This window comes from Daucus carota, chromosome 9 (genome assembly GCF_001625215.2).
Source record: "Daucus carota subsp. sativus chromosome 9, DH1 v3.0, whole genome shotgun sequence".
Lineage (NCBI taxonomy): Eukaryota > Viridiplantae > Streptophyta > Magnoliopsida > Apiales > Apiaceae > Daucus > Daucus carota.
This window is the reverse complement of record NC_030389.2, coordinates 30,356,171-30,428,259: the sequence shown is the minus strand read 5'-3', so window position 1 is coordinate 30,428,259 and position 72,089 is coordinate 30,356,171. Positions and strand designations below refer to the sequence as shown.

General features: G+C 36.8%; 4 protein-coding genes across 12 annotated transcripts in view; 2 read left to right on the top strand and 2 right to left on the bottom strand.

Moving 5' to 3' along the window:
- Window positions 1–22,360: 22,360 nt before the first annotated feature.
- On the top strand, window positions 22,361–26,483 carry LOC108200669 (pentatricopeptide repeat-containing protein At4g21065). Of its 3 annotated transcripts, none has more exons than XM_017368902.2 (2): window positions 22,361–24,928; window positions 25,597–26,483. In XM_017368902.2, exon 1 carries the CDS (start codon window positions 22,425–22,427, stop codon window positions 24,627–24,629), a length of 2,205 nt encoding a protein of 734 aa, XP_017224391.2. In that variant the 5' UTR covers window positions 22,361–22,424; the 3' UTR covers window positions 24,630–24,928; window positions 25,597–26,483. The 3 variants fall into 3 exon arrangements, with proteins under 3 accessions (XP_017224391.2, XP_017224392.2, XP_017224390.2); XM_017368903.2 differs by having other exon boundaries at window positions 25,658–26,481; XM_017368901.2 differs by having other exon boundaries at window positions 25,633–26,479.
- A 185-nt stretch (window positions 26,484–26,668) lies between these two features.
- LOC108200541 (F-box/FBD/LRR-repeat protein At4g26340-like) lies at window positions 26,669–35,863 on the bottom strand. The gene is made up of 3 exons (XM_017368734.2): window positions 34,572–35,863; window positions 34,100–34,267; window positions 26,669–27,230 (listed from the first exon to the last, which is right to left on the bottom strand). The coding sequence occupies exons 1-3, from the start codon at window positions 35,694–35,696 to the stop codon at window positions 27,021–27,023; spliced, it is 1,503 nt and encodes a 500-aa protein (XP_017224223.1). The 5' UTR covers window positions 35,697–35,863; the 3' UTR covers window positions 26,669–27,020.
- Window positions 35,864–39,829: 3,966 nt separating this feature from the next.
- On the bottom strand, window positions 39,830–55,432 carry LOC108200929 (uncharacterized). 4 transcript variants are annotated; one of them, XM_064084073.1, is made up of 7 exons: window positions 55,175–55,431; window positions 54,229–54,742; window positions 53,753–53,920; window positions 46,954–47,121; window positions 45,281–46,030; window positions 44,813–44,980; window positions 40,494–41,050 (listed from the first exon to the last, which is right to left on the bottom strand). In XM_064084073.1, exons 1-7 carry the CDS (start codon window positions 55,393–55,395, stop codon window positions 40,940–40,942), a joined length of 2,100 nt encoding a protein of 699 aa, XP_063940143.1. In that variant the 5' UTR covers window positions 55,396–55,431; the 3' UTR covers window positions 40,494–40,939. The 4 variants fall into 4 exon arrangements, 3 of the variants coding, with proteins under 3 accessions (XP_063940142.1, XP_063940143.1, XP_063940141.1); XM_064084072.1 differs by lacking the exon at window positions 40,494–41,050 and adding an exon at window positions 39,830–40,046 and having other exon boundaries at window positions 54,229–55,431; XR_010287294.1 differs by having other exon boundaries at window positions 44,813–44,967; window positions 54,229–55,432.
- A 15,083-nt stretch (window positions 55,433–70,515) lies between these two features.
- LOC108200424 (putative pentatricopeptide repeat-containing protein At5g08490) overlaps window positions 70,516–72,089 on the top strand; it is a 14,210-nt gene continuing 12,636 nt past the window's right edge. For 3 of the 4 annotated variants that reach the window (XM_064084828.1, XM_017368563.2, XM_017368562.2), the window contains exons 1-2: window positions 70,516–70,674; window positions 71,289–72,089. The exon at window positions 71,289–72,089 is cut by the window's right edge and continues 1,653 nt beyond it. In XM_064084828.1, coding sequence (XP_063940898.1) covers window positions 71,294–72,089 — 796 coding nt within the window. In that variant the 5' untranslated portion in view covers window positions 70,516–70,674; window positions 71,289–71,293. Of the gene's footprint in view, window positions 70,675–71,288 lie in introns of those variants that run through there. The other variant, XM_017368564.2, reaches the window with a different exon arrangement.

The window sequence follows — 72,089 nt, the reverse complement described above, 5'->3', positions numbered from 1 at the left end:
TGGTTGATCAAAGCTGGCAATCTTGATGACCGCAAGCTAGGAAACACAAACTTGTCATTGAAGACAGGATTGGCTTCAATAACCTTCTTCAGCTCCGTCATCATTACACCACGAGCTTCTACCATGTCACCGTACTTTGATAGTTGCTCATTCTCCCTACAAACTCAAAATACATATTTATTAATATAAATTAAAAAATCATCAATGTTAAAATAACAAAAAACCACCAAGCGAGTATGAAGAAAATAATTATATAGTACCTGAAATTATCAAGAGACATCGGGTGAGTCATTTCTCTATATAAATCAGTTCTAAGCTGAGAGAACATTTTCAACTCATTCTCCAGTATATGAAGAGCTTCTGCCTTGTCTTTCCTGTATATCAAAGCACAAGTACAAAATCTTTGAGTCTGGATATGGCCTATGGTTTCTGCAGAAGTGGTTCTGCCACTTCAAACTTTGTACACAAGTAAACCTTTGTTTCAGATCTCCAACAAGTATAACAAAATCTATGAAAAATTGATAGCCATACCTCTAGTTGACCAAAGTTAAAATCATTAATGTTAAAATAACAAAAAACCACAAGGAAAACACCAAAAAATAAAAAATCATCATAATGCTAATAAGAGAATACAATAACATATAGTAAAAGAAAGAGTGATTGACACTTTGCACCTTTTATGTTTAGGCGCTTTTTCAATTTGGTCTCAAATAATTTCTTTTGGCAGTATGCACCCTAAAGTTCGAAAAGTGCTTCGCTTTGCACCCCTTTGACCACTCTCCGTTTAATTGACTGTTAAAGTTAACAGATGTGGTGTTTACACTTTGCACCCCACAATTTTAATTTTTTTTAATGAGTATTTTGAATTTTTTTTTTCATGAATGTAAGCCCTCACCCTTTGAAGCTGATGGCTGTAACTGCTGAAGTAGTGACGGAAGGTAGGGTGGTGGGCTCTTTATAAAAGTGCATCCCTGATCTTCAACTCCTAGACTTACGTTTGAGTATGTATAGAGTAATATAACTATAAGTGTTTAAATGTAAAACGCTTAAACAAAGTATGAGAACATAGAAACTGATCTCTTAATTGCTGAAATGAACTACAAGGAAATATTTGAATACACCAGTATGTACAAAAACTAACTGGACCCAGGCAGGCCATATTCTTGTGGCACAAACCAGCAGTAACAGATTAGCAATGACACACAAAAAAAACCTAGAGATGGAGTTCTTTTAGAGAATATGTCGCCCGCCAAAAAGGGATGTATTTATAGTTTTTCAAGAAACATATACAATACATTCAACAATTTAGAATTACTACTATTATACCATTTGTCCAGTCAAAGAAATTGCAACACAGCAGCAGTGATACTAACACCTAGATAAGTAATTTTGCAAGTGAGTACCTCAACCATGTCATCAGTCCTATTATCATATGGTGATGAGACACCACATACACAGGAGATCTTTGGCCTACTCTCTCTTTCTGAATCTCACTCTCATACTCTTCTTCCAGCATGCATCTGAACCAAAGAGTAGTAAAATGTGTGAATGAAAGGATCATTTAAACAGAATGAAACAAGAAATATAAGAATTGAAGGAAAGACCAGGTGTAATTGTTTGTAATTAAGCAACAGTTTTTCTTAATATGTTATTTTCCATTCAATCAATAGACATTAGTATCTACTTATATCAAGTAAATAATAAAACTCACGCGTAAACGTCATCAATAGCTTTCACTACATTTTCATTTCCATCAACCCTTGCTGCGGCACTAGTTGAGGCACTTGTTGATGGCACTGGAAAAACTGAGGAATGCATAAGCAAAAACTTTAATCTCAGATATATATATATATATATATATATATATGTAAAAAAAAGTAATAAGAAAAATTTAAAGAAGAATAAAAAGAAATCAATATGCATCTTCTAATATAAGTTATTAGAGGTTGCTGATACTGTTGAGTGGATTACAGAGGCGATCAATTGACTATTTAGAAAAAATAGTCAATTACTTATCTAACGGAAGGACCCAGGTAGGAAAAAATTAAGAGTTGAATTACTTATGAATTGACATTTATAGTTCAGGGACCTAGAAAAAAAAGTGTCTATAGTTCAGGAATTTTAGAATTAATTTTCCCTAAAAAATAAAACTCAAAGATATACTGCAATAATTTATGTGCCAACACTGGCAATAAAATTGCCTATGAGCACTTATGGCATAGTCAATATTATTTTAAACGTACCTATAAGCACCACAAGGAGAATGGAGGCAGAGATAATCTATCTTGGAGCACTTTCTTCATTGTTTTATGCAAGTATTCCTTGTATACACCTGATTCATACAATTTATTAATTCAAGAATATAATTAAATAAATATTTCAAATATGCAATTGACGATTGAAGAAAACTCAAATTCCATTAAACAAGTATTTCACCTGCTATCATGAACCTTTGGTGCATCCAAATCATAATACATTAACTACTTGAACATAACAAATAATATAGTGGGTATTCAATCTGAAGAGATCAATCTATATATCAATCGTAAATTGATAAACAATTGGACATACTGGGGAAAAACTATTAGCAATAATATAACATCCTAATTTGAAGTGGATGATTATATGCGTATCAAATTTGTGTAATTGAAAGACGGTGGAAGATTTGAATTTGTATGTGATTTCAATAATCATAGGTTATTGATTTGATTTGGGTCAAAGTACAAAGATAAAGATGGGAGTTTGAGAGTGGGGCGGCGGCCGCTCTATTGATGTAAAGAATGAAAGAGGGTTTTGATTTATAAAAGATTGTTAGAGATTAAGTTCCGGAAATTTCTCTCAATTTCCTAGTGGTTTTGCCATTTTGTGTGGACTGTTCACAACATTGGGCCTCGAACGACGAACGTCCATGATCCGTGATACTGGATCATGGACCTTACGATTCATTGGGTGCAATGTAGAAAATTAAGTAGGCCTTTTTTATATGAATTACAAAATCAATTAATACGCCATGGATCAGTCATTGTCAGCACGGCCTTCATTTCTTGGATCCATATGAACATCAAGAATCCTAGTTTTCTGATTCTAACGTCGTTAGAATTTATTTGATTAAAGGACTTAGATCAAAAAGTAGAAAAGTTAAGTGACCTAAAAACAGAATCTTTAGTTTACGGAACTAGACAATAAATCGTCACTAGTTCAAGGATCTATAATTTAATTTTCCTTTTAATAATTAATTCATCATGTTATTTGATGTGATTTGAGATCGAATTAAACGCAAAAGCTTCATCGAGTTTGAAATCATTTCGATTTTGATCCGTGCCGCTTTTTCGAGTTAGATTCAACTTGAATTGCCTGATGGAACATAGATCGTCAAAAACTAATTCTATTTTAGAATTCCCACAAACATTTTGGAATTGGGCTTTGGCCTTTATATATCCTATAAGTTTCCAAAATTGGGCCTTCTTGAGCCCACAAGGTTTTTAAGCCAAATTCTAGATGTTTCTTTCGAGAAACAGTTCATTTTTGAATTATCTTTCATGGTTTTAGAGACAATTCCACATAATTCTTTTGTAAAAAACAATTCATTTTTGAATTATTTTCTAGGATTCTAGAGAATTCTACAAACTTCACTGGGCTGATTAAGTGGGATTTTTGTCGACTATTCCCTGTCTTTTGACCCATTTACCGGCAAGAACTATATAATTTTTTAGTGAAGTTTTTGAACATTATTCTTCACTAAGGTATTAGTTGAGGTGTATTATGTATATAATTATAATGGTTACAGATTCCACATATGAAAGAGTATGTTCTAGATTGTCCAGAATCCTGCTATAGATTCCACATATAAAAGAGTATATAAAAGAGTATGTATATAATTTTTATACCTAGAGGCTGTCGCAGAAGTTAAAGTAGTTCTCAATGTTCCAGAATCCTGCTATAGATATAGAAATTGCAAAAGTTGGCCTCTCATAGCGACTACTTACGCTCATCAACATTTTTTCACAGTCGTTAGAGTATGATTAATGAGGAGACATTCAGCGCTTTGCTTCAGTGACATCCACATACATACGCATCAGAAGGAAATTCAAGGAACTGAGAAATGTTTAGAGCTAGGAATTACATACACAATGCAGAGAACTGATTCCAGCAGAACCATCAGACTTTTTTTTTCAGACTGAACATTCCAAATGGTTTTAGTTGTATGACTTTCCAGTGGGATGAGTCTACTCACCCTCAGGATTAATTTGACCGGCTTCTACTTCAATTTACAGAATAGATTTTGAAAAATATCCCCTGTGTCTGTAATACTCTGTCCGTGTATACCTTGTTTACATTTTTAAATTGATGAGATCTGTTTTTTTAATTATTTCTTGATTTGAACACTGAGTTGGAATTTTTTGTGCGTATTGTAGTGTCTGCTATGGTACCTTGGGCAATACAAGATGCATACGAAGACCTGTGTCTGGAGAAGATTACGAGTGAAAGTCTTTTAGCATTGCCTCAACTGGTTTATTTCACTCTCTATATATGTAGCCGTAGCCCGTAGGTAGTCTGCCATTCCAAGGAGATATTACTGGTTAAGTTCTTGGCAAGTGTTATAAATACTTTTTGCAGCTGGTAGAGGTACTTTCAGAGCAACCTAGAAGAAAGAGCAGGGTTCTGAATTCTGATTCTTTTTAATGGATTTGTTATACGAGGTTGATTAAAAATAATACATGATAAAAAAAGTGAATAAAAAAAGTAGCAATACAATTATTCTTTTACTACATATATCTTGTCATCTTGTTATAAGGAACATTTTTGTATAAGTATTATATGTGTATTGTATAATGATCTACGATAAATTTATAATATTGGGTCCAGTCGAGTTTCGGTTTGGTTCGGATTCGAATCGGGTATACACAATACACGTATAGCCGTTGTATCGGCCACATCACTGAGTTAGTTCGGTTACATTCCGTTCTGTCTAAGTCAATGAAGCCACCTAATCTTTCTCGTTAGGTCAACAAAATAAGTTAACGACTCTGTCCTTACTCGTTACTAGAGTGGTGCATTTGAGATGCCAATAACTAGACTGAGTAAATTGATACTGGCCCTTCAGTTCAATGAGCTATTAACCACATACGAATTTTGTACTTATGTTTTAATAACAATGAAGTTAAAATTGTATGGACTATATCAAGTTGTCCAACAACTGAGGTAAATGATCTTCTAAGTTAAATTTTCTGAATATTTGCCAGAAAGTAACTTGATTTTGGATATATTAAGGAGCTAGGACTGAATGCCAGACATCATGCAGAAGTATTTATCACATTCACCAAGAACTTATCAAAACATAGAAATGACAGACTAAATTGATACTGGCCCTTCAGTTCAATGAGCTATTAACCACATACGAATTTTGTACTTATGTTTTAATAACAATGAAGTTAAAATTGTATGGACTATATCAAGTTGTCCAACAACTGAGGTAAATGATCTTCTAAGTTAAATTTTCTGAATATTTGCCAGAAAGTAACTTGATTTTGGATATATTAAGGAGCTAGGACTGAATGCCAGACATCATGCAGAAGTATTTATCACATTCACCAAGAACTTATCAAAACATAGAAATGACAGACTACCTGCATACACAGTCCTGCCTAACAAATGATACAATCAAATAGAATATGGATAGTATTGGTCGAGGTACAACTGTTTGCTTCAATGTTGTTTTATAATCCACACCCATCAACTGGAAATCTTGCAACGTCAATGAGTCCAATTTAAGTGTGTCGAAAGGAATGGGTTGTAAAACGCTGAAATATAAAACATCATTCTCAGACTTGAACCGTAGGCGGCTGCCAGGTGCTGTTGACTGCAAGATTGGTGGAAACAGCAGGGGATGTCACAGGGTCACTGAATTCGACATAGAACCAAAAAAGCAAACCAGGAAATTTATCTGTCTGTGAAATCATGGATAGGCAATTAAATTGGGCATAAGACTATACACTAAATGTACCGAAGGCAGACAATTCTGTACATCACACATTATCAACTGTAAAAGACCAGGGTGCATTGTGTGCTCTGAGGACCCAGCACTGTGAACCTGAGCACACATGGGTTCGAGAAGCTAGCTGCTGAATTCTGGGACCAGTTTCAGTCATTCCATAGTAAACTAAGCTCAAATGTTATTTTTATTATCTTCCTCGAGAATAGAACTAAATAATCATTTCTAAATGATGGAGAAGAACATAAACTTTAAAATAGTGAATTAAAACAAAATAATATGACAAATAATAATTAAAAAAATTAAATGATCTTAAAATGCTCATGATGAATTGAATTACTAATAAACCAAATCTTTTTGTACCAAGTCAATTACAATAATTTAGAGATAAGTAACTACAAATATATATCGAAGGTAAAGTGTTATTTCAAATTTACCCATAGCACTATAAGGAGAACTGAGGCCGAGATCAATATATCGGAGTATTTTCTTCATTGTTTGGTGCGAATATTCTATTTTATATACCCTTTTTGTCCGCTGCTTACATGCTGCAGACTACTGGCAGTATTAACCCCATCACCAGGTGTATCAGTTGATGCTGGGGAGTTTGGTGAAGGAACCACAGTATTTCCCGTACCAGTACTATTAGCTGGTCCAGAAGACGAGTGTTGTTTTCTTTTTCGGTTATTATTCTGCATGGCGACAACAAGTCAAAATTGTTAACAGACATAACCACAAAAGCAAACGACGAGGGGAGACCAATAGTTGAAAATTGTGCCTCATCACAACTAGCTTCTATGGTAGGGAACTGGAAAGTTTTGCTGGTATATGTACATCTTAGTTATGGCTCTTAAAATTTCTATTAGAGATATAGAAAAGAATCAAACCTGCTGTTGTGATGACTGGTCATGTTGAGAGGATGATTGTTGCATTTGAGTCATCATCTGAGATGCATAAAAAACTGAATCAGATATGTATTTAGCTACTACAATCCGGTGATTATCTCATTCTTGGCAGGTATTCTAAGCAAGTTGAAGCAGTTCATGCACATAGTTAAGCAGTGAGTTTATAATTTTATGATGAAGATCGTAGGGAAAATGATAAAGAAGTAGAATGGAGCATTCCTTTTAAAATTAGATTTCTAGTTCACATAGTTTAAAATGGAATTTCTAGTTCAAATAGTTTGGAATGTAATGGAATGATTGAAGTAGTGAAAATTATTGACAACCCTAAATAAGAGTACATATTTCATTTTAGGCTTAATGACCTTTTAGCCCTCGAAGTATGGGTGAATGTTCCGATGCGGCCTCGAAGTTTAAAAACGTACCTTTTAACCCTCAAAGTATCTTTGTCGTACATTTTAACCCTTTTTAAAAATATCGGTATATAACGGGGTGGACAAAGTTGACATTTCACACGTGAGGGTTAAAAGGGACATTAAACATTAAGGGTTAAAAGGAACATCTAATGTATTTTAATGTATTCTTTAGGGGTTAAAAGGGACGAGATGTATACTTTAAGGGTTAAAAGGTACGCTCAAACTTTACCCCGAATATGAATTGTCAAGTTTATCCCCCGATTTATACCGGTATTTTTAAAAAGGGCTAAAAGGTACGACAAAGATACTTTAAGGGTCGAAAGGTACGTTTCTAAACTTTGAGGCCGCATCGGAACATTCAGCCATACTTCGAGGGCTAAAAGGTCATTAATCCTTCATTTTATTCTCCTAAGGTGCCATTTCATTCCATACTAAACCCAGCCCAAATGTTATCTTTATTATCTTTCTCAAGAATAGGTTTAACACAAAATTGATGGTCGAGTGCAGTGTTAATAGGTCCTTGGTACAATAATAATAAATTTATAATATATATCGGGTCCTACTCCAATACAAACTACTAAAATACAAACTAAATACAAACTAATGCGATCAAACAGAATGGTAAGGGTTTTGGAGCCGAGGATGGACCCCAACATAGGCCCGGACGGGGTCTAACTGGGGCCTAGTAGGGTTGGGATGGGGCTTAGTGGCACCATGGTGGGGCCAAGTTTTGACTCTTAAGGCTGTCCGGAGCTTTGATGAGGCTCTAGCGGGTCCGGGGTGGATTCAAAACCAAAATGTGTGATTGGACCGATTTGTGTAAATGATAACTTTTTATATTCATTCATTCATTCAGTGTGTACATTTTGTTAGGAAACCTGCAACTTCCTTTTCACAGTATGAGCACTGTCATCACGATCCAAATCCACTGCCAATACACAGCCAGTGTAGGTCTGCACAAAAATACGCCTCCTTCCAGCAGGTTTGCATATCATCCTATTTTCTTCTAGGGATTCTCCATTAGCTAAGCTGCTAAAAACTGCCATTGACAATTGTATTTGATCTTTTGGCGGTGAACTTTGATGGCAATGGAAGAGGCCTTCTTCCTCTTTGAAGAGGGTGCTGACCTCAGAAGCAGATTGCAAAGGAACCAGATAGTATGATCTACAATATAGCACAATCAGCTTAGAAAAAGAACAATATGAATACAGAACTCCATGATCAGTTCATACAGAAACACATCACTACATTAGTAGATCAAAATATGCCAAAACTGAAACACAACTGAATCAACTGAGGGCTGCAGTCTATATGTAAAAAAGAGTTAATCAACATTGATCATCACAGGTGAATTCTAGTTGATCAAAGTTAAAATCATTAATGTGAAAATAACAAAATACCACAAGGAAAGTACCAAAACAAATCATCATATGCTAATAAGAGAATACAATAACATATAGTTCATCAAATTATCAAAAGACAGGTGAGTCATTTCTATATATAAATCATTATTTTGGAGCCCGACTACTTTCAACTTAGTCACTCCTGTATTATGAGCTTCGGCCTTGTCTTTGTTGCATATCAAAGCACAATTAAAGTTCACTTCGAAAACCCTAATTAAAGTTCAATTACAAAAAAACCCCAAATTATAATATGTAGAACCATAATCGATATTCAATTACAAAAAACCCAAATTACGATATGGAAACCTCAATTACAAATGAAATAGAAAACATCCACCCCAATATTAAAAAAAAAACCCCAATTAATCCTAAATATAATAATTCTAATTAAAAATTAAAAGCATGCATAAAAATATGTAAAAAAATCATAAAGAAAGTGATAAAGAGACTGCAGCTATACCTACAACGGGAAATCCCAAATATAAATTTAATATTCTTGCAAAATAAAAAAACATGTGAGTTGACTATTTAGAAAATGGGAGTCGAGACGTGAGTTTCAAGATATAAGAGAGCATCAAGAAAAGAGAAGTTTCGAGAGTTCGAGATATGTGATAGTTTCGAGAGTGAAATGGATGAGAATGAAATTTCAATATAAAGATATATATTTTCATAATACATCTAATTTTTGTAACTGTTACACGATCGAGTCTTTTGCAACAATTTGAGGTGGTGTTTAATGTAATACTTCCAAGTGAAGTTGCACTTATCTCTAATACGGTAGTGTAATCATGTCAAATACAGTACTATTTTGTAGTATTGTAAAAAATAAAACTCAGAGATATACTACACTAATTTTCGTGCCAAATCAAACAATAATATTGCCTATGAGCACTTATGATGTAGAGAATGTTGTTTTAAACGTACCTATAAGCACTCCAAGGAGAACGGAAGCAGGGATATATCAATCTATCTTGAAGCAATTTCTTCATTGTTTTTCTGCAAATATTCCTTTGTATATACCTGATTTATACAACTTATTATTTCAAGAATATTATCGTTAAATGAATATTTCAAATGTGCATCGGACGATTGAAGAAAACTCTGATTCCATTAAACAAATATGTCACCTGCTATCATGAACCATCGGCGCATCCAAATCATAATACAATAATTATTTTTAATCAAAGTCGAACCATAACATTGGTTGAATTCAAGTTCGTATAAAAGATAGAAACCATATTCAAAAAATATATTTTAGGTCGAAAATCAAAATATTTGGTTGGGCTTAATCTAATCAAATTATTAATCATACCCACCAACTTGTATAAATTGATCACTTTTTATATTTGTGCATTCAGTGCGTAGATTTTGTAAGGATACAACTTACCGATCCAACATGGAGAAAGCGTTTGTATTAATCACTTGAATAGTAACATATAATATAGTGGGAAATCAATTTGAAAAGATCAATCTATATATCAAGCGTAAATTGATAAACAAGCGGACATACCTGGAGAAATTATTGGCAATAATATAACATCCTAATTTCAAGTGGATGATTATATTTGTATCAAATTTGTGCAACTGAAAGATGATGGAAGATTTGAATTTGTATCTGATTTCAATAATCATAGATAAATATTGATTTGATTGGATTTGGGTCAGTAAGAAGATTGAGATGGGAGTTTTAGAAGGGGGCGGCGGCGGCTCCAATGATGTGAAGAATGAAAATGAGGGTTTTGATTTATTTATAAAAGATTTAGGGAATATGTGAAAAGACAATGAATTACACAATTTGAAATAAAAAAAATTGATGGAATGATAATGTAAAATTAACCATATAATTTATCAGTGTCGACACGCCCGGCCCAGAGGGAGGGCGTCCAGGGCGACCGCCCATGACTCAAAAAATTTAGAGGCCCAAAAAATAAATTATATAATTAATGCATTTGTTACTAGAATATATCAGTAATTTAAACTTTTTGTTTAACTTTTTTATTATTTTAACCTCCATGTGTGTCCCGTCTGTCCTACCCTACATATTATGTCCTTGCCAAAACGAATGATACTATCAATTGATCCCCTGACTGATACACATGCACTCACACGTAAATATTATCGAGTATCTGTTTAATCTTTTGTTTTATGCGTATGTGATTTGTGAGATTTTTATTAAAAAAACTCACTAATCACATACGCATAAAACACACATTAATTAAATATATATACCCACACTAATATAATATATATTCTTTAGATATTCCTAATTCTTAAAAAAATTAGGGCCCATTTTTTCGTTTCGCCCTTGGGCCCTCAAATGGTATGGAACAGCCCTGAGTGTCGAAATATCTTTTTATGTATAAAAAATATCTTATCAATCTTAATTTAGTTAAAATAATGAAACTAGCCTTCAAATAATTATATAAGATTTCATCATTTTTAACTATATTCAAACATCAACTTCTTAAATTATTGATTGTCGTATTATTAATGTTATTATATAAAAAAGTCATAAATTTGTTTTGTTTTTATGATCACATTATGTTCGTTTCTCAATTGAAAATATTAGAGTAGACATAAAAAGTATATTTCTATATAGTACTGTGATTACTTGAACAATTATTTGACAAGGCTTTGGCACGTCTATCAAATAATAAATCTCTAATAAAACTTTTGAACTATGATTGTAAGTTACAGTCATTTCGACTGAAATGAGGTTAAAAATGTCCATGTTGATTTTTTTTATTTTTCAAAATTATTGCAAAATTGGATCTTTCTTTCAACCTGGATTCAGATCGAATAAAAGCATAAAATTCCGTCCAGGTCAAAAGTGTTTCGACTTCGACCTGCGTGAAATCTTCAACAATTGATATAATTTTGACTTCGACCTGCATATGGTTTTAATGACCTAAATCGAGGTCGACCATGTCCTTCTAGGATAAATGTTTTTGTTTGGTTTTGAAGTGGTCATATACACCTTGAAAACTAGTCGAGGTCGACGTGATTTCGACTTCGACCTAGACTAAAAAATTGATCTAAAATGAGATCGAACTAATCCTGTAATAACGGGAAAATTAAATTATAACTTCCTAAATATTGACGATTTATTGTCTATTTCCCTAAACTAATTATGATTATTTTTTTGGTCACTTAAATTTTATTTTTTTTGATCTAAGTCTTTCCGTCAAAAAGATACTATCAGTGTTATAATCAGAAAATTAGTGGTTCAGACGTTTATACGGATCAAAGCAATCTTGAAGGTGTTAGTGATTTCAAAAATTAAAGTTTAAGTAATAAAAGTGAAGTTTGAATCACTAGCGGCACTCACATGACTCAATTTTTCATAAACTAAGTTTAATTCAAAAAACTCTAAATTGGACTGTAAATTTAGGAAACTAAATTTATGAAACCAAATTTATGAATTTTTTTAACTGAACCTAGTTTGTGAAAACGGATGTCATATGAGTGTTGATAGTGATTCAAAGTTTCAATTTGACTACTTGAACTTTAAGTTTTGTATCACTAATGCCTTCAAAATTGTTTTGATCTGTATGAACATCAAGAATCTTAGTTTTCTGATTATAACCTCGTTAGAATCTTTTTGATGAAAGGACTTGGATTAAAAAGCTAAAAAAAATTGATAAAAATGAATCAATTCATTAATTAAAAGCCATACGACATCTACAAATATAATCGAAATTGGACAGACGCTGAAGAATATCGCTGTTGAATCCTTCCTTCTTGGAAAGGCAACTGAGCGATTTAAAGATGATGAATATATACACTTGTTTCATTGTTTCCATCTGATTGGTTTTCACCTGACTGTTCTGAACAATCGACCATAAATGCGATTCCATAATAACCTTCAAGCCTGAATCAAACCCATAAAAATCATGCGGATCTACAACTTCGGTCACGAAGAACATCAAAACACACCAAAACAAAACAAATCAACTCTCACAAGAAGAAGAGACTAACAAAACCCAAATAAATTGGGAACTTATTGAATGGAAAATAAGATTGCAAAACATAAAAATAGAAAAAAAGAATTGGGGCTTTCCACCGGTGAAAACCGATGGAAGCCCCCTCAAAATTTTTTAATGGAGGCTTGGGTTTAGAGAGGGGGAGGGGGAGAAGGAGGCGCAAAAATTTAAGTGACCTAAAAACAAAATCTTTAGTTCATAGACCTAGACAATAAAATGTCACTAGTTCAAGGATCTATAATTTAATTTTTTTTTTCTTTTAATAATTAATTATCTTGTTGTTTGACCTAGTTCGAGATCAAATTAAACGCAAAAGCTTCATCCAGTTCATTCGATTTCGATCTGGGCCGCTTTTTTGAGTTAGATTCAACTCGAATTACCTAATGGACCACAAATCATCAAAAACTAACTCTATTTAAGAATTCCCACTAATATTTTGGGATTGGGCCTTGGGCCTTTATATTTTCTATAAGTTTATAAAATAGGGCCTTCTTGATAGCGGTGTAAAATGATCCGCTGATACAGGTACCCCTCTACTCAAGTATAGTACCATATTACTTTTAACTTGTCCAGATTTGGGTTCGAGATCATTTTTTTCGAATATAAAACGATCCCGGGTATTTGAGGTCCGAATATGATCCAGTATCATATTTTCTATTTTTTAACCGGGTAGTTTATGATCCATCGAATATGACCCGGATATGATCCTCTAACATAAAATATCATTATCATCTCAATTATTCAAATAATTATCATTTAGTCCAAATAAACATAATATTATAAAATATAATAATTTTAAAATAAAACATACAATTATATGTAGGTTTATATAATTTATTTTATATATATATATATATATATATATATATATAGGGGGTTGTTCCACAACCAAAGGTGGATAATTATTAAAATATAGCCACCTTATTTATAACCATCCATTTAGGGATGGACGGCCAGGATTAAAACAAGCAACGCCATTTAAAACAGCGTATACGCTATATAATAGAGTGTATACCCAGTGAGCCGAACCTTCCTCGTTTCTCTGTCTGCGTTTACGCTATATCATACAGCGGAGCCGGTTTATTTTAGCGGAACCGGGTTTCGTTTCATTGTATAGCGTATTGTGGATAATAAATAAAAATTATCGAAACAAACCCTAACCACCTCCAGTTTTAGTGATTCAAGGCAATTGAAGGCGATTTTAAGGCGATTAAGGCACGTTTTAGTGATTCAAGGCGATTCAAAGCTAATTCAAGGTATGTATATGTCCGATTTGTATGTATATGTGTGTATTTGTGTATGTATAGGTTTGTGTTTTCTTGTATGTAAGATTTGATTTTGCTTTATGAATGTTTATATACATGAATGTATGTGAAGTTTGAGTTTTTTAGCTTGATTTTCTGTTCGATGTTGGGTTTTTTGGTCGAAGTATGTAGAAATTGGTGAAGTTGAATTTTTTAGTTTAATTTTGAGTTTGATTTTGGGTTTGATAGTGTAGATTTTGGAAAAGTTAGATTTTTAGTTTAATTTTGAGTTTAATATCGTAGAATTTGGTGAAGTTGATTTTTTTTGTTTGATTTTTGGTTGGATATTGAATATGATAGTGTAGATTTTGGAAAAATTGGAATTTGATTTTGATTTGGAGTTTAATATTGTAGAATTTGGTGATGTTGAATTTTGAGTATGGTAGTGTAGATTTTGGAAAAGTTGAAATTTAATTTTGATTTGGAGAGGCCATATTGTAGAATTTGGTGAAGTTGAAATTTTTTTCTTGGATTTTTTGTTGGATTTTTGGTTGGATATTGAGTATGATAGTGTAGATTTTGGAAAACTTGGATTTTGATTTCGAGTTTAATATTGTAGAATTTGGTGATGTTGAATTTTTTTGTTGGTTTTTTAGTTGGTTTTTTAGTTGGATTTTTGAGTATGATAGTGGTGATTTGGAGTTTAATATTGTAGAATTGGTCAAGTTGAATTTTTTTTTGTTGGATTTTTGGTTGGATATTGAGTATGATAGTGTAGATTTAGGAAAAGTTGGAATTTGATTTTGATTTGGACTTTAATATTGTAGAATTTGGTGAATTTGAAATATTTTGTTGGATTTTATTTGGATTTTGAGTTTGATAGTATAGATTTTGATAAAGTTGGATATTTTAGTTTGATTTGGAATAGTTTGATATTTTAGTTTGATTTGGAATTTAATTTGGAGTTTGGTTTGTTGATGTTGAGAATAATAACATGATCTCATTTTATTTGTAGATATGGCGAATGATTATTGTGGCCCAGTCGATAATTCTGTGCTCTATGACCAAGCTAATCACATAAGCACCACAATCTGGAACGGGGGGTTAAGAGAAAAGCTAACAATCCGTCAGAGTACATCTAATCTCGGCGAATGGCATTTACATGATTATCAAGTCCAGTTATTGCAGCAATGGGGATTTGGGATGTTTGTAAACCCAAAGTCGGTTATGCAGAACGATGTTAGCTTGATCACAGCTTTAGTGGAGCGTTGGAGACCCGAGACCAACACCTTTCACTTCACTTTCGGGGAGATGACTGTGACCCTTGAAGATGTATATATGTTGATGGGTCTACCAGTGGTTGGAGAGCCAGTTAGAGCCGATGATGATATTCCACATAGGAGTACATGGCTTCGAAGATGGCATCATCGTCATCCCCAACCTCATGTGCATCATCTTCTTCCTCACGCGCACGCTTTTCCCCACTTTCATTCGGAAAGTTTTCAATAAAATTCGATTCTTTCTCAATCACACTCATGAGATAATTGTATCTCGCTATTGAACAACTTCCGCGAGCTGCTAAATCTTGAAATGCTTTGCATAAAGTACTGTATCGGGCGGGTTGTGACTCAAGAAAATTACCAATTTTAGGACGCTTGTGTAGTAAGGCTCCAACTCTTTCATTGCCTTCAATTGTCCATCTCAAAGTGATGCACTGCTGTGGAATCTCTGACCATTGCATCTTATACAAGTATCGAATAATATGACGGCAAAGCATTCCCGAAGTTTCAAATTTTCGACAAACACAATTTATGGTGCCATTCTCGGTGACAAACAAAGCATAATATTTTCTATACTCCTCTTGGACCGTTGTTTTGTATGCCTCGTAATGCTTGTAAATTGCATTCCTCTCTCTCTCAATCACGACATAAGCTCCACTTTCTTTGAGTTCGTGTTGAAAACGTCTAAACATTTCTTTTGTGTAAATAGATGCCGCATGACTCTCCAATGATGATGATGTTATTTTGGATCTTTCCTTGTTCTTTGTTTCGTAATCAGCCTCTCTTTCACGTAAATATTGTTTCTCCAACGCTTTCTGTGAATTCTCTATAAACTCCTTCAGTCCGGTACTAGCATTGACAAATTCATCGAAGAAAGAATTCATTGACTCACTTCTGGAGGTAGTGGTCATCCCGGTTGTGAAGTGCATTTTAGTGTAAACACGGACCCACTTGTGACGAACGGAGTACATATCTTGTAACCAAGAATGGTTCATCAAATCGTATTTTTCAACTAATGCCTCCCACCTATCTTCGAATTGTGCAACCGTTAGTGACTTGTAGATGCAAGAGTTGAAATCTTCTTTGAAGTGATCATGATTTGCATATAAATGCGACAATTTTTCACCAAATTTTGTACTTATATGCCACGTACAATATAGATGACTTGTGTTAGGCAAAACTTCGGCAATAGCATTTCCAATAGCAATGTCTTGATCGGTGATGATTGTTTGTGGAGCCACGTTCCCCATAGCCTCCAACCAACTCTTAAACACCCATAAGTAAGATTCTTCGGTCTCATCCCTTATCAGGGCAAATCCGAACAATATCGACTGATAATGGTGATTTACCCCCGTAAATGGCACGAACGGCATGCAATACCTATTAGTACGATACGTGGAGTCAAAAACAACAACATCTCCGAAATTTTTGTAGGCATTGACTGATCTCGGGTCAACCCACATCATGGCCCGCACACGATTTTCCTCATCCACGTCAACTTTATAGAAAAATTCACCTTGACTATTACGTTTCAATTCTCGAAGTAATGCCAAACCCTCTAAAGCATCACTCGAATCAAACACATAATGTCGAATATCACGCAATACATTCCGAACATCTTGATTACCAAATCCAATATTCTCCAAGCCACCCGTTACCTCCCCTAATACGTTTAAAGTTTTTGAAGGCCCAATACCCGATTTATTCAATGTTATAATCAATTGCCGAATAACAGGAGTTATATTCCTTGGCCGTTGCATGAAAAGCACTTCATCTTTTGAAATCATCGTGTGATTGTGTTTTAAATAAACCGATGTCACTTCCCATTTCTTCAATTTTTCCCTATGCACAACGTACATCCGCGCCAAGCAATGCGTTCTACCAATAGAATCCTTATTTCTCTTTTTTTTTGTGAACATCCGTTTCTTCATCCAACGACTTTGGTACTATTCGACCACCCTTTCGACATATATATAAACGCGAACAAATCCTCCTACTTTTCACACGCCTATGTGTGGTTCTAATTATCATCTCAAAACCAACACGTCTACCATAATCCCTATAAAACATCTCCGCTTCATCTAAGCTATCGAACAATTGACCAACACAAGGACAACTTTCATTCAAATCATCATCTTTTGAATTTTGTTTGTCACAAAAATCATCAAAACATTCACCCCCAACCTCCTCAACATCATCATCCCCAACCTCCTCCACAACCTCCTCAACATCATCATCACTATCATCAACATTCACTATTGGGGTTTTTGTAGCATCATTTTCTTCTTCAATCTCAATTCTAGGTTTAGTAGGTGTAATGGGCTTACTAGAGGATGTTAATTTAGAAAATATGAAAGATGCCATGAGATTGATGGAAATCTAACCTTAATAAAGAAGTCCAATAAAGCTCCAAGCTCCGAGCTTCAAGCTATAAGCTTCAAATTTCAACCTTTAAACTCCAATAAAGATCCAAGCTAGCTTTTAAACTCGAATATAAGCTTTTAAATTTTGTGTGTATTGGGTTTGTATGCTCTAAAAATGGTGTATAGGAAGAAGAGGTCGTGTTTTTGGTTTTTGAAGCCGTGTGGATCTAGACGCCATATAATGTAGCGTATGTGGATGTACCGTAAAGCGTAAACTGTCCTTACGCTATATTATATAGCGTATACGCTCTTTAATGTAGCGTATACGCTCTTTAATGCGGCGTATTGTCAGGATCTACTTTGAATCCCGTGAGTTGATTGTCCTTTTTTGGACGGCTAGAGATCAGTTGGATGGATAAGGATTTACTGTGCTTTCACAGTAATAGTAGCCAGCTTCATGTACAAGTTGTTAACTACTTAGTGTATTATATTATCTAGCTCAGTAATGTCAGTATATGTATAAATTTCTATTTTATGTAGGCCTCCATGATTTATCCGTGTGGCTTAACTTGTATAGTTTAATCTCTAGGTCACTTTTTGGATTCCAATAATGTTTTCATAATTTATTCAATTGCAGGGTACTAGTATTGAAAAAGCTTCAATGGATCGCGACATCTCATGAAACCATGATGATGTAGATGTAAACAAAGAAGCAGATCAATTTCCCTTGTAATTGATACAAGGTTTATGAGGGACTAACTCATCTTTTGAGGCTAACATTTTGAAACTCACTTCGACTTTTAAGACTAAAATGCACAAGTAGATGCATGCATATAATGTTGTAAGTTGTTAGCCTAGCTAACGTTGGTGATAGAATTTCTAATTGCTGTAGTAATTGATTTTGCAGCGTAAAACTTATCCTATCAGTGATGAATGGTATAAGTTATGAATGGTGTATAATGAAGTTTGTTTACAGTGTTTATCTGATTTAAGTTTACATTAAATTGCAGAGTATCATATAGTTTGTTTGGGTTGTTGTGATTGGATTAGATTGGGTTATTTTGATTTGGTTACAGGTGGGATAGTAGTATATATAGCAAGGTCATGGTGTTTTTTTTTGTAATATTATTGATAAATTTGGCTTTTTTCGATCGAATTAAACTTATCATATTTGAATGAAAATAGTCAAATTTATAAATTTGACTCGCCAACATCAGTCAAATTTATAAATTTGACTACAACTTTTTAGTCAAAAATATAAAATCGACTAACTGAAATAGGTGGTCAAATTTATAAATATGACTGGACATAAGTGGTCAAAAATATAAATTTGACCGATCTGGTCAAATTAAATTAAAAATAGGCGGGAAATTTGAATTTTCGTGAAAATTCGAAAACAGTAGTCAAAATTGACCGCAAACGGTCGAAATTGGCGGTCAATTTTAAACGGTCAAAAATACCCGGTCAAATTTATCCGGTCAAATTTAACTATTTTTGACCGGAGATTGCTAAATTCCACTAAGCTATGACTGACCGTCGATTTCGGTCAAAATTAACTAAATTTGACCGAACCCGGTCAAATTTAACTAAATTTGACCGGAAATGGCGGTCAATTTTACCCGTTTTTCTAGTAGTGTTATCCACCTTTGGTTGTGGAACATTTTCCATATATATATATATATATATATATATATATATATATATATATATATATATATATATATATATATGAAGATAATAATAAGCATTATCACTTTGAATAAATCACACTTTATGAAAATTTAAACCTAAATAAGATATTAAAATTTTATAAAATGATGACTATTTACAAACAAATTCCATTTTTTATACCAAATGTTTTGACACCAATAAATGAATGATCGATTAAAAATATAATATGTATATGAGTTTGAATCGAATATGAGCCATGGATTATATTCGGGTATTCGAGTATGATCATATTATGAAAAATTATGAGACCTAATTTGAGGAGGTATAGGAGTGCTCATATCCCGGATCATATATAATTATACGGGCTTAATTTTGCTACCACATTTGGATCGTTTCCAAAACGAATATCATGTATCATATTTTTGAGCCGGATATGAGCTAAGACACCGAATAGTCCGTATCGATTGACAGCCCTACTTCTTGAGCCCACAAGGTCTTGAAGTCAAATTCTGGATGCTTCTTTTTTGAAATAGTTCATTTTTGAATTATTATTCAGGGTTTAAGAAAATCCCACAGGCTTTATTTGTCAAAAACATTACATTTTTGAATTATTTTCTAGGATTTTAGAGAATTCTACAAAATTCTCCAAACTTCACTCGGCTGATTTCGTGGGATTTTTATCGACCTTTCCCTTATATTTGACCAGTTTCCCGACAAAACATCTGGTTTCAAGAACTATATCTATAAATGTTGATTGAAGTCTTCCAACATTATTCTTCACTAAGACTGAGTTGTGTATTCGGTATATATTTATAGTGGTAATTACTACAAATTTCTTCCATATAAGAGATAATGCTCTAGAGTGCTTATAGGTTGCATCTTATAAAAAGAACAAAGAATACTATAATAGTACTTATTTTTTCTTAAAAAATTATTTTATTAGATTATAATCACATAGTTAAACCATAACTAAAGTTAATGTATCGAACATAACATTAAATCTCATCCAAATTATTAAAATCAAATATTATAGAATTGTAAATAAAATCCAACGTAGAATGCAGGATACAATGATATATATGTGTGTGTATTATATGATAGATTATACGTAGAATCATGTTGTGTTTGATACATATCTATACTATACTATTTAAACCGAAACATTAAAATTTTGGTCGGTCGGTATTTGGGCCAAATTATGGGCCTTTTATATAATCAGTTATCCTTTTTAACTTAATGTTTGGTCGGTTAGTACTTGGGCCGAATTACGAGCTTTTTTATATAATCAATTATTTTTTTTAACAAGATAAATAATATCCCTTTGGTTAGATATATTTTCTGTTTTCTTTCTTATATTATCTTCTTTTTGTCGAATTATTTTTATATTTATAATTTCATTTACTTTTATCATCTTTTGATAAACTATACTGATTTTAATTATTAAATTTATTATTATTATTATTTTCTTGTTATTAATAAATCGTATTTGTTTCAAGTAGCATGGTCTGACGTTTTCTTTTCGGACATTAAGGTCTTATTGTCTAAACTTCCGGAGACATTTTCATGTCTTTCGGTTAGATGATAAGCTTTTTTGAATGAAAGAAACTCCTCGGAGTATTGGCGTATATCGATACGAGCAAGTGTATTTTCTGTCCAAAAAAAATATCCTTTTTAACTAAAATCATTATCTTGTTTATATTTTCTAACTAAAAAAACTCAATTTTCAAAAAATAACATTGAACAATATAGCAAGCAATTACCAAATACCCTTTTTAACTAAAACACATTATCTTTTTCATATTCCGAACTAAAAATCGATTTTCTAAAAATAGCACATGCAACATAAATATAACAAACATAATATTGTTATATATAATTATTAAATAGATGATGTCCGTCGAGTTTTATCAGTTGGTCGATATTATTTTACGGGTCTTCTTAATATATAATGTGTTCTAATAAAATTTTTTATTATCAATTAAATCAAATATTTTAAAATTTAGTCAGTATGATAAGTTTATATTTCAATTAAATTAAAATACAAACACTAAATTTATAAATATTATAAATTGCCCGTGCATGGCACGAGTTATAAGCTAATTTATAGTTAAACACATGTCATATACTTTTATTATTCATAATGAAAGATTAAATCTTATTCAAATTTTAGATGAGATTTTATAATATATTTTGTGTAATGATATTCTGTTTTAAGCATGGGTTGCGTTTTATGGAGCACTATGTTTGTGTTGTGTGTGTGGTGTCATGCTTAGATATTTTTCATCGAGAGATCTACTCTTGCATGGATGGGTTTCTGGCCAATGGATTCGGTTCGGAGCTCTCTATAATACTTGCACACCAAAAAGATGGGCCAGCCGGATAAAAAGGTGGTATTTTTTATCCGGTTATTATTGAAGTTTATGTTAATATTATTGCTCTTTCTTTTGTTTGGTCCTCGCAAGTGAATAGTTAAAACGCGGATGCAACAGAGGAGGGGAGGCGGTGAAGGAGGACTGGAGCCGCGGCCAGGAAAAAAAAATAGTAGAATTTTATTTTTAAGCCCGGATGTTCTGTGAAAATAATATAAAGAAATTTTTTGAACTCTAGGCAAATTTCAAAAACTTTATATTAACTGATATTTTTCTCTCGATCAAATGTTGTTAAATATTTGAGTCCGAATATTTTTTAGCCCCGGATGAGTTTGTCTTCCGGTTCCGCCCCTGCTCTGTACTACATCTAACAGGATGCATTCTAATATCCGGAGTGTAGACATAACAGGTGTACTTGAACCAGCCAAGTATATTATATCACCATGTTGTACTGCTTGACATAACAACAGACAATAAGTCAAATTGAGGTTAAAAAACATGGCCGGGAAGACAAACCATGATCAGGAGAGAGAGGTACTTACAGAGTTTACAACGGCGATTTTTAAGCGCTAAACGAGTCTTGTACAGCGGTTAAAAAACGTTGTACATGTTTAATAAATGTCATAATCCTGACCGTTAAATATTAATCTAACGATCTAATAATCATATGCTATATAACTCGTCTATGGCTATCCGCCATCTTGAAAAAATATTAGCCTATCACACTCGTATGAATAAAAATTCTTCGATATGCAAAATGCAATTTAGTCAAAAAAAAATACTAATACGATTTCAAAAATAATGTGGGGCATTGCCTTGGGCTCTCATGTCAAAAGAATAATACCATTTCATTCAAACCATTTGCGTCACTACTCGTCATCACATTCTCAACTCCCAAACTATGTTCATGCCAATTTACTCAAGAACGGGACTTTTGGGGAGTTAAGTGTCACTAATTATGTGCTCAGTCTTTATATAAAGTCTAAAGATTTGGTCTGTGCAGTTCAAATGTTTGATGAAATGCTTGACAGAGATGTTCGGTCATGGACAATGATCATTTCAGGTTTGGTGCAAGTTGGTTCGTGTCGAATGGCATTGGATATGTTTGCTGACATGCACAAGGAAGGCATTGTGCCCAATCAGTTTACGTTTTCCAGTGTTCTCAAGTGTTGTTCGAGGTTGAATGAGGTTCGAATGGGGAAGTCGGTTCATGGGTGGATAGTGTGTAATGGGGTTTTCGTAGATACTGCATTGGAGAATTCTGTTCTTGATTTTTATGTGAAATGTGGGTCTTTTGATTCTGCGAAGTTATATTTTGAGTTGATGACTGATAAAGACATTGTATCGTGGAACATTATGATTAATGCGTATATGCAGATTGGCGATATGGAGACTGCCCTTGGTGTGTTCCGAAGGTTGCCTGTTAAGGATGCTTCAAGTTGGAATACAATCATTAGAGGGCATCTACAAAATGACAACTATGGTATTGCAATGGAGCTTCTGTATGAAATGGTCAAAAGTGGAACTGCTCTTAGCAAAGAAACTTTCTCCATAGCCTTTGGTTTAGTAGCTTCGTTAACAGCATTGGATTTAGGAATGCAAATTCATGGCCGGCTGCTGCGCAGTGGAATTCATCATGATGGCTTTTTGAGAAACTCACTTGTTGATTTTTATTCCAAGTGTGGGGAAATGGAGAAGGCTTCATTTGTTTATCAGGGATTTCCTAAATGTAATGCAAGTGACCGGTGCTCCAAAAATAATAACAAGTCACTGCCTCATTCTTTTTCACAAAGTTCAATGGTTACTGGTTATGTTCAAAACGGAAAGTTGCAAGAAGCTTTAAAGATGTTCACTACAATGGTCACTGATAGGTTTGAGGTGGACAAGTTTACACTTACAAGCATTGTTACCGGTTGTGCTAATGCTGGTCTTTTGGAGCTTGGCCAGCTGATTCATGCTCAGATCGTGAAAGCCGGTCAACCTTTTGATATTTTCTTAAGTTCCTCGATGATTGACATGTATGCTAAATGTGGAGAACTAGATGATGCTTGGTCAATATTTAGAGAAACAAAAGTTCGGAATACTGTGTTGTGGACTTCAGTTATATCTGGTTATGGCTTACATGGGCGTGGGAGGGATGCTATTCAGATGTTCAATTGGATGTTAGCAGAGGGTATAAAACCAAATGAAATTAGTTTCGTTGGACTCTTAACTGCATGTAGTCATGCAGGTTTGTTAAATGAAGGCATCCACTATTTTATGGTAATGAAAGAAGAATTTGGCATCAAACCTCAAGTTGAACATTTCACTTGTATGGTAGATTTGTTTGGGCGTTCTGGCCGTTTAGACGACATAAAGGATTTCATTTCAAAGAATAAGATCTCAAATGTCGCTTCAGTTTGGAGATCATTCTTGTCCTCCTGCCGAATTCACAGAAATATAGAGATGGCAAAGTGGGTTTCTGACAAACTCTTTGAACTTGAGCCACCAACAGCTGGATCTTATATTTTGTTATCAAACACGTGTGCTTCTGGTGACAAATGGGATGATGTTGCTCAAGTAAGAGGTTTGATGAAAGATATGGGACTTATGAAGCACCCTGGTCAATCTTGGATCCAGTTGAAAAATCAAGTCCACAGTTTTGTCATGGGGGATAGGTCACATCCAGAAGAAGCTGCCATTTATTCTTACTTGAACGAGCTAATTCAAAGACTAAAGGAAATTGGTTATTCAACTGAAGCGAATATTGTGATGCAAGATGTTGAAGAAGAACAAAAAGAATTACTTCTTGCATTTCACAGCGAGAAAATTGCTATAGCTTATGCCCTCATGAAAACTAGCACTGGATCACCTATTCGAATTATGAAAAACCTACGAATTTGTACCGACTGTCATAGCTTCATGAAGTGTACGTCTTTACTTTTAGAAAGAGAAATTGTTGTTCGAGATTTACGCCGCTTTCATCATTTCAAGCACGGTCACTGTTCTTGTGGAGATTATTGGTAAGGTGAGGATGATCTACAATGCATGTGAACTTTTTCATAAAGTTTCTCAATATTTGGAAACTTGTGGATTTTATTGTCACCAATAAAAACATCTCACCTTGTTCTTGATCTGAGCTGCTACTCAATCTAATGTTTCCGTTATCTGGTGAGCATCATCTGACATATACTTCCATGTCAATTACAACACCAGACGTCGTTTCCCACTAAAAGGTTAATTACCAGCAGTCCTCTGTGGCTCCACTTGACATTTAATGAGTTTAAATTTGATCTTTCTCCAGAGCCACGATTCGATTTTGAGAGGTATGCAATTTCTTAATGATCAAGTGCTATAATATATGTATATTTGCTAGTTCTGAATTCTTCATTTATACCACCACATATTAGTTTTCTACTTTTCTGCCATGTATATTCTGCTTTCAAAGTCTAAGTATTCTGAAATATTATTGCTTTAGATTCAATTTTCATTTTAAAAATATCTTCGAAATCAGAACTTCTTTTATATTATGTATTCTATTAAGAATAATCACAATATATTTCGAGCATCTGAAAATCTCGGCCTTCTATGATCTATCAAGCTAATTGTAAACTGTTTTTGTCATTTTTACTCATAAAGCATGTGGATATATAACATAGCCCTGATTTTATTTGTCTAATAAGAATAATCCCTATAGATATGCAGTTGTATGCTTCTGAAAATATATGATTTGGAAAAGTTGAATGCACTTTGGGCCCAACATCCACTTAAAAACACATAAGTTCTATACCAAACGATTTATTTTTCATTTGAAACTTCCATACAATTAGTGAGACTAGAGACTCAAGGTGTGTCTTACCCTGTCTTCCCAAAGTCGCGATATTAAAGTTATCAGCAGTTAAAACTTAAATTCTTAATGTCAATAAATCTTTCTGTTTATATAGTAGCCAGCAGGATATTTCATTATTGAGCTTTCATATTATTTGTTTCTTAGGGTGTGTTGACTAAGAGATATTCCATTTACCAACAGCATGAAAATTTTGTACCTTACACAGAAAGGGAGGGGACAAGGGGTAAACACAGGCAGTAAACAACTGGCAGTTACAGGAGCATTAACCAGATTTACTTTGCCAAGGCAAAGACGACGAAAGATATGTAATACGTGCCTACCTATTCTATAGTCACTTGAAAGTTGAAATCATGAGTTGTTGTGGAAGCATAATATATGACATACAGGCTAGTTTTCCAGCAGGCATTAGTCGAAGTTGGAAGTTGGTTATACACCAGATTCACAAACTCATCAAGGAAAATTATGTGTATGAATACAATCTGATTGTAGGAGAGGGAATGATGGACCAGATTGACAAATTATCCTACAAGGTTGATGTTTGAGGCTTAATTTTTTGGTGGCACCATCTTCGAGAAGACGGACCAAAGTGTATGCTAACTTGCTAAGGATAATCTTGAGCTCAATGAAAAGGAAATATACACTGTGAATGTGTGAGATTCTGGAAGCCTATGTGTAGTTTTCTTAACTCAAATATTCCTTTTCAGAGTATATAATTGAATACACTAGTAAATTTGAGAGTTGAGACTTGCATATATAGAAGCATTGAATTCAACTCTCAAAAGAAACCTAGTAAATTCAATATGTAATCTTGCAGTTCTAAAGCGGTTGATCATTAGTCTCTCTTGTTTTAGAGTTCATACATTAAGCTTTTCGAAAATATCGCTTTGTAAATTTATTATGTAAAGACAAACTTCCAAGAAAAACTATGCATTCTTGCTGATTTCTGTCAACAAGTTTAGCTATTTATATATTGTTGCTTGTTGAACCAAAGTCAATAGCATAACTCGAGCTCACCCAATCGAACCTGATTCTAACACATACAAACCTCAGTTCGGTTTGTTAAAATTTGTTGGACGAAAACTTGGAGCATACTCAAACTCCATAATTTATCCAACTGATCTTTTCAGGGTTCTAAGTGAGCTGAACTCAAGCTTTTTATTTAACTCCACTGATTTGATTCTTTACCTAATTATCATTCCACTCAACTGCAATAACAGAACTCAAAATAAAACATGCTACTAAATGCTTATGTGAATTGTATAAAACTTTTAAAAGTACCAAGGAAACCAAACAACTGTCCCCGGTACGAGAAAAAACATCGTTACCGCTCAATAGAAAGTGCAGAAGAACCATTTCTGCAAGACAACTTGTAGATCCCTGATCCCTTGACCCGGGTAACAAACTCACTGGTAAAATCAGTCATTTTAATCCATAAAAAGTCTTTCACTAAGGTGCAAAGCATATTTAGCTTCGGTGTACAGATTATCTCAATTTTGGCAATGAAATGATCAAAAGGACTTCACAGTGAGATCAAGTAGCCCTCCAAACTCCGAGTAGTGGCCCTGCTATTACTCAAAATCACCATTTACTCTAGAAGAGCTTGCCTGGTCATTTCCTGTCCCACTTCCTTCAACTGGACAACCAATCTGTCTCACCTTGCCAGCTTCTACAACAGAATTCTCGACCAAATGCTCTACTCGAACCCTCTTCTCCACAGTATCAACACAGACCTTTTGCGACGTCGAGGAGTTTGGCACCACTTGATGATTCAACTTTCTCTGGAAAACAAAGAGACACATGCTAAGTGAAATATAGCTTACACCTTATTGACATAGAGAAAACGTCTCTTTTTAATTTAGTACACAAGAAGAGTTGTGCTCAACACAAGTAAATTACTGAAAACAGTAACAGTACATCCACGACAAGTTAGAGATCATAAGGCAATGATGTTGATTCACTGCATACTGCCTTGAGGAGAGTCAATCAAGACTATATAAATGCTTTTTTTCCCAAAGAAATGCTCGAATTTTCGGTCACACAAAAGTGCATTTGGACATGAAACTGAATCATGGCATAAGAGCAACTAATCTCCATGCAGCTATTAATAAATTTAAAAACAAATAAGGAAAAAGTTAATATGCAAAGAGGAAATTAAACTACATGCTGCGACTGCTCTCAATATTTCTGGTAATACCCTCTCAGACCAGTGATTAACACAAAAAAAAAGAAGAAGAAGAAGAAGATAGAAAGAAAGAAAAAACATGAATGTATGTATGAAGAAGAAATCAAAGAGGTGCTTTATCATCATAATCTTCAGGTTGAACATCATTTTTTAAATGGTACAAAGATACTCCACGATGGTGGATAAGTAGAGATGGCAAAAAAAACCGATCCGAATGGATACCCGACCGTTTCGACCCGAATGGATCTTACCGAACCCGATATTTTGGATTTGGATTTGGATTTGATTTTTAGACCCGAACGAGTTTGGATTTGGATTTGGATACTAGGTATTCCGTATCGAAACCCGACCCGAAATCCAAATCTGATCCAAACCCGAAACCCGAAAAAAAATCCAAATATATATATATATATATATGTATGTATGTATGTATGTATGTATGTATGTATGTATGTATGTATGTATGTATGTGTATTATGTATACTAATATACTTTTTTTCAATTTTAAATCTACTAAATTTTGTTTATATATAGAGTGTGAATGTATATATTCTTGGGTTATAGTGGCTTTTTCTGTTTAACTAATGAGTTTCTTTAATATTCCATACTCCATATAGTGAAGATTTGTGTTCAGAAATTATTAAATACGGTTCAAGATTTTATTAATGTGTAATACTTTATTATTGAAGTAGTTTAGTTTTAAATATAATGAAATTTAAGGGCGAAAAAAATCAAAAATAATATTTTTACAATACTTTATAAATTTCAGAATTTAGGTTTTGGATAAACCCGAACAAACCCGAACCCGATCCGAAACCCGTGGATTTGGATTTGGATTTGATATTTGAAACCCGATTGGATTTGGATTTGGATTTGGATTTTAAAAATAATTTGGATTTGGATTTGGATATCTCAAATATCCGAACCGATCCAACCCGTTGCCATCCCTCTCAGACCAGTGATTAACACAAAAAAAAAAAGAAGAAGAAGAAGAAGAAAGAAAGAAAGAAAAAACATGAATGTATGTATGAAGAAGAAATCAAAGAGGTGCTTTATCATCATAATCTTCAGGTTGAACATCATTTTTTAAATGGTACAAAGATACTCCACGATGGTGGATAAGCCATGCACCAAACCTGTGTAGTAAAAGGCGCAATTAGTGGCGCTTAGGCGCAAGGTGTGCGATTCGAAATTAAGTGATTTGGTGCGATCCTGAAATCGTCCAAAAGGCGCTACTAAAACGAAACAGGCGACGATAACAAAAAGACGATAATACCCTTAAAAAAAGGCTAAATGGAGAAAACTCCAAAGTGTTTCATAATACCCGGTATCATCTAAACATCACGAAAGATGGCCCTCATTATCACAAATATCACACTTAAATGCCCAGAATATCGTTTTTTGTTAAAATGGCCCTCACTATCATTCAGTGAAGTATGTGAAGTTGCGTTTTAAACAAACAGCAAAACGCTACATCATGTAACGTTTTCCATTCTATTAAAAACAAAAACGCTACACGAAGTAACGTTTTCTAGTTTTGTGAAAATACAAGCGCTACACAAAGTTGTGTTTTGAGTATTTATTTGATAAAAAAATATACTTGAAATTAAATTGACTGCGAGTTAGGGTTTAGGCATCAGGGCCTTTAGAACCTAAACCCTCGAGCATAAACCCTATTTAATTCTAGGGTTTAGGGCCATGAGGCCCTAAAGCCTAGGAAACAGTTTAATAAAGTAAATAATTAGAACGTAAATTTAACAGTTATTAATATTTTAGGGTTCACATTTGGGTTTTAGAATGATTTATTTGGGTTTTAGAATGATTTATTTATACTTGAAATAAATTGACTGCGAGTTAGGGTTTAGGATTGCGGGCCCTAAACCCTAATTAATTCTAGGCTTTAGGGCCGTGAGGCTTCAAAGTCTAGAAACTAGTTTAATAAAGTAAATAATTGGAACATAAATTAATAGTTGTTAATATATTAGGGTTTCACATTTGGGTTTTAGAATACTTTATTTATACTTAAAATAAATTGACTGGGAGATGGGGTTTAGGATTTGAGGGTTCAGGGTCTAAAGGCCCTAACCCTCGAGCCTAAACCCTAATTAATTCTAGGCTTTAGGGGCGTTAGGCCCTAAAACCTAGGAACCAGTTTAATATATATATATATATATATATATATAGGCAAGTGCTCAAATGAGAACCCAAACTAATGTGAGATATGAGATCTAATCTCAGCCACACATTTTTATCCCTGAATTAAATCACATCCACACATTTAAATCTTTATTTTATAATTCATATCTCTCATTCACACCACCAACCACCAGTAGTCCCCCGGCCGCTAGCAGTCCGCCGGCCACCGCCGTTACACATCAGATCTGCTCCCCTCTCTCTCTCTCTTCCTCTCTCTCTCATCTCCAGCCATGTCGACCTCCTCTACCAGTCGAACCACCAGTCGAACCACCAGTCGCACCCACCACCACCACGGCGAGGTCAGCCCACCGCCTCCACCGGATCTGAACACCGCCGCTCTCTCTCTCTCTTTTCCAGCGCTGCTCTCTCTCCCGTCGTCCATGTCTCCACTCCCCTTCCCGACTTCTTCCTTTCCCTCCGACACCTCCAGTCGCGCTATCGACTCCGTTCCATCACCGCTAGGAGCCGCCCATTCTCCAAATCAAGTGATTCGGCGATTAAACCGGATTTATTATACTGAAGAAGAAAAAGTGGTGATTTTTCCACTTTTGATTGATTTGTGTTAATTTTAAGGTAATTTTTGGGGTGTTGTCGATGATTTTTTTGGACAGTGGATGGTCTTTTGATGGTGGTGACAATGGTTGGATTTGATAGGTAGAAGTAGTGACAAGGTCAAGTGATTTTTGTTTTTAAGGGTGATTTTGCGTTTGCAGGCCATGATTTTTCATTTTCTAGTTGTGATTTTTTTATTTGACGGAGACAATGTAATTGTATGTGATTAAATTTGGTGATTTTCGTTTTTGGGTGGTGTTTTTGATTTTGCCGATGGTGATTTTGTTTTGTAGTTGGTGGTTTTTTGGGTTTCGGGGTGGTGATGGTGGCTTGTAGAAGGTGTGGCGTGGTGATTTTAATTTTCAGGTGTTGATTTTTGATTTTCAGGCGGAGATTTTTAGTTTTCTGGTGGTGATTTTATATTTTCCGGTGGTGATTTTATGTTTGCCGGTGGTGATTTTCTGGTGGTCGCCGGAGGTGGTGGTGGTCGCCGGAGGTGGTGGTGGTGGTTAGTGGTGGCCGAAGGTGATAGGTAGTTGAATTAGAAGATGATGAAATATTAAAATATTAAATGAATGGTGAGAGATGAATATAATGTATTTAAATGAGTGACCGAGATTAGATCTCATATCTCACCATAATAGTTCTCCCTGGAGCATGACTCTATATATATATATATATAGGCTAATGATCAAATAGAAACTACTCTTAAAATAAAAACTAGAAATCACTTTTCCTACCACTATTTATAACTATGGGTATCACTAATTTATACCGCACTAATCACTATTTCTATACAGTATGTAAACAGCGATTTTTATTATCAAAATTGAGAAAATCTACTTATCTAAATTATTGATAATCGATTATAGATGATTATTTTCATCCGTAGGAAGGTTCTTGGTGGTAGGAAGCCGCAAGAGAAGTTGTATGATGATGGTAAGTAATCGTTAGTTTTGTAAGTTGTGATGGAAAGTGTATGTGACTATCGGTGATGATAGACAACGGTGGAAAGTCATGGAAACATTTGGTAGTGGTGGTAAGAGGTCCATTATTACGATTTGGATAAAGATGATGGGCATATACGTTGCATATATGTGTATATATATATTTATATTCGCGAGATATACTATATATAAATTAGTGATATGTTATGTACAAATTAGTGATTTCTGTAGTTAAAAACAGTGATAAAAAACTGTCCAGAAACTGGTTTTTAGTTTTTAGGCTAATTTGGTTTCTATTGGAGTAGGACTCTATATATATATATATATATATATATATATATATAACAATGGAAAATGCTATAATGTAGCATTTTGGTTTGAAAATGTTAGACAGAGTTGCGTTTTACCTGAAAACGCTACATAAAGTAGCGTTTTAGTGTTTTTATTTTTACTGAGAACGCTACTCGATGTAGCGTTTTGCCCTAAAATGCAAAACGCTACACAATCCGCCGTCACTGAATGATATTCGGGGTCATTTATTTGGATCGTAATATTCAGGGCATTAAAGTATGAAGTTGTGCTACTTGGGACCAACACCCTAGCACAGCCTCCATCTAAACGTAAGTCTTCTTCTTTATTCTCAGTATATACATACAGATATATACTTACATGTGCAAATTTCTCTTCTCAATTTTTGTCTGTCTCTCTTAATCCTTCGTCATCTTTGTCTCTGGTTTCTAATTCTTGACTTTTCTAATTCACTATTCATCATGTTATTTATGTTTTTATTAGGTTTGAATGTTAAGATCATGTTAAGTATTAATTTCTTGTTAAATTTGTGATTTTTTTTGTTCAAAAGGCGCGTGATTAATAGCGCCTCACGCTTCAAACTTAGGTCTTGCGCTTTTTTATAATTTGTGCCTTAAACTAAATTGCACTAAACAGATCCCAAAAATAATCAGTAAATCCAAAAATATAGGGTACTAGATATTCGGTAAATCCAAAAATATGGGGATTCGGGTGGAGGGTGATAATGACAAATATAAAAATATAAGAGTATATATAATGCAAGAAACACAATTTAATTAAACTTAATAAATGCTTAATATTAAAATGCATAGAATTTTAAGTGATTCAAACTTACTTATAGCAACAATAATAAATATGTAAAAGAAACAAGCAACTAATAAAATTATATAAATAAACTAGGATGCTCGGACTCGCCTGTTTACCCTGCCGTACCCGTGTCGACACGACACGAACCGGGTATGAACATGGAATCCGGATCAGATTCGTTATGTGAAAAAACGACTCACCGACTCAGTTCTAAACGGCGACTCATCTGAGTTCCGTGGTTTCGTTTTTAATCAAGCGTTTTAGTTTGTAAGGAGGATAGAGCACGAAAAAAAAGAGAAGAGAGCTTGTATCATGATTATTTCTGTTAAGTAAAACACAAATGTAAAGGAAAGAGAAGCCAAGATGGAGAAGATGCAGAAGATGTTGTGACACAAATCCCAATGAATTGATTTATTAACATATTGTATTTCTTTTAATTGTGTCATCCTAAGCTGTAACTTTGGACTGCCAACTGTAACATATCATTTTCAACTAAAGTACTCATTATTGGCTAAAAATATGGATCTTGATCGGTAACATTAATAACATTCAAACATAATATATTTGAACTGTATTTTACAATTGTATCATAGTTGTGGCGTTTTTTCTTTGTTACATTACACAATTTTTTTTTGAATTTAAATATACATATACATTTAAAAAAGTCAAAATATTAAAAATGGAGTGTCTATATCCCCGAATCGGATCCTTGTTAAATGAATCCTCATGTCTATAAATTTTGATTTTGAAGAACCCGACACTCCGATCCTGTCCGTGTCGATTCCTTCCAAGAGAGTCCGAGAATCCCAGTAATTAAACATATATTTCATTCTGCGCTACACGCACAAGACACTCAACATAAAAGGGTCCATGATGCATAGCAGTGGCCTTTCTTTTTTCTTTTGACAAGTGGAGTATGTAACTTCGATCATAGGGATCAATTTTTTAGTCATTATATGGACACCCAATAATTTATCGGGTATTGCAAGACGTATATTAAACACCGGAAAGAATACATAGCATGGTCTAGTTCGAACTGTCCTGTTAAAGAAAAAAGGTTGATTGGGGAATATATATATTTGCAACAATGAAACTCAAAGGAATTGAGGGGCCCGCACATCCCATTATCTGAAACCAACACTTTCAATGTTATTTGACGCTAACTATTGAAGAACAAAGAATCGATACTAAGCACCGCAACTAGTCACCTAAAGACAATTAGTAGATTTGTTTTGCACAAATAGGAATGGGTTAGGGTTAATCAAATAATTGAAAATTATGTAATTCCTACACCCGCACAAATCTGATCCGTAAAAGACGAGGACACACAGGTGGCTCACCGTACGTATCTGGCCACACCCCCGCGCACCCTTGCACCCCAAGGTATCTCGTGGGCAAGTGCCGCACCCCTGCTTTCTAGGTTAGAACATATAATAATATTTGCAATACAACAACAATGCTATATATGCCAATGACAAAATTTATAATCAGTGACTGTAAATCCGTACTTAATGCTAGTCTATATTCCCCCATCACATGAAAAACAAAAAAAATATAAAGATATATTTTCTGGTTTCAACTTTGGATTCTATGTGTGTCGTATCCGCCTACAATAGAACAATTTGTGAATAAAGAAAACAGATTACTTGCATACCTGGGGCAATGTTGTGACAATAGTGGCTCTTCGATTGCCACCGAGTAAGTATTTACTGAGGGTAGTGGATATACTAAATTGTGTATATCCTTGAGGCAGTTTCACATACTTCAAATTTCTGAATGGAGAATGAACACGTCCCAAAAGGTTGTTAACTGAATGAAGTGCCTAAATATATTTTGACAAAATATATTAGAATAAACCATATCTAAAAGCCAGTTGTAATTAAAAACTAATATTCAGCATAGAATACATAAAGATAACAGTAACTTGCGCATTAGTTCTTGCAGGAATATATTATTTTTCTGGAAGCCAGATCACTCAGGAAGCTGAAGAGAAGGGGTATTATTACTCTTGGCATATAAATTTATAAAAGAAACCACTGTCCACCAGATAATAATGGTAAATTACATTCTGTTCAGGAAACTAGAAATCATTATTAAAGCATTATAAAAGTCAAATATTAAATTACCTCAATTATAGCAGAGTCGAGAGTAAGAGTCCTGGCACTACCCAGTTTTGAAAACATAGGTACGACATGACGATAATGTACTTTCTTCTCTTCCCATGTTGCATATTTGAAGTCAACTGTATCCCATAATTTTATAGATACATTCTCCAATTCATGAACATATAACGAGACCATAAAGATACCAACAAAAGAAAGTTCGCGGAGCTTGTCTGACAAAACCACTATTTCATGGATCCAGCTTACATATGCAAAGTTGGTACAGATCTTGAGGTGCACTAATTCGGGACAAGATATATTCCAAAGATGTTTACACGTTCCAGTGAAATATATTGTGATATCCCGCACACTCACAAGTGCAGAGAAGAAATCACTCATGTTCGCAGGTAAATCTACCTCATCCAGTTCCAAACTTAGTAAACCTGGTAAATCCCACACTTTTACCGGCAATTTGGACCTTTTCATACGGAGAGTTGTCAGATTAGGCACCCTAATAGACGAAAAAGACTCCGGCAACTCAATGCCATCAAGACACAGAGTTGTCAAACTAGGCAACCATATCAAACAAAATCCAGGTAACTTGTAACTTGACATATGTGGCGGGCGTATCAAATGCAAAGTCTTTAAAGCTGGCAAGACCCACTTAGAATCTGTTCGCAATGATTCATCAAAGTCAAGAGGCACCTTTAACTTAAGTTTCAGTAAGGTATCAGAACTAAATGTCGATAACTTAAACGGCTTATAACGATGGAACTGCAAATCGATATCGAGCTCTTCAACATTATGGTCAATTGGATAGCTAATCAACCTTCTAACAAAATTAGGCGGAAACGGATAAACAGCAAGAAACTTGAAACAAGAAACATGGGTATCTTGGTCTCGATTTTCCAAAACATGGTCAATAAATCTGATGATACCAGAATGAGTGTATGGGAAAAGCTGATCATACCCATCAAAGGAGAGGACAGGGAGAGTAGTCCACATACGCTTCCATCTCTTGGAGAGAATGCTTGTCTGAACCGCTTGTCGAGTGCCAAGAAATGAAAGGACTTGATAAATTAATTCATCAGGTAAGCTGCTGAGCCTGTCTTCTCCATTTGGGTTTGTGATTTTGAGCTTGCTGTTCATTTTTTGGTGACCCAATTTTCATGGGTCTCGAGGGTTTACTGATTACTGGTAAAAGGGGGCTTATGATGGTATGAAATGGGATATAAATTTATGTCGTCTGAGGGGAGTTCATGCGTCAGGACTCAGGAAAGGGTGTGGGGTAACCGAGCTCACTTGTTTTTTTTGGAGCAGTATCTATTTGGATACTATTGTTTATTCAGGTGTTTTTTGTTTAGTTTATATTTGGTTCGGTTAACCAAAAATCAGATTAGATAATCATATATTTTGATTAGGTTAATTGAGGAGATATTTTGATTCAGTTTTTGGTAGAAATGTTTTAATTTTTTTTAATTTTTTAATTGCAGTTAACCGAAAATCGAATGATTAACATATAACTCGTAATATTATTTGTGCTTACAGTTTGTTTATGATAAAAAAAAAAAACCCTTTGTTTAAGGTAACATGGGTACGGGATATGTAACAAGAAAACTCATTTGAATCGTTTGCATGGGTGTTGTTTAAATCTATATAGTTACTTTGCCTATCGTTAAAAGTTATTTGTTCGAGTTATGTATTATTTGTTAGAAAGAAGTTACTACTTTTGTTCCAAATTTTCATTAGATTTTGATTAACCGAATTTTAGTTCGATTCGATGTGATTTTTACTGAATGTGCGCCGTTATTTTATATCATACATTTTGAATATTTGAGAATCAAATATATATATATATAGAGAGAGAGAGAGAGAGGTGGGTTCTGGTACAAACTTATAAACTTGCAAATTTTATGCGTTCAACACATATATAATTTGAGTTCAACATTTTTTTGACATATTTTGTTGGACATCGATTAGAATTGTGTTGGAGAAGTACATAAACTAATTTTTTTATGTTCGAATTAAGTTAACGTATTATATAACTAATATTTATGATTCTAGACCCTGCCCAAACCCTAGAGGTATAGTTTAATCATCTATTCAACATAATAATAATTAGTGTTCTACACCCGATGTTCGATTTATTTACACGTTATTTTTAAAAATTATGATGTTTTTTCAAGAATTTTCAACATGGATAATTTCTATAACTAAGGATCAACACGATGAGAGAATAAAAAAAAGTTTGTAAATTTGTAACTTAAAAAAGTTTTTATTTGATCCTATCCCTAAATATAAATATATAAATATATATATATATATATATATATATATATTGGGTCTTACTCCAGTACAAACTCCTTACTGTACAAACGTACAAACCAGTGATTATAACAATAATATTTAGTGATTAGCATATTTTAATTTAACAAATACATACATACATTCATCACCACCGCCACCACAATCACCTCCAATCACCACCACCACGACCACCCCACCCACCACCACCACGACTGCCCAGCGCCACTCTCTCTCTCTCTCTCTCCACCATCCACCACCAACCACCACTGCCCAGCGCATCTCTCTCTCTCACCACCACCCACCACCTATCACCACCCACCACCACCACTGCTAGCGGCTCTCTCTCTCTGGTTGTTCCCTCACTGATTAGTGCTATACACACACAAACACACACATTCACCACTGCTTTTCTCATCTCCCTCAATCGTGTCTCTATCCCTCAATCGTGTTTCTAGCACTGCCCTTGCGCCGGCGTCGCGGCTGCCGCCGGCCGCGCTGCACCACCACTCGGCTATGCCGCCCCGTAAGTGCTCCCCTCCCCTTATCTCTCCATCAGACCCTCCTGGTAGATTTAGTGATTATGTTCAATCATTTAGTGATTGTGTTCAAGTCATTTAGTGATTGTTTGTACGTTTGTACACTAAGGAGTTTGTATTTGAGCACTTGCCTATATATATATATATATATATATATATATATATATATATATATATATATATATATATATATATATATATATATATATATATATATATATATATATATATGGGTTGCCCTCCACACAGAACACTTTAAAAAAAGAACAACACAGAACACTGTCATAACACTTCATTTTTCACAAATAATTATTTTGTTAAGGTTATAACTACATAGCTAAACATTAATTAAACTTAATATATGAAATCTAACATCCAAACTCATCCATATTATTGATATGAAATATTATAGAATCTAGAATAGAATCCAGAATAGAATCATATAAATATATTTTTTTGCACGATTATTTTACTTAGAATCATGTTATTTTTAATAAATATTTATTATTAAACATGGTGGATATTATTATCATTCATAACAAAACGTTGTTCAGCTTAAAATTTGAATTTAATTCAAGTTTTAGATGAGATTCTATATTTGATTCTAAAGTGTTCTGTGTTGTTCTTTTTTTAACAGTGTTCTATTTTGAGCAATGGCATATATATATATATATATATGGTTGCACTCCACACAGAACACTTTAAAAAAAGAAAAACACAGAACACTATCATAACACTTTTTCTTTCATAAAAAATGATTTGTTGTGATTATAATTACATAGTTAAGCACTAACTAAACTTAATATATCAAATCTAACATCCACATCTATCCAAATTATTAATATAAAATATTATAGAATCCAGAACAGAATCCAGAACAGAATCATGTTTATATTCTTTACATGATTAATATCACATAGAATCATATTATTTTTAATCCATAATTGTTGTTAAACATGCTAGATACTATTATTATTCATAATAAATGGTTAATTAGCTTAAAGTTAGAATTTAATTCAAGTTTTAGATGAGATTCTATGTTCAATTCCAAAATGTTTTCTTTGTTTGCCTTATATCTTAATTTACTTATATCTTAATTTAGAAAATCTTAAAACTGTCATCTCTAAAATTCGTCATGTTTAAAAAAGGTTTTAGCATTATTATAAAGGCTTGGATCCCTGTTAAAAGAAGATATTCTCAACATGTTTCCTTGTACAGTGTGTCCAACTCAAACATACATGAGGTATCTTTATTCATGCTTGTAACCCATTGAAATTTTTACAAATATTATGGGTTTTACATTCATATTGAGGGCTTCAGTAGTTAATTCCAGCTGATTCATGAGACTATTACCTTATTCACACCAAATTCACGAACTCAAGAAGGAAATTTATGTGTTTATATTAAATACACTGTGATTTTAGGAAGCTTGATAGATTAGATTGACAGAGCATCAAAGTTAAGGCTTCATTTTGCGGTGGCACTTAGGGGTGAACACGGGTCGGGTTGGCCGGGTTGGAGGCAAAAATTCAACCCAACCCAATATAATCGGTTTTTAAATATTCGAACCCGTTAACCCTCAAAAATAATTTCAACCCAACCCTATTATTAATACGACGGGTAAGGTCGGGTTTATCGGGTTTTCTTTTTGTCAAAATTAAAACTTAAACACCACAAGATATAAACTTTCATGGTGCACAACATAGATCCTTAAATATTACATTAATAAGTTCTTAAATCCTTAAGTGCAGAAGCATCAATCATCCGAGTCAAAGTATATCAACCAGTGTCTAGTGTGCTAACATATCAACCACTCTACTTGTATATTACATGTGGCCTGCATTCTGTGCTCACTTTCAGAACAGAAAATAATGGGGCCGTTTGGCTGAGCTTAAAATAAGTGCTTCTTACTTAAAATAAATAAGTGGAGTAGAAGTTAGAAGCCAGACAAGACTTATAAGTGATTTAAGTGTTTGGCAAATAAGCAGAAGTCCTGAAACAAAAGCTAGCATTCCTAACTTTTTATAAGTGCTTCTTGACTTATTACACAAACAGTACGAAATAAGTGCTTCCAACTTATAAGTCCAGAAGTCGGCTTAAAAGCCGTAGCCAAACACCACCTATATATAAATCATCTCATGACCTTACAAAGGAATAAATTATTAACTATATTTATAATTACTCTTGACAGAATTTGAGAAATTTGTTTTATTCTGGTATAATATTTTCTCTTGGCTCTAACATTCACTTGAATCATAATTAACATGATATGCACCAAGCTATCAAGTATTGTTATCTACGTAATTAATTTTATGCTTAAACTATTAGTAACATTCTATAACAACAATGTTGGACCTGGTGGTGCATTCGGTGCTCAGTTTCTAGAAAACATAAAATAATATATAAATTTATTATCTTAAAATGGGTTGGATCGGGTTGGGTGAGGGTTAATTATTTAAAAACCCTGAACCAACCCAATTTATTCGGGTTATAAAAAATCGAACCCAATTATATTTCGGTTTGGAATGGCACCATCTCTAAGAAGACCGACCAAAGTGTACGCCAACTTGCCAAGGATAATTTTGGGCTCCATGAAAAGGAAATATATGTTGCGAAGGAATGAGATTCAAAAAGCTCAATTTGGACACGTACAAACCTACAATGCAGACAGTAATATCAATTTTTTGCTGGGAAAAAACTGTTTGGTAAATATAAAACATAATAACATTTTTTAGTTCAAAACCTGATTTTCGGAAAAGCATGTACTCTCATATTTTTAAAAAAAGCTATTTTTCAGCTTTAACGGGAAACTATCATAGATTTCACTATCAAACATCGCCAAAAACATTAATTTTCTATATTATAATTCAAAATATGCAAATACCAAAAAATTACCAAACAGTGATCTCATTTTTATAACACCATCATTTTTTCTAACCCGACAATTTTTAACAACACTCTCTGAGACAAGTTATAGACCCTAAGTAAGCTGAACTCAAGCTTATTATCGAACTCCCTCCATTGATTTAATTTTGTACCTAATTATCCTTACACTCAACTGCAATAACAGAAGTCATTATTAAAAAAAAAAACTGCAATAACAGAAGTCAAAATAAAACATGCTATAAAATCCTTATGTGAATTGTAAAACTTTTAAAGCTAACAAGGAAACCAAATAATTGTCCCCGGTAAGAGAAAAAACATCATTACCGCTTAAATAGAAAGTGAAAAACCATTTCTGAGAGACAAGTAATAGATCCCTGATCCCTTGACTCGCTAACAAACTCACTAGCAAAATCAGTCATTTCAATCCATAAAAAAGTTTTTCACCAAGGTGCAAAGCATATTTAGCTTTGGTGTATAAAATATCTCAATTTTGGCAATGAAATTATTAAAAGCACTTCACGGTGAGATCAAGTAGCCTTCCAAACTCCAAGTTCTGGCCCTGCTATAACACAAAATCAACAATTTCTCAGGAAGAGCTTGCCCAGTCATTACCTTTTCCGGTTCCTTTAACTGGACAACCAATCTGTCTCACCTTTCCAGCATCTACAACAGAATTCTCGACCAAATGCTCTCTCCTTGAACCCTCTTTCCAGTATCAACACAGACCTTTTGCGATGTCGAGGAGTTTGACACCACTTGATGATTCAACTTTCTCTGGAAAAAAAATGACAAATGCTGAGTGAAATATACCTTATACCTTATTGACGTAGAGAAAACGTCTCATTAATTCAGTACACTGTTAAGTATAAACCCAATATGAACGGGATTCTGAGACTATGAATGAGATTAGGTATTTTAGAATTAAATTCTGATTTGTCAAAGTTTGAGAGGACTATGTATACATAGTCATATTGTTTGATAGGTATGCTTGAGTGTTGTTAGGCTTGAGTATCCTAGTTTATTGAATTGTATTATTGATAACGGTTTTGATTAATAATACACGTTGCGATGTGTCGCGTCTTTTGTGTGTATGTTTTGTATCAGAAGATTGATCTTTCATATTATTCCTAACAAGTGGTATCAAGAGCCTAGGTTCATGATCGATAATATGGGAGGAAAATTCGATATTGAATTGTTTAATGGCAGAAATAATTTTACTTTATGGCAGAGCAGAGTGAAAGATTTCACAAGAAAAAGTTGTGCTCAACACAAGTAAAATTCTGAAAACAGTAACATTACACTCATAACAAGTTATAGATCATGAGGCAATGATATTGACTGTTAATTCACTGCATGCTGCCTTGAGCAAAGTAAATCAAGACTATATAAATGTTTTTTCTTTCAAAGAAATGCTGGAATTTTTGGTCACGCAAAAGCACATTTGGACGTGAAACTGAATCATGGTATAAGAGCAGATATATTCTCTATGCAGCTATTAATCAATTTAAAAAAATAAGAAGAAATTTAATACGCAAAGAGGAAATCAAACTACCTGCTGCCACTGCTGTCAATATTTCTGGTAATACCCTCTCACACCAGAGATTAACAAAAATAAAATAAAATAGTGTATGTATGAAGAAGAATTCAAAGAGGTGCTTTATCATCATGATCTTCAGTTTGAACATCATTTTTTAAATAGTACAATGATACTCAAGGACGGTGGATAGGCAATGCACCAAACTGATCCTAACAACCCCAAGCTTATTGTTCCTAGCTATAGCTGTTAGTTGAGTTTCCTAGTATAACGATAGACATAACTATATATATTATTCTTAACATAATTTATTAGTTTACCTTATGTAATAAGATGATACTTCTGCATAAATCGGGCATTTAGCTTCTAGACTTTTCATGAATTATTAGGAAACATCTGCATGAAGCACCTTGGAAGATGGTTGTGAAAAGAAAGCAGCCTCATTCAGCTTACGGACAGCCTTCTCCAATTCATCAAGTCTAGCAACCACGATGGGATCAGAAGGCCCAGAGCGAGCTTCAGTGTGTCTTCTGCCCGAGAATATAATTGGGGCAAGTTTGTCCTTGAATCCCTTCTCGAGGCCATCAAGGACTATAAAAGAAGAGAGTGTAAAGCAAATAGCGATTCACGAAATATGGGTTTTGGGGGGTGCACATACTTTTTGAAGGTACTTTGATTTGCGTATTTGTGTTTCGTATTTGTCTGAGAAACACTTCCTAGATGGTCTTGTTTATCTGACACTTACTTTCTTGTTTGTTGTTCTCAGGATTTTTTTCTCCAGAAAATGAGTCCTTTGGCTATTGAAATTGGCAAGCCTGTGATGTCGGCCTGGACAATTCAATAAATAAAGGGTGAATTAAAAAAAATGATATAGCAAGCGAGTAGACTGCTTTTATTGGAGCAGGGCGTAGTGCCACATGTAACAAATGAAGCACATTCTGGGCCTTCTGATCCCAGCGTGGTTGCTGGAATTGATGAATTGAAGAACACTCTCTGTACGCTGAACGAGGCTCATTATACCAGCACTAAAGCTCGCTCTGGGCCTTCTGATCCCAACGTGGTTGCTAGACTTGATGAATTGGAGAAGGCTCTCCGTAAGCTGAATGAGGCCGCTTTCTTTTCACAACCATCTTCCAAGGTGGTTCATGCATATATTTCCTACAAATTCTTGAAAAGTCTAGAAGCTAAATGCCTGATTCATGCAGAAGTATTATCTTATTACATAAGGTAAACTAATAAATTATGTTCAGAATAAAAAATGGAGATTTTAAGTATGTGGTGATTATGACATATATAAAAATATATATAATGCAAGAAACACAATTTAATTAAAATATATAAATCCTTAATGCGTAGTAATTAAATTGATTAAAACTTATTTATAGTAATAATAATAAACATATATAATCAAACATATTCAATGCTTCAAGGAGTTGAAAATAAGCATAGATTCGGTCTGGGGTATATGCACAAGACACTCAACATACAAGGTTCCATGATGTATAGCAGCGGCCTTTCTTTTTTGCTTTTGACAAGCGGAATATGTAACTTCGATCATAGGGATCAATTTTTAGTCATTAAAAGGACACTCAAATCGGGTACTATACGAAGTATTTTAAACATGGGAAAGAAAATACAGAGCAAGGTCTAGTTCGAGTTGTCGTGTAAAAGAAAACTGTTGATAGTATCCATTTCGTTTACATTAAATGTTATTTGTAAAACATTTTTAGGATATCCATTTCGTTTACATATAAATTTGACTCAAATTTTATATTTTAAAAATAGGTTTGACAGTTAAAATATATAATTAAATTTGAAAATTGATGCGAAGTTATCATGCCTCAAAATATTTCATGGGATGAATCTAGATTAACATTTAAGATTGATTTCTTAATGAATACATTCATAATTTCATATACAAAATAAAAACTTGTATCAAGTAACTTTAAAAGTAGATCATATAATAAATAAAAAAACTATATATATATTTTAGGAAAGAATAAAACTAATGGCACTAAATACCTATAAAAAAAAAATCAAGTCTTAAACTAGCTAGCCTCATGTTGATATTAAGTTGTGAAAAGCAATACATAAATAAGGTACAGGGTGGACCACCACTGAAGCTCGCCCTGGTGTAGCTCCGCCCATGAGTACACATCTTAGTCAATATAAATCGGCAAAAAGAACTCATATTCGGTAAAGGAAAAAGGAGATATAACAACAATTCTCCTTCATTTCCCATAGTTGTCTCTTCAGATTAATGCAAGCCTGGATCAACTGATAGGTCAACGTTGATCAAATAATTGAAAATTGTCATTCCAACAACTGCACAAATCTGATCCGTAAAAGACAAGGACACACGGGGGGGCTCACCCCTTACGTATATGGCCGCACCCTCGCACCCCAAGGTATCTCGCGGGAAAGTTCTTTTTCCGCACCCCTGCTTTATAGGCTAGAACATATAGGCCGTGTTTCGAAGTCAGAGGTTTGGAGTGTTTTACAGGTTTGACCATTTCAATCCCCTAATGTTAGTATTTCATAGTTAGCGGATTGAAATAGAGGTTTGGGCTCAAAAATGAACTTTGAGGAGCTTTTTGGGTTAGAGGTTTTGGTATGTGTCATAAAAAGCTAATCAAACAGCTTTACCAAACAGTTTTACAAGAAACCACTAATTAAATCCGCTAGTCGAAACATCTATTTTAATCAGCTAGTCAAAACATCTAATTCAATCCGCTAACAGCTAACCGCTAATTCCCAAACATGGCATAATAATATTTGCAGTACAACAGCAATGCTGTATATGCCAATGACAACATTTATAATCAGTGACTGTCAATCCGTACTTAATGCTTGTTTCTATTCCCCCATCACATGAAAAACAAAAAATATAAAAATATATTTTCTGGTTTCAACTTTGGATTCAGTGTGTGTCGTATCTGCCTACAGGACTGAGACTCACTATAGAACAATTTGTGTATAAAGAAAACAGATTACTTGCATACCTGAGGCAATGATGTGACAATAGTGGCTCTTGGATTGCCACCGAGTAAGTATTTTCTGAGGGTAGTAGATATACCAGATTCTTTATTTCCTTGAGGCAGTTTCACATACTTCAAATTTTTGAATGGAGAAGGAACACGTCCCAAATTGTTGGAAACTGTATAAAGTGCCTAAAATATATTATGACAAAATACGTTAGTATAAACAATATCTGAAAGCCAGTTGTAATTAAAAACTAATGTTCAGCATAGAATACACAAAGATAACATGTAACTTGCGCATTAGTTCTTGCAGGAATATATTAGTTTTTTGGAAGCCAGATCACTCAGGAAGCTGAAGAGAAGTGGTGTGATTACTCTTGGCTTATAAATTTTATAAATGTAAACCACTGTCCACCAGATAATAATGTTTAACTACATTCTCCTCAGAAATATATATTAAAGCATCATAAAAGTCAAATATTAATTTACCTCAATCATAGCAGAGTCGAGAGTAAGAGTCCTGGCATTACCCAGTTCTGATAACATGGGTATGACAAAATCATAATTTAATCCCTTCTCATCCAATGTTGCATCATTGAACTCATTTGTATCCCATAATTTTACAGATACATTCTCCAATTCATGAACTTTTGACCTGACCATAAAGATACCAACTAAAGAAAGTTCACGGAGCTTGTTTGACAAAACGGCTATTTCATGGATCCAGCAAATACATGAAAAGTTGGTACAGATCTTGAGGTGCACTAATTGGGGACAAGATATCATCCAATTGTGTTTACACGATCCACTGAAAGATATTGTAATATCCCGCACACTCACAAGTGCAGAGAAGAAATCAGTCATGTTCGCAGGTAAATCTACCTCATCCAGTTCCAGACTTAGTAAAGCTGGCAAATCCCACACATTTTCCGGCAATTTGGCCCTTTTCATAATGAGGGTTGTCAGACAAGGCACGCTGATAGACGACAGCGATTCCGGCAACCTAATGCCATCAAGACACAGAGTCGTCAAATTTGGCAACCATATCAAACAATATTCAGAGAAGTTATAACTTGACATATGTGGCGGGCGTATCAAATGCAAAGCTTTTAAAGCAGGCAAGACCCACTCAGAATCTGTTCGCAATGATTCATCATAGTCAAGAGGCACCCGTAACTTAAGTTTCTTCAAGGTATCAGAACTAAACGTCGATAACTTGAACGGCTTATAACGATGGAACTGCAAATCGATATCGAGCTCTTCAACATTATGGTCAATTGTATAATTAATCAACCTTCTTACAAAATTAGGCGGAAACGGATAAACAGCAAGAAACTTGAAACAAGAAACTTGAAACAAGAAACATGGGTATCTTGGTCTCGATTTTCCAAAACATGGTCAATAAATCTGATGATACCAGAATGAGTGTATGGGAAAAGCTGATCATACCCATCAAATGAGAGGACAGGGAGACTAGCCCACATACGCTTCCATCTTTTGGAGAGAATGCTTGTCTGAACCGCTTGTCGAGTGCCCAGAAATGATAGGATCTGATGAATTAATTCATCGGGTAAGCTGCTGAGCCTGTCTTGTCCATTTGGGTTTGTGATTTTGAGCTTGCTGTTCATTTCTGGTGCCCCAATTTTCAGGGGTCTTGAGGGTTTACTCATAACTGCTAAAAGGGGCTGTGCGACATGTTATATAAGTTTATATATAGTCGCAGGGGGAGTTTATGCGTCAGGAGAGGCTGACTTGTTCGTGCGGGTCTATCTGGATCCTGTTGCTTATTCAGGTGTTTTTTCTCCTTTTTTTTTCTTGAATATCTAGTTTTTTGTGAAAATAAAATCGTATTTGGTCAATAAATATCTGGACAAAAAGTTGGCAAATTATCTAGTATTTTGTGAAATATAAATTCCCAAACAGGGCATAATAATATTTGCAGTACAACAGCAATGCTGTATATGGCAATGACAACATTTATAATCAGTGACTGTCAATCCGTACTTAATGCTTGTTTCTATTCCCCCATCACATAAAAACAAAAAATATAAAGATATATTTTCTGGTTTCAACTTTGGATTCAGTGTGTGTCGTATCTGCCTACAGGACTGAGACTCACTATAGAACAATTTGTGTATAAAGAAAACAGATTACTTGCATACCTGAGGCAATGATGTGACAATAGTGGCTCTTGGATTGCCACCGAGTAAGTATTTTCTGAGGGTAGTAGATATACCAGATTCTTTATTTCCTTGAGGCAGTTTCACATACTTCAAATTTTTGAATGGAGAAGGAACACGTCCCAAATGGTTGGAAACTGTATAAAGTACCTAAAATATATTATGACAAAATACATTAGTATAAACAATATCTGAAAGCCAGTTGTAATTAAGAACTATTGTTCAGCATAGAATACACAAAGATAACATGTAACTTGCGCATTAGTTCTTGCAGGAATATATTAGTTTTTTGGAAGCCAGATCACTCACGAAGCTGAACAGAAGTGGTGTGATTACTCTTGGCTTATATATTTTATAAATGTAAACCACTGTCCACCAGATAATAATGTTTAACTACATTCTGCTCCGGAAACTAGAAATATTTATTAAAGCATCATAAAAGTCAAATATTAATTTACCTCAATCATAGCAGAGTCGAGAGTAAGAGTCCTGGCATTACCCAGTTCTGATAACATGGGTATGACAAAATCATAATGTAATCCCTTCTCTTCCAATGTTGCATCATTGAACTCATTTGTATCTTATAATTTTACAGATACATTCTCCAATCCATGAACTTTTGACCTGACCATATTGATACCAACCAAAGAAAGTTCGCGGAGCTTGTTTGACAAAACCACTATTTCATGGATCCAGCAAATACATGAAAAGTTGGAACAGATCTTGAGGTGCACTAATTGGGGACAAGATATAATCCAATTGTGTTTACACGATCCACTGAAAGATATTGTAATATCCCGCACAACTCACAAGTGCAGAGAAGAAATCAGTCATGTTCGCAGGTAAATCTACCTCATCCAGTTCTAGACTTAGTAAATCTGGCAAATCCCACACTTTTTCCGGCAATTTGGCCCTTTTCATGATGAGGGTTGTCAGACAAGGCACGCTGATAGACGACAGCGATTCCGGCAACCTAATGCCATCAAGACACGGAGTCGTCAAATTTGGCAACCATATCAAACAAAATTCAGATAATTTATAACTTGACATATGTGGCGGGCGTATCAAATGCAAAGCTTTTAAAGCAGGCAAGACCCACTCAGAATCTGTTCGCAATGATTCATCATAGTCAAGAGGCACCCGTAACTTAAGTTTCTTCAAGGTATCAGAACTAAATGTCAATAACTTGAACGGCTTATAACGATGGAACTGCAAATCGATATCGAGCTCTTCAACATTATGGTCAATTGGATAATTAATCAACCTTCTTACAAAATTAGGCGGAAACGGATAAACAGCAAGAAACTTGAAACAAGAAACATGGGTATCTTGGTCTCGATTTTCCAAAACATGGTCAATAAATCTGATGATACCAGAATGAGTGTATGGGAAAAGTTGATCATACCCATCAAAGGAGAGGACAGGGAGAGTAGTCCACATACGCTTCCATCTTTTAGAGTGGATGCTTGTCTGAACCGCTTGTCGAGTGCCCAGAAATGAAAGGACTTGATATATTAATTCATCAAGTAAGCTGCTGAGCCTGTGTTCTCCATTTGGGTTTGTGATTTTGAGCTTGCTGTTCATTTTTGGTGACCCAATTTTCATGGGTCTCGAGGGTTTACTGATTACTGCTAAAAGGGGGCTTATGATGGTATGAAATGGGATATAAATTTATGTCGTCTGAGGGGAGATCAAGCGTCAGGACTCAGGAGAGGGTGTGGGGTAACCGAGCTGACTTGTTTTTTTGGAGCAGCGTCTATTTGGATACTATTGTTTATACAGAAGTCAAAATAAAAAATGGTATAAAATCCTTATGTGAATTGTAAAACTTTTAAAGCTAACAAGAAAACCAAGTAATTGTCCCCGGTAAGAGAAAAAACATCATTACCGGTTAAATAGAAAGTGATAAACCATTTCTGATAGACAAGTAATAGATCCCTGATCCCTTGACCCGGTAACAAACTCACTAGCAAAATCAGTCATTTCAATCCATAAAAAAGTTTTTCACCAAGGTGCAAAGCATATTTAGCTTTGGTGTATAAAATATCTCAATTTTGGCTATGAAATTATTAAAAGCACTTCACTGTGAGATCAAGTAGCCCTCCAAACTCCTAGTTCTGGCCCTGCTATAACCCAAAATCAACAATTTCTCAGGAAGAGCTTGCCCCGTCATTACCTGTCCCGGTTCCTTCAACTGGACAACCAATCTGTCTCACCTTTCCAGCATCTACAACAGAATTCTCGACCAAATGCTCTCCTTGAACCCTCTTCCCAGTATCAACACAGACCTTTTGCGATGTCGAGGAGTTTGACACCACTTGATGATTCAACTTTCTCTGGAAAAAAAATGACAAATGCTGAGTGAAATAGAGCTTATACCTTATTGACGTAGAGAAAACGTCTCTATTTAATTCAGTACACTGTTAAGTATCAACCCAATATGAATGGGATTCTGAGACTATGAATGAGATTAGATATTTTAGAATTAGATTCTGATTTGTCAAAGTTTGAGACGACTATATATACATAGTCATATTGTTTGATAGGTATGCTTGAGTGTTGAGTGTTGTTAGGCTTGAGTATCCTAGTTTGTTGAATTGCATTATTGATAACGGTTTTGATTAATAATACACGTTGCGACGTGTCGCGTCATATAATTTTGTGTGTATGTTTTGTATCAGAAGATTGATCTCGCATATTATTCCTAACAAGTGGTATCAAGAGCCTAGGTTCATGATGGATAATATGGGAGGAAAATTCGATATTGAATTGTTTAATGGCAGAAATAATTTTACTACATGGCAGAGCAAAGTGAAAGATTTCACAAGAAAAAGTTGTGCTCAACACAAGTAAAATTCTGAAAACAGTAACATTACACTCATAACAAGTTATAGATCATGAGGCAATGATATTGACTGTTGATTCACTGCATGCTGCCTTGAGGAAAGTAAATCAAGACTATATAAATGTTTTTTCTTTTAAAGAAATGCTGGAATTTTTGGTCACACAAAAGCAAATTTGGACGTGAAACTGAATCATGGCATAAGAGCAGCTATTCTCTATGCAGCTATTAATCAATTTAAAAAAATAAGAAGAAATTTAATACGCAGAGAGGAAATCAAACTACCTGCTGCCACTGCTGTCAATATTTCTGGTAATACCCTCTCACACCAGAGATTAACAAAAATAAAATAAAATAGAATGTATGTATGAAGAAGAATTCAAAGAGGTGCTTTATCATCATGATCTTCAGTTTGAACATCATTTTTTAAATGGTACAATGATACTCAACGACGCAATGCACCAAACTGATTAAGATTTACTGATCCTAACAACCCCAAGCTTATTGTTCCTAGCTATAGCTGTTAGTTGAGTGTCCTAGTATAACGATAAACATAACTATATATATTATTCTTAACATAATTTATTAGTTTACCTTGTGTAATAAGATAATACTTCTGCCTGAATCAGGCATTTAGCTTCCAGACTTTTCAAGAATTTGTAGGAAACATCTGCATAAACCACCTTAGAAGATGGTGTGAAAAGAAAGCGGCCTCATTCAGCTTACGGACAGCCTTCTCCAATTCTTCAAGTCTAGCAACCACGATGAGATCAGAAGGCCCAGAGCGAGCTTCAGTGTTGATATTATGAGCCTTCTTCAACGTACAGATAGTCTTCTCCAATTCATCAATTCTAGCAACGACGTTGGGATCAAAAGGCCCAGAGTGTGTTTCATTTGTTACATGTGGCTCAATGCCCTGCTCCAATAAAAGCAGACTACTCGCTTGCTCTATCAATTATTTTTTTTAATTGCACCCTTTATTTTTTGACTTTTCCAGTCTGACATCACAGGCTTACCAATTTCAATAGCCAAAGGACTCATTTTCTGGAGAAAAAAAAAACCTGAGAGCGGTCGAAGATATGGGGTTTGGATTGCTCAAATATCTTCCTGCTGTGAAGATGGAACAGAAACTTGTCAAAAAGCTTGTAGAGAATTTTGATGTTGGCTCTTGCTCGCTATTTGGGTTAACCATCACGGCTCAACATGGTGGTGAGATTTTAGGATTCCCATCCAAGGGTAAACTTGTCCCAAAAGCCATCTCAGATGTGGAGCGAGACAAATTCAAAGCCAAATATGAAAAATTAAACTTCAAAAAGTTAACAGAGCTTTTAAAAAAAGCTGACCTCGACTTTACGGAGACTTTTATGCTTTATGCATTTGGCCACTTTTATTGTCCGTGCACCAAAGATGTTCCAAGTCAAAAGCTTTACAACGCTTTATCAGTTGTGCCTTCTGCCCGAGAATATAATTGGGGCAAGTTTGTCTGTGAATCCCTTCTCGAGGCCATCACTATAAAAGAAGAGAAAGTAAAGCAAATAGCGATTCACGGAATATGGATTTTGGGGGCTGCACATACTTTTTGAAGGTACTTTGATTTGCGTTTGTGTTTCGTATTTGTCTAAGAAACACTTCCTAGATGGTCTTGTTTGTCTGACACTTACTTTCGTGTTTGTTGTTCTCAGGGTTTTTTTTCTCCAGAAAATCAGTCCTTTGGCTACTGAAATTGGTAAGCCTGTGATGTCGGCCTGGACAAGTCAATAAATAAAAGGTGCAATTAAAAAAAGATGATGGAGCAAGCGAGTAGACTGCTTTTATTGGAGCATGACGTTGTGCCACGTGTAACAAATGAAGCACACTCTGGGCCTTCTGATTCCATCGTGGTTGCTAGAATTGATGAATTAGTGAAGACTATCCGTACGCTGAAGGAGGCTCATAATACCAACACTGAAGCTCGCTCTAGGCCTTCTAATCCCGACGTGGTTGCTAGACTTGATGAATTGGAGAAGGTTATCCGTAAGCTGAATGAGGCCGCTTTCTTTTCACAACCATCTTTCAAGGTGGTTCATGCAGATATTTCCTACAAATTCTTGAAAAGTCTAGAAGCTAAATGCCTGATTCATGCAGAAGTATTATCTTATTACATAAGGTAAACTAATAAATTATGTTCAGAATAAAAAATGGGGATTTGGGGATGTGGTGATTATGACATATATAAAAATATACATAATGCAAGAAACACAATTTAATTAAAATATATAAATCCTTAATATCAAAATGCATAGTGATTAAAGTGATTAAAACTTCTTTATAGCAATAATAATAAATATGTAAAAGAAATAATCAGCTATAAAATATATAATCAAACATATATTTCAATACTTCAGGGAGTTGAAAATAAGCATAGATCCGGTCTGGGGTATACGCACAAGACACTCAACATACAAGGTTCCGTAATGTATAGCAGCGGCCTTTCTTTTTTGCTTTTGACAAGCGGAATATGTAACTTCGATCATAGGGATCAATTTTTAGTCATTAAAAGGACACTCAAATCGGGTACTATACGAAGTATTTTAAACACGGGAAAGAAAATACAGAGCAAGGTCTAGTTCGAGCTGTCGTGTAAAAGAAAACTGTTGATAGTATCCATTTCGTTTACATTAAATGTTATTTGTAAAACATTATTATGATATCCATTTCGTTTACATATAAATTTGACTCAAATTTTATATTTTAAAAATAGGTTTGACGGTTAAAATATATAATTAAATTTCAAAATTGATGCGAAGTTATCATGCCTCAAAGTATTAAGATTAACATTTAAGATTGATTTCTTGATAAATACATTCATAATTTCATATACAAAACAAAAACTTGTATCAAGTAACTTCAGAAGTTGATCATATAATAACGAAAAAAATTATATATATTTTAGGAAAGAATAAAACTAATAGCACTAAATACCCTATAAAACAAATTAAGTCTTAAACTAGCTAGCCTCATGTTGATATTAAGTTGTGAAAAGCAATACATAAATAAGCTACAGGGTGGACCACCACTGGGGCTTGCCCTGGTGTAGCTCCGCCCATGAGTACACATCTTAGTCAATATCAATCGGCAAAGAGAACTCATAACCGGTAAAGGAAAAGGAGATAGAACAACAATTCTCCTTCATTTCCCATAGTTGTCTCTTCAGATTAATGCAAGCTTGGATCAACTGGTAGGTCAACGTTAATCAAATAATTGCAAATTGTCATTCCAACACCCGCACAAATCTGAACCGTAAAAGACAAGGACACACGGGGGGGCTCACCCCTTACATATATGGCCGCACCCTCGCACCCCAAGGTATCTCGCGGGAAAGATCTTTTTCCACACCCCTGCTTTATAGGCTAGAACATATAGGCCGTGTTTGAAAGTTAGAGATTTGGAGTGTTTAAGAGGTTTGACCATTTTACTCCGCTAATTTTAGTATTTGATAGTTAGCGGATTGAAATAGAGGTTCGGGCTCAAAAATGTACTTTGAGGAGCTTTTTGGGTTAGAGGTTTTGGTATGTGTCATAAAAAGCTAATCAAACAGCTTTACCAAACAGTTTTACAAGAAACCACTAATTAAATCCGCTAGTCAAAACATCTATTTTAATCAGCTAGTCAAAACATCTAATTCAATCCGCTAACAGCTAACTGCTAATTCCCAAACAGGGCATAATAATATTTGCAGTACAACAGCAATGCTGTATATGCCAATGACAACATTTATAATCAGTGACTGTCAATCCGTACTTAATGCTTGTTTCTATTCCCCCATCACATGAAAAACAAAAAATATAAAGATATATTTTCTGGTTTCAACTTTGGATTCAGTGTGTGGCGTATCTGCCTACAGGACTGAGACTCACTATAGAACAATTTGTGCATAAAGAAAACAGATTACTTGCATACCTGAGGCAATGATGTGACAATAGTGGCTCTTGGATTGCCACCGAGTAAGTATTTTCTGAGGGTAGTAGATATACCAGATTCTTTATTTCCTTGAGGCAGTTTCACATACTTCAAATTTTTGAATGGAGAAGGAACACGTCCCAAACTGTTGGAAACTGTATAAAGTGCCTAAAATATATTATGACAAAATACATTAGTATAAACAATATCTGAAAGCCAGTTGTAATTAAAAACTAATGTTCATCATAGAATACACAAAGATAACATGTAAGTTGCGCATTAGTTCTTGCAGGAATATATTAGTTTTCTGGAAGCCAGATCACTCAGGAAGCTGAAGAGAAGTGGTGTGATTACTCTTGGCTTATAAATTTTATAAATGTAAACCACTATCCACCAGATAATAATGTTTAACTACATTCTCCTCCGGAAACTAGAAATATATATTAAAGCATCATAAAAGTCAAATATTAATTTACCTCAATCATAGCAGAGTCGAGAGTAAGAGTCCTGGCATTACCCAGTTCTGATAACATGGGTATGACAAAATCATAATGTAATCCCTTCTCATCCAATGTTGCATCATTGAACTCATTTGTATCCCATAATTTTACAGATACATTCTCCAATTCATGAACTTTTGACCTGACCATAAAGATACCAACTAAAGAAAGTTCACGGAGCTTGTTTGACAAAACCGCTATTTCATGGATCCAGCAAATACATGAAAAGTTGGTACAGATCTTGAGGTGCACTAATTGAGGACAAGATATAATCCAATTGTGTTTACACGATCCACTGAAAGATATTGTAATATCCCGCACACTCACAAGTGCAGAGAAAAAATCATTCATGTTCGCAGGTAAATCTACCTCATCCAGTTCCAGACTTAGTAAAGCTGGCAAATCCCACACATTTTCCGGCAATTTGGCCCTTTTCATAATGAGGGTTGTCAGACAAGGCACACTGATAGACGACATCGATTCCGGCAACCTAATGCCATCAAGAGACAGAGTCGTCAAATTTGGCAACCATATCAAACAATATTCAGATAAGTTATAACTTGACATATGTGGCGGGCGTATCAAATGCAAAGCTTTTAAAGCAGGCAAGACCCACTCAGAATCTGTTCGCAATGATTCATCATAGTCAAGAGGCACCCGTAACTTAAGTTTCTTCAAGGTATCAGAACTAAACGTCGATAACTTGAACGGCTTATAACGATGGAACTGCAAATCGATATCGAGCTCTTCAACATTATGGTCAATTGTATAATTAATCAACCTTCTTACAAAATTAGGCGGAAACGGATAAACAGCAAGAAACTTGAAACAAGAAACATGGGTATCTTGGTCTCGATTTTCCAAAACATGGTCAATAAATCTGATGATACCAGAATGAGTGTATGGGAAAAGCTGATCATACCCATCAAATGAGAGGACAGGGAGACCAGTCCACATACGCTTCCATCTTTTGGAGAGAATGCTTGTCTGAACCGCTTGTCGAGTGCCCAGAAATGATAGGATCTGATGAATTAATTCATCGGGTAAGCTGCTGAGCCTGTCTTCTCCATTTGGGTTTGTGATTTTGAGCTTGCTGTTCATTTCTGGTGCCCCAATTTTCAGGGGTCTTGAGGGTTTACTCATGACTGCTGAAAGGGTTGTGCGAAATGTTATAGAAGTTTATATATAGTCTTAGGGTCAGGGGAGGCTGACTTGTTTATGCGGGTTCTACCTGGATACTGTTGTCTTTTCAGGGTTTTTTTTTTTTTTCCTGAAGATCTAGTTTTTTGTGAAAATTAAATCTTATATAGTCAATAAATATTTAGACAAAAAGTAGCTTTAATTATCTAGTTTTGTGAAAAATAAATCATATTTGGTCAATAAATAATCAAAAAGACCGGACAAAATATGTTGGTAATGTCTTCAAATTTGGTGATATTTTTATTTTTATTTTCATTTTGTGACTCTTAGAATATTTGGTGATATTATTATTTTTATTTTTGTAATTCCTGGAATATTTCATTCAGATCCAAGTTTATATATCAACATATCAGTTTGTGAAAGAAATTAAAATGAATGAAGTTAATAAATCTTTGTTCAACATCTTGTACTGCATAATGTTTTGTATAATTATATTCATATTGTTGAATAATAATGATTTGATATATTTTAGTTTTTACATAAAATTGAAGTCTAAATTTTAAATTTTGTTTGAAAAAGGATTTTGTAAAATATAATTATACTTAATAGAGTATTTTCTTAACATCGGTCTAAGTGTTGTCCACAACTAATCGAAAGGAGCATTTATCAATCTTTTCTAACACTTGAAAAAAAATATTGATATATTTCCTTTCAAAAAAAAAATATTGATATATTTGAAAAAAAAAATATTGATATATATTTGAAATGTATATCTTTTATATTTTTTTTTGAAATGGTCTGAAATATAATATCAGATAATTCAGCATTTTGATTCTTAAAATAAAAGTACTACAAATCGTAATAATTTCATATTTTAGAGTAAAACGCTACATTAAAAAGCGTTTAAAATTTTGAATTGCTACACGGTCTAGAAGTATAAGTAACCGGACGAAAGCTAATCTTATAAATTGTAAAGTGTTATTTTACAATATAGTTTGATAAATTCTAATGCTCTCATAAAATATTTTATGAGAGCTCGACACGCATTCTAATGTTCTCATAAAATATATTTTGATAAATTATTTTGAACTTTTTTTCCTTTTGAATAAAAATTTAGTATTTAAAATTTTATAAAAAAAGAAAAATTTGAAAAAAAAAGTTATAAAACTATGTTTTGCATGCGCCTTAAAATGCGTATCGAGCAATGCAAAAAAAGTGTAAAGAAATGAGATGGACGAGATCCGTAAATTTTACAAAATATTCGAGGCAGGTAGGGGTGCCCGCGGGTCGGGTTGGGCGGATTATATGTTAAACTCTAACCCAACCCATTTAGTTCGTTTTTTTTAATTTTTAACCCAATTAAAGTTCGGTTTAAATTTCATCGGGTTGGATCGGTTATATTTTATTTCGGTTTGGGTCGGTTTGGGTTGGGTAGACTAGAAAATGAGTGTGAGGTAAGATCATTTAGTTTTGTAATTTCACAAATTTTTAAAGACAAGTTGAACTCATTATCAAGTTAGAATATGTGGGTCGTGTTAGAATAGGCGGGTTATAGGCAAAACCCTAACCCAACCCATTTAAATCAGTTTTAATAATTTTCAACCCAATCAAAATTCGGGTTAAATATTTTCGGGTTGATTTAGGGTCAGGTTGGGTCTGTTAGATCGGTTTGGGCGGGTTTTGATAACCCATGGGCTATGGGCACCCCTGGAGGCAGGTGTCCATATCGCTTAAAAAAAAGCTTTATTCACCTATGAGATTGACGAGTTGAAATTCGTTCGTTCTTTTTTAAATAATTAAAATCTATGAAAGTAATAACTAATTATGGAAAATAGCCCGTGATATGTTGTAACCCGGGCAGATGGGCCCGGGCTTAAGCAAGGACCCTGATCCTCGGGAAGCCGCCAGGTACAGCATACAATCTATCAACCTTACCCGGATGCACCACCCGGGTAGGGTCCCGAACCCGGACATTACCCGAACACACTCCTCGACCGGGGTCCCTATATGTACCAACCGACACTTGCTGCACAAGGCACAGACTGACACGATAAACACAAACATAACGGTCAACCACTAGTGAGAGAGACAAGCCAGGGAACATTCCAAAATACTACTCCTACGCTGACACTTGGACACGTGTAGGAGATCAAACCCCTACACGTGTAGGACCAGGATCCAGGTACGCACCCTTAAACCCTAATCCTTGGCCTATAAATAGACCAAGGACCAAGAGTTTAAGGGTTACTGACTTCTCTTTACAGTCATTCTTTGCACACACTCAAGCACTCAGTTTAAATACAAGCACATACAGCCACCATACAGCCATCACACAGCCACCAAACACCACCTCCACCCACCACATATAGGTAGCTTATTTCCTGTTCATCTATTCCGATACCTGCACTCATTCTCACTCCGGAGGCGCCGCGGGGCTCAAACCCCCCTCCGGTGTTGTTTTGCAGACACCCGACCAGCAGCTACACCGCAAGACACCAGTGCACGGCGGAGGAGCTACCGGAACGGGATCTGAAGTTATCATTTGGCGCTAGAAGGAGGGGAAGGTGTCCTCTGCCCCGTGGTCACGGTGCCACTGGACTCGTCTACTCCAACAAGCTCCCGAAAAGGGAGTCCAAATCATACCTGTAAGCTTTCATAAACACCCAGCTTCTCAAAACCCTCAGCCATGGCTTTTCTTGATATGTGCATGATAGAAACCTTACCTGAACAAAACCCTAAATTTGTCTGTAGTAGAGCATGATAGCAAACCATGTCTGAGCAAAGCCCTAATCTTGTCTGTAGCACATAAAATCTTTTTGTCTCACACATGCTCACATTTTGTCACTTAACTATTTGTGGTACTTCTGAAAATAGTAAGTTGACTACCTGTGCACACTATTTCTATCATCCTGTCACTATCTATACTGCCCACGTGCACTATCACCCAGACAGCAACCATATACCCTGTTTGAATTCTGGAAACCATGGCAAAAAAGACACGCTCCCACCTGGACCCTCCCTTGAACCTGGATAACCCCCGGGCGGACCAGGCCTCAGAACAACTCATAACCCGGGTGGGCGAAGAAAATCAGACCGTTGAGCCAAATGATGCCCGGGTTACCATTGAAATGAATCAATACAAGTATACCGATGTCCCGGTCACCACCCTCCACATGTCCCAGCTCACCAGTGTAGAGTTGGCTGAAGCCATCCGACAGTACCATGATCGCCGAGAAAGCAACCGCAGGCTTGAGCATATCGAGCATGAAACACTACAACTTTGAATCCTTCAATGGGCTAGGGGACCCGGAGGAACACCTGCACTATTTTGAACAGATAGCCCAGATTTACTGGTACAATGATCTAACCAAATGCCGCTTCTTCGCATCCACATTCAAGGGGGGGCCCAGAGATGGTTCAGCCGGATCCCCTCCCGGAGCATCGGGTCCTGGAAAGATTTCAGGGAAGCCTTCCTCAGAAGGTTCCGAGCAAACAAGACACACGAACTTCATATGTGTCACCTGGAAACGGTTCGTCAGTATGACAATGAGGCACTCTCAGATTACATGAAACGTTTCCAGGAAGCAATCAACAAAATTTCCAACCTGGACGAGCGTGAGGCTTTAAGCATCTTCAGGAGAAACCTAGACCCAGAACAAAATGAGAGATACGTGGTAGAGTTAATCAACAAAGAACCCCAGAGCCTGGCAGCTGCCTATGCTATGGCCGCAAAATTCATCAAGGAGACCGACGTACTCCAAGCAATGAGGATGACCCGACAGGGTAGCTCAAAAGGGAAACAGGTCGAGGACAGACCCAGAAAAGAATATCACCAGGATAAGAAATTCAAACCAGACAAACAAACCAACTTCATCCAGCATTCAGGTTCCAGGAGGACCAGCCAACCAGGACCCGGGTCTAGAAGTGATCCTGGTCCGAACAGACCAGCAAGAGAGCCAAAACCAGAGCCCGAATGGACTCCTCTCAACCGATCCAGGGAAGACATACTTAAAGAGGTCCGGGACAAACCTTTCTATTATGCTCCAAAACCCATGCAGACTCCTCCAGAGAGCAGACCCACTAACCGCCATTGTGACTATCATGGCACCCACGGTCACAAGACGGAAAACTGCATATCCCTCAAGTATTTCATTGAGGAGCAAATCAGCAAAGGCAACATGGGGCAATACATAGCCCGGAACACAGCAAACAAGGGAGAAGGTTCGGGGAAGCAAAAGAACATAGTCAATGTAGTCTTGGGAGGATCCTGTTCTCCTCCTCCCAGCCCGGACTCATGTCAAGAAGTAATGTCCATACAGACCTTCCCCGAACAAGTCATTTCCTTCAGCAGCAAGGACTTCGAAGGAGTCACCCGTGGTCACAATCAGGCCCTGGTGGTAACTTTGGATATAGCCGAGAACGAGGTCAGACGGATCCTAGTAGACAACGGCTCTTCAGCCAACATCTTGTTCAAACATACCATGGACCGAATGCAACTAGGGAACATCCGGATGAATGACTACAGGGAGGACCCCTTATACGGATTCGGGAACAGCATTGTCCCGGTCCTGGGAACCCTTTACCTCCCGGTCCGTTTTGGCACAGCCCCAACCCAGGTCGTCCATATGATCAAATTCTACGTCACAGACACACCTTCCTCTTACAATGTGATCATTGGCCGTCCGGGTCTAAACAAAATCGAAGCTATCACTTCTGTCACGCACCTGAAATTCAAGTTCCCAACCCCTTTTGGGGTAGGAGAAGTCAAAGGAGATTCGAAAACAGCCGGGGTGTGTTATAGCCAAGCCTTGGTAATGGCAGAAACACATATGGACAACAAGAGAAAGGCAACCGTTTTCCAAAAACAGAAAAGCAACAAAAAACATCGGTCCTACCCGAGAACAAACCCTAAAGGAGAAGTCCAGGTCATCGACCTAGACCCGGGCAGTCATAACCCGGGAGCAACCAACCCTGGTCCTGGACAAAGCAACCAGAAAGCAACCATGAGCTCAGCTCAAAATTTCATTGAGAAGAACACCGATGCCCGGATCCAACAAATGATCTCGGCACAAGAATTGACCAAGGTCGAAGCTGCGGTCGAAACCGAGTCTGTCCTAATCGAGAAAGACAACCCGGCAAGGAAAGTCAAAATTGGAAAAGGCCTGGATACCGTTTTTAAAGAAGAACTCATCCAACTATTTCGGAGCTACGCAGATGTCTTTGCCTGGAGCCCGGACGACATGCCCGGGTTGGATGAGTCACTAGCAATGCGCAGCCTGGATGTAGACCCCAAGAAAAAGCCGGTCAAACCGAAACGAAGAAACTTCGCCCCAGAAAGGCAGAAGGCGATAGACGAGGAAGTTGGCAAGTTAATGAAGGCAGATATCATCTGCGAGATCAAATACCCGGAGTGGCTAGCCAATGTAGTCATGGTAAAGAAAGCAAACGGCAAGTGGAGGATGTGTGTTGACTACACGGATCTGAATGCACCATGCCCCAAGGACCCTTATCCTCTACCAAGCATAGCCAGCTTATTGATGCCACGTCAGGACACCTGATGTTAAGCTTTATGGATGCTTTCTCCCGGTACAATCAGGTTAAGATGAACCCAGCAGACATAGCCAAAACAGCCTTCATAACCCACCGGGCAGTATATGCCTACAAATTGATGCCCTTCGGGTTAAGAAACGCCGGGTCTACATACCAGAAAGCAATGAATGAAATTTTCAAGGATCAACTTGGAAGAAATTTGGAATGCTATGTCGACGATATCATCTCCAAGTCCACATCAGTCCCGGGTCACATTTCAGATCTCAGAGAATGTTTTGAGAACATGAGAAGGACTAAGCTAAAGCTCAACCCGGACAAGTGCACCTTTGGAGTAGAAGCTGGAAAGTTTTTGGGTTTTATGGTAAGCAACCGGGGTATCGAGGCCAACCCGGAGAAGATTAAAGCGGTACAGGAGATGCAACCACCTCGGACTCAGAGGGAAGTTCAAAAGCTAGCAGGGTCCTTGGCAGCATTACGAAGGTTTGTCTCCAAGCTTGCTGAAAGATGTTTACCATTCTTTGAATTGCTAAAAGGGGCGAAAAATCAGAAATCAGTAGAGTGGAGCCCGGATTGCCAAAGAGCCCTCGACGAAATTAAGACATATCTATCCAAGCCTCCGATCCTGACAAAAGCCTTACCCGTAGAACCTCTATACCTATACCTGTCAGCCGGACCCCTTGCTGTCGGGGCGGCGTTGATCAGGGAAGAAGCCGGACAACAGAAGCCTGTCTACTATGTTAGCCAAGTCTTGAAGGATGCGGAGACCAGATATCCCAACTTAGAAAAATTTGCATTTGCACTAATCACCGCATCCAGGAAACTCAGACACTACTTTCAAGGGAGAGAGATCAGGATTGTCACGGATCAACCTTTTAGGAAAATCATTCACAAACCAGACATCTCCGAGAGACTGGTGAACTGGGCAATCGAACTTAGCCAGTTCAGCCTAACATTCCTACCCCGGACTGCAGTCAAAGCCCAGGTCCTGGCAGATTTTGTTGTGGAATGCAACTTCCCAGAAAACCAGACAACTCCAATGGAAACTGAACCAGAAGCCCCGGTAGAGCCTAACCCGGAGTCTTGGATACTCCATGTTGATGGCTCCTCAACAACCGAAAGGTCAGGAGCCGGACTAATCCTAAAAAGCCCGGATGGATTCACCATCAAAACAGCAATCTCCTTCAACTTTGCAGCAACCAACAATCAAGCAGAGTATGAAGCCCAGTTAGCAGGATTGAGGTTGGTCCGGACCCTGTCAATCCGGAACCTCACCATCTATAGTGATTCCCAGATCGTGGTAAGGCAGACCAACGGAGAATATCTCGCCAAAGACCCGATTCTGACCAAGTATCAAGCCTTGGTGAAAAGTTATCTTACTCTGATTCCCGGGTGCAAAATCTTGCAAGTTAACAGGGAAGAAAATGCGGAGGCGGACAACCTTTCCAGGTTAGTCCAAAATGCAGCAGACCTGGATAGTTCGGTCTATTTCGAAGAATTGCACAAGCCAACAATAGAACAAGAGGAAATCTTTGAAATCAACAACGATCCTACCTGGATGACTCCCCTGATCAACTACATAGAAAAGGGAGAGTTACCCGAAGACAAAGGAAAAGCTCAAAGACTAAAGGCTAAAGCAGCGAAGTTTTTCGTTGAAGGCGGGACCTGTTCCGCCGAACCTACTCAGTCCCGATCCTGAAGTGTATTGGACCTGAAGAATCCGAGTACTGCCTAAGGGAAGTCCACGAAGGAATTTGTGGAGACCATATGTCGGCCAAAAGCTTAGCCTACAAGATCATCAGACAAGGATACTACTGGCCGACCATCCACCAAGATGCCATGGAATTCATGAAAAAATGCAAGAATTGTCAGTTGTTCAGCAATGTACCCCGGGCAAGCCCTGTCCTACCTTCCTCAGTTCTATCCCCGATCCCCTTTGCTGTATGGGGGATAGACATCATGGGACCCTTTCCCCGGGCCAAAGGAGACCTCAGGTACTTGCTCGTTTCCATTGATTATATAACCAAATGGGTCGAGGCCAAAGCGATGCGGACAATCAACCAGCAAGACGTCATCCGGTTTATGGACATCATTCTCATGAGATTCGGGCTACCAAGAGTCCTGGTCTCAGACAACGGACCCCGGTTCATAGGGTCGGATTTCGAAAGTTACCTGGCTGAAAGAGGTATCAAGCATAAAAAATCTTCGGTCGCCTATCATCAAGGAAATGGCCAGGTAGAGGTTACCAACCGGATCCTCCTGAGAGGAATTGAAAAAAGGCTAGAAGAAAGCAAGAGCAAATGGCCGGAAGAACTACCACATGTTCTCTGGTCATACCGAACCAGTCCCCGGACAAGCACCGGAGAAACCCCATTCAAGTTAGCCTATGGAACGGAGGCAATGCTTCCAATCGAAGTCGGGTCACCTTCCCATAGAACAATCAACTTCGATGAAATTGCGAACGAAGAGGAACTCCGGGTCAACTTGGATTTAGTAGATGAAGTCCGGGACCAGGCAATCGAAAGGATGAAAAAATACAAGGAAAAGACCCGGGATCACTTCAGCAAAAAATCCCGGGTTAGGAATTTTCAAGCAGGAGACCTGGTCCTACGGGACACCGAAGCCTCAGACCCGACCAACACTGGCAAGCTGATGCCAAAGTGGGAGGGCCCATACAGAGTCAAAGAAGTCCTAAGGCCGGGTACCTACAAGCTCGAACATATGGACGGATCCGAAGTATCTAACACCTGGCATGGTCTTAGGCTGAGAAAATTCTACCAATAGAGCGAAGGGGAAGAAAAGAGCCTTAACAGCTACATATTCCTAAAAAGCAACCATGTATTTTTGATTATCAAAGCTGTGTAATCGTCTTAATATCAATGAAGCCTTTTGCTACTTATGAATCTATGTTGTTATTTACTTAAAAATTATTAAGGCAACCAAGCAATATCAGCATTCGATCCGGGCATGATCCACCCGAAGCCATCCATGCAATCATTAACTTGGAAAACATTCTAAATATTAAAGCAAAGAAAGAAGTAGATCCGGGCATGATCTACCCGGATCAATCCAAACGATCATTTACTTAAAAGAAATTTCTAAAGTGCACAACTATTTAAGCAACCAACTCGGGTGGTTGTACCCGGGTCCACCTGTTTCATTTACTTAGAAGAAATTTCTAAGTGTACAGCTATTTAAGCAACCAACTCGGGTGGCTGTACCCGGGTCCACCTATTTCATTTACTTAGAAGAAATTTCTAAGTGTAAAGCTATTTAAGCAACCAACTCGGGTAGTCGTACCCGGGTCCACCTATTTCATTTACTTAGAAGAAATTTCTAAGCGTAAAGCTATTTAAGCAACCAATTCGGGTAGTCGTACCCGGGTCCACCTGTTTCATTTACTTAGAAGAAATTTCTAAGTGCAAAGCTATTTAAGCAACCGACTCGGGTAGTAGTACCCGGGTCCACCTGTTTCATTTACTTAGAAGAAATTTCTAAGTGTAGAGCTATTTAATCAACCAACTCGGGCGGTCGTACCCGGGCCCACCTGTATTCTTATTTTCTCACCTGTTTCACTTACTTAGAAGAAATTTCTAAGTGTAGAGCTATTTAAGCAATCAACTCGGGTAGATGTTACCCGGGTCCACCTGTATTCTTATTTACTTAGAAAAATTTCTAAGTGCAAAATCATGCTAAGCAATAAAACCAGAGGGAAGATAGAACAAACAAAAGCATCCACGTAACAAGAGAAAGCACGGCAATATCTTACAACCCGGGTCCACTTAGGCCCATACCAAAGTTAAAAGAACAAATCAAAGACAACAGAGCCTGTTCCAAAAATACTTAAAAAAAAGCAAGAAAAGAAGCAAGGAGTCGGGTATCAATCAGCAGCAGGATCGGAGTTGGAGTTGGCAGGAGAATCCGGGCGCTCATCCTCCGGGTTCTCTTCCGGGTCCGGGACAATGGGAGCAATGAAGCTAGGAGAAGGGCCTTTATAAGGCTCTGGTTCCCCCTTCCCGGCCTTGACTTTGTCCTTAGCAGCTAGATAAAGTTCGATAAAGCTCTGTAAGGAAGCCTCCGGGTCAGTTTTGATATGCCGCTCAGCAACATGCCAACACCGGACAACTTCAGCAGCTGCAGCTTGGGCCAAGGCATCTCCATAAGCAGCGGACTTCCGGAACTCCGCAATAACCTTCTCCGGCTTCTTCCTTCCCTCCAAGAGTTTCTTCAGCTCAGCAATCTCCTTCTCCATCCCGGAAACCTTGCTCTCAGCTCCATCAGCCCGGGTCTCGGCATCCTTGACTTCCTGCTTCAGCTCGGCCTCTTTCCGAATTTCAGCCTCCTTAATCTTAGAAGCCATCCCGGCCTCTATAGCCTCCCGGGCTGATCTTTCCACGTCAAGATCCTTTTCCAGCTTTGTAACCCGAGCAAGGCTCTTTACGGAAAGATCCCTTTTTTTCTTCAGGTCAGCCAGGGCATGGGTGTTGAACTCGGCCAAACGACCACCAAGCTGACAAACAGAGATTATCATGAGGTTAGCAAAACCGGGATCACAAAAACAGATGAATCAAAATGCAAAAAGGAAATAGAAGCCGGGATAAAGGCTACCTAACCCCACAGATTCTCAATCTCCTTGAAGTTCGCAGCAAGACCTTCATCCTCCATCATCTCCCAGTCTTGGTCAGAAGGGAGTTCAGACATCAACCCGATGACCTTTTTGACCGGGTACTTGCCGAATTTGGGCGCCGGCCGGTAACCACCCTCACCCTCCACCCCCAGATCCACTACTTCCATAGCCGATTTGCCCGGATCCTCCACCGTCATATCAATGATTTGTCTTTGAGAAGAACCCATCTTCTTCCTCTTCCTCTTCGGCTCATGGACCGGGCTCTCCACCTCAACAGCGTCAACGCCCAACTCCGGATCCTCTATCGGCAGCTCTGGATCCGGAGTAGCACTTGAATGCCCGGTCCCTTCGGTCCCCTGGCGGGAAGACCCAGACTCTCCTTTCTTTGCCGACTTAGGCTTCGGCTGTGGTTTCGGAAGTACATGCACCCCCCCCCCCAAAATTCCTTAACGCAGCAGGAAAAGAATCATCAGCAGACATTGCGCTCCAGAGATCCCGATCAAAGTAGGGAAGACCTGTCAAGAAATAAAGGAACCCAGATCAAAAAAGCAAATAATAATAGACAACCCAACTGGAACTTTCTAAGGAAACATGTTAAACAACGAGTAAATAGACCCGGACTGAGCATCACAAACAAACAAGTCAAGGAAAAGGAAAAGCTAAGTCAGGAAGAGTAAAGCAGGACAACCCGGATCAGACATCCAAAGACAAGAATGAGACTTACAGCCACCGGCGTGCAACTTATCATGCTGCATAAAAGTGTCCCGGGTCAACTGAAATCCAAGACAATTGCAGATCTTGGCCAACTGAGCCCGGAACTCCCCAGCCGCTCCGGGCGCGCCAAAATCCGTCCTCACCTTCTTGTCATCGGTCTCTATGTAAGGCATGAAAGCCAAATCCAGACCCTTCAGCATAATCACCTCGCCGTTCCAGTGCTTTAGTGAACTCTGATGGATGACCGGGCTTACGAACCCGGAGCCCAAGCCACATTCCTTTGAACGGAAGCGCAATTCGTACAGAGGCTTCACCCCGGACTTCTTAAACTGAAACAGCATGTGGAACAGCTTCAGAGTCGGGTAATAATTCTTCTTGTTGCACGCCCACAGAAACCAAGCATCCATTTAACCGCATTCGGCGTCAACTGCATCGGTGAAATCTTCCATTCATACTTACACAGATGTTTAAAGAAAATATGCCACCTCGGGTTCCACCCGGACCGGAGGTGCTCCATCCACACCGGGATAAAACCATCGGCCGGACGATGGTAGATCTTCTATCCGGGTTCAGGCCACCTCCACTCAACCTCGGGTGGTAGCTGAAAAGCCATCCGAATCATCCGGTCGGCTGCGTCCGGAGACATCTCCTTAATATGGTTCCTCACCGGATATGGAGCCCGGATCCCAGGCAATTCCCGGAACCTCTCATCAAACTCTTCTTTATTGTAGGGAGCTAAGCGTCCATTCGGATGCTTAAATCTGTAGAAGCCAGCCATGTTGGTATAGAAGCTCTTCTCTTCAACAAGCGGGCCCTTAGTAATAAAATATGACTTGCTATCCCCCCAAACACCCTCCGGGGTCATTATAACTTGTCGCCCAACCGAAGTCACCACACCTTGGTGCGCAGAAACGACTCCGGACTCTTCGATTTTACGATCCGCCATCTTGACTCGGGCACGATGAGCAAGGGTATAGACTTTGTCGGATTCAGTATCGCTAGAAAACTCTCCGGGAACTGCCGAATAAGCAACGACCTCTTGTCTTGGCCGCTTAGGAATCCGGACCCGGGCACGATGAGCAAGGGCGACTCACTGTCGCTAGAAGACTCTCCAGGAACTGCCGAACAAGCAACAATCTCTCGTCTTGGCCGCTTAGGGATCCGGACCATGGACCTAAATAAAGAAGCAACTCGGGTCAGTTTTAAGAATTCACAAGTTGTTACAAGTTTTATTAAGGTCCGGATCCCATCCTAAATCTATATGAAGAATACCAAGGCGAAAAGAAACGACTAAGTACAGACAAAGTTACCCGGGTCCTCCCAAACTATGTGGGAAAAGAAAGTACTATGCACTGGAAGACTACCCGGGTCCCGTATAACTACCACGCCCGCGTGAAAATATTCACAAGCATTAAAGCATCAAAGTAACCAAAACTTCTACCCGGATCTAATTCATGTACCCGGATCAGGAACCCTACCCTATACAGTTACATTCACAACCTACAAACACTAGAAAAGCACAGCAACATACAGGTTAGCACACCCGGGCACACTTCATAGACGCCTGAAAGCAACCATATCCTAAACCTACCCAACCCGGGCATAGTTTCGCTACCCGGGTTCAATTCAACACCCAAAGAAACCCAACAGCCACAAACAACTCCTAAACCCTCTCCAAACAAAATCGAAAATCAAAAGCCAACCCTTTAAACTATACACATATATATACATATACACATCCAAGAACATTCAAAACCAAAACCCAAAAACCCAATATTCAAAAACCAAGTCCAACTTCACAAAAACACCCAAACTCGAAACACAAAACCCAAAAAACATATGAAAATCCCAAAACCAAAATATCCTTGCAAACACAATCGATCATAAAAGCAAATACAAAATCGAAGCATACACAGCAAAGACGCAACGATATAAGCAACAAAACGCAAGAGCTTCACAAACATTACATGCATAAATCTCAACAAAAAACTCCGAAATATAGAAAATCGAGAAGAATAATCGAGCTTACTTGAAAAGACGAGCGGGAGGAAGATGAAGAAGCACGACGGCACTCGAAATCCAGGCACGCAAGCAAGCGGTTTTCGAAGAAGACAGCAAAATACAACAGAATAAAAGCAAGAAATGAAAATGAAAGAGTGAAAACAGTGACTTATATTTATAGCCACAACACTAGGCCACGTGGCTACTTTCTATTGGTCATACGGCAGTTATTACAACCGTTTCATCATTACCCTTCCTCAAAAGCCGCGCCTGTTCAAGTTTCGAAATAAAGAAACAGTTGTGAATAAAAACCCCTCGGAATTCCTTTGGAAGAGTAATCGATTCATCTCCTACGGACCCGGACACCATCTCTTTCACCTGGATCCACATGACAAACAAGGCAAGACAAAAGACTGCAACCACTACCCGAGTCCAGGGCAAAGCACAAACCCCTACCCGGGTCTACCTAAGCAGGGAGGCATCAGCAAAACTTCTACCCTTACCCGGATCTATCCGGACAGGGGGGCAAACGCAAAACATCTACCCTCACCCGGATCCACTCGGCCAAAGGAGCAAAAGCGAAAACTCCACTCTACTCCCTCACATAGAGGATCTATGAAAGGGAGTGGGGGGCAAATGATATGGTGTAACCCGGGCAGATGGGCCCGGGCTTAAGCAAGGACCCTGATCCCCGGGAAGCCGCCAGGTACATCATACAATCTATCAACCCTACCCGGATGCACCACCCGGGTAGAGATGGCAATTTGTACCGAACCGATGGATACCCGATCCGTACCGACCCGATTGGGTTTTACCGAACCCGAATATTTAGGGTTTGGGTTCGGGTTTGGGTTTAATTTTTAAACCCGGACTATTTTCGGGTCGGGTTCGGGTTTATGGCATACCGTTTCGAACCCGACCCGAAAACCCGAAACCCGTTTCAAACCGAACCCGAACTCAAACCCGACCCGAAACCCGTATGTATATATTAATATTAATATATTAATATAAATATACATATATTAGTAGTAATACTAATCTGTACATACCTGATACGAGTTTATCAGCGATTCAGTGGCAGACGGCAATGCGGCAATTCAGCCACGGACCAGTGAGGCAATACAAGCGCCATTCATTTCTCTAGTTTGGCACATTGATTCTTATCTACGAGCAGGCTCACTTTTTGCTCTTAAAATGGAAATAGAAGCATAAGTAGCACTTGAAGCTAAAAGAAATGCAAACTCCGGACACTATATAGTAAAATGCAGATCTGTGAATTCAAAACCACTGTATTTTTGAATTTTCATCTTTACTAAACAATCATGTATTTCGGGTTTCGGGTTAACCCGAACCCGAATAAAACCCGACGGGTTCGGGTTCGGGTTTACATAGTTCGGGTTTTTCGGGTTCGGGTTCGGGTTTACTATATAAAATCGGGTTCGGGTTTGGTTTTTACAAAACCCGTATCGACCGACCCGTTTGTCATCCCTACACCCGGGTAGGGTCCCGAACCCGGACATTACCCGAACACACTCCTCAACCGGGGTCCCTATATGTACCAGCCGACACTTGCTGCACAAGGCACAGACTGACACGATAAAGACAAACATAACGGTCAACCACTGGCGAGAGAGACAAGTCAGGGAACATTCCAAAATACTACTCCTACGCTGACACCTGGACACGTGTAGGAGATCAAACCCCTACACGTGTAGGACCAGGATCCAGGTACGCACCCTTAAACCCTAATCCTTGGCCTATAAATAGACCAAGGACCAAGAGTTTAAGGGTTACTGACTTCTCTTTACACTCATTCTTTGCACACACTCAAGCACTCAGTTTAAATACAAGCACATACAGCCACCATACAGCCATCACACAGCCACCAAACACCACCTCCACCCACCACATATAGGTAGCTTATTTCCTGTTCATCTATTCCGATACCTGCACTCATTCTCACGCCGGAGGCGCCGCGGGGCTCAAACCCCCCTCCGATGTTGTTTTGCAGACACCCGACCAGCAGCTACACCGCAAGACACCAGTGCACGGCGGAGGAGTTACCGGAACGGGATATGGAGTTATCAGCCCGCAAAGGTTGGTTCAGTCGGTTAAAAGAGGGGACTTGTTTGCAGGTTCGATTTTCGAAAGGAGCAGAATTTGTGATTACTGATTAGAGGCTGTCGCTTAATTACGTAAAAAAAATTATGAAAAATAGTATTGAAAAATATTGAACATATGTAAGAAGGATATAGTCGATCCGACCCATTCTCGATCTCGACCCGCCCACTAGCTATGAACACCCTTTCTTAGCTTCCAACTCCCGGAGCCTGCCGGCGACTGCTCGGATAAACAACTTCCGGCACCGCATCTCAAATTGATCAATTTTACAGGTATTAATGTTCCAATTTGTACTTAAATATTGCAGTTTCTTCACTTGTATGTGCTCAATCATTTCTGATGATAATTAGTAACTTTATGCTTGTATTTAATTCATAATACTAGGTCAAGAAATTTGGTTAAGAAATGCTTATTCTTTACGTATATGTGTGTGCCTATGTGTTATAAATTTGTGTTCAACAGTCCATTTCACTTAAGGGGTCAATTTGATCATAGGTTTTTAAGCTAGTTAAAGGCAATGAATTTCGAAGACGATAACGAACTAGAATCTCATTCCCATTCCCGTTAAGAGGGTCGATATCTCGCGATGTAAAGAACTGCTAATTTGTCCTAACATTCTACTATGTAGCACTATTGTAATTAGCATTTCTCGCTAGCTCTTCAAGGAAGGCTGTGCGTGCAAATATTTTGAATCGGCTTTCTGTATTCTCTATATACTCGTTAGTTTCTCAGCTTAATTTGGACTTCTTTTGTATTCTAGTTTAATATGTGAATGAACTCGCTTTTGGTGACACCTGCTTTTAGTAGGGACTGCTATTATGTCCTAGTGAATCATGTTTGTTTTTTACTGACAACATGTTTATAACAATGGTAATGTCGGTTGTAGGCACAATGAATGATGGTTTCTTCCTTCTACGCCAGAAGATACGATATTCAGCTGGGTATAATTCAGATCATCATACCCTTGCTACCATGCTTAAGTCATGTGCTGCTATTTCAGACATTAAACTAGGCAAAACCCTTCACAGTCAGGTTGTTAAGCTAGGTCATAATTCCTGCCAGTTTGTTTGCAAGGCGATTCTTAACATGTATGCTAAATGTAATATTTTTGATGACTGCCTAAAACTGTTCAGGCAAAATAGCAGCAATGACGCAATCACATGGAACATTGTTTTATCTGGGTTTTCAGGGTCCCGGATCCATGACAGTGAGGTGATGAAATTATTTAACAAAATGCATACTGCTGAGGACCCTAAACCGACCTCTGTCACTATTGCTATCATTCTTCCTGTCTGCGCTCGTGCAAGAGCTTTGGGTGCAGGGAGGAGTGTACACTCATATGCAATAAAAACTGGATTAGAATCTGATACTTTGGTAGGAAATTCGCTGGTCTCTATGTATGCCAAATCTGGTCTTATCTGTGATGATGCAAATGCTATGTTTCGTATGATCACTGAAAAAGATGTTGTTTCATGGAATGCTATGATTGCAGGGTTTGCAGAAAACAAGTTCACCGGAGAGGCATTCAGACTGTTCTGTTGGATGCTTAAAGATTCGGCAGTACCAAATTATGCAACTATTGCAAATATTCTTCCTGTTTGTGCTGGTTTAGAAGAGAATGCTGCTCATCGTTTTGGAAAAGAAATTCATAGTTATGTGTTACATAGGCCAGATTTGATGGATAATA

Excerpts from the sequence above, each read along its gene's own strand:
- LOC108200669 (XM_017368902.2), top strand. The coding sequence starts at position 22,425 with ATGTGGGGCATTGCCTTGGGCTCTCATGTCAAAAGAATAATACCATTT.
- LOC108200541 (XM_017368734.2), bottom strand. The coding sequence starts at position 35,696 with ATGAACAGCAAGCTCAAAATCACAAACCCAAATGGAGAAGACAGGCTC. Across the intron at positions 34,268-34,571 it reads TCGACTCTGCTATAATTGAG|GCACTTCATTCAGTTAACAA; the intron begins GTAATTTAATAT and ends AAATATATTTAG. Across the intron at positions 27,231-34,099 it reads TTGTCACAACATTGCCCCAG|AGAAAGTTGAATCATCAAGT; the intron begins GTATGCAAGTAA and ends TTTGTTTTCCAG.
- LOC108200929 (XM_064084071.1), bottom strand. The coding sequence starts at position 55,395 with ATGAGTAAACCCTCAAGACCCCTGAAAATTGGGGCACCAGAAATGAAC. Across the intron at positions 46,031-46,953 it reads TTGTCACATCATTGCCTCAG|TTCCATCGTTATAAGCCGTT; the intron begins GTATGCAAGTAA and ends ATCGATTTGCAG. Across the intron at positions 41,051-44,812 it reads TTGTCACATCATTGCCTCAG|AGAAAGTTGAATCATCAAGT; the intron begins GTATGCAAGTAA and ends TTTTTTTTCCAG.